Genomic DNA, 72,089 nt, shown 5'->3' with positions numbered 1-72,089 from the left:
CGGAATGTGCTGTGCTCGCGGTAGTAGTTGCAATAGAACCGGATAGTTGCTTGTCGATGACCGACGGGATGTGGTGGGAAGATGATGACCTATGTCTTGCCCACACAGACGAGGATTGGGGGAACAACCGACCAAATGACACCTGGTATATTGGAGAAGTTGGCCACATAACTAGAAGTGGGCGGTATTTCGAGCCCCCATACCTAGATCAACCAGAGACGTTCGGAAAGGACAAGGAAGCGGAAAGGCAGAAGGAAAAACTACTCGAAGAGGAGGCTGTGTTGAAACAGCTTAAGAAGATACGAGCAGACATCTCCATCTGGGGACTGCTTATGGCTTCAAGGGTACACAGACAAGTTATACTTTCTGCAATGGACAAAGCTAAACTTTCAATCGATACCACGCCTGAGCAGCTGGTAGGATTGGTCTTTCCGGGAGGAGCTTCCCCGACGTTGACCTTTACTGATAAGGAATTGCCACCTGAGGGCTCAAACCATAACAAGCCACTCTACATCTCTGTGGAGTGTACAGACAAGACACAAATGGATACCAGTAGTTCTTGTCGGTACAGGATCTGCCATCAACGTATATCCGTCGAGGACGGCCTATGCAATCGGGTTGAAACCCGTGCACTTTGTACCTACTGCCCAGGTAATTCGGGCATATGACAATACTAGCAGAGAAGTGATGGGGACTGTGCAGATTCGGACTGAGGTTGGTACAGGACAACACGATATTGACTTTAATGTCTTGGAGGTTCCTGCGACTTTCAATCTATTCCTAGGGCAGCCGTGGTTGCACCAGGTAAAGGCAGTCTCTTCCACCCTCTACCAGGTGTTGAAGTACCCCCACGGGAAAGGAGTGGCCATAGTTTTTGGGAATTCTTCAATCCATCCCCCGCTAGAGGTATCTATGCCAGCGTTGGAAATCGAACATGGTACGGAGGATGTGTTGTTATCAGGGTTCACCTTAGCGGAGGCCCGGGTCGTACAGAACATACTAGCTATCGACGAGGGGTTATATGTCAGTGCACAATCGGTGTACCTCATGAACAAACTCCGGCACATCCCTAGGATGGGATTAGGAAAAATTGGTCGGAAAGGCGTTGCAGCATCGGCCGAAGTGCCTCATAACCCACATACCTTTGGTTTAGGTTACCTACCTATCACGGAGGATTGGGTGAGGAAAGGCAAAGAAATGGCCAGAAGGGCCAGTGCTAAGCAGGCGGGGAAGCATTTTGAGTTGATGCACCGACCTATTCAGGGTACCCTGAACGGACACTTTGTCCGGGAGGGGGAGGACTTCCCGTTCTGCGGCTTCCCAGAGCCATGGTTGAATGCAGAGAGAAGACGCTTGTCGGGGTTCGAGATCTTCTTTGACTTGTAATTGTATGAGGATAATGTTGCCGAGGAGCAAACAAACCTGGCAACTGAAGCTAAATAGTACAAAGAGGAGGTTTCCGAGGGCGCAGAGATTGAAATGGGGGTAGCACTGGCTTTTCTACTTGCAGATCCTCTGATCGTACATGAGTGCTTGGGTGATGACCTCTCAGTGTCCATGATTAGGAATGAAATGGCTGCGAACCCACCTTCAAACATTTTGGATGCATCCATTGCACCCTCCCTCGTCTGGCAATACGAGGAAGGCTTCTTATTGAGCAGCACCGGGTCAGGTAGTGAGCCGGAATTTGATTCCACTGAGTCTTGTGAGTCGGAATCAAGTTCCAGCTCGTCTGAGTCTAAGTCTGAGTCCGGTATTCCTGGGAGTGATAACCAGAATGCCACAGTCCTGTCTGGGTCGTCTTTTTCTTTTTCCTTTGAGTCTGTTGTAATAGAGGAACCAAGTGACTTGGAAGTACTTAATGAGAATTGTGCGGTTGTGGCCTTCGATTACTTTTCTGTGCCCTTAATTTATTGCATGAATCAAGATTTTCAAAATTTTGATGAAAACGACAAGGAAGAAATTCCTCCGATTTTGCAATATTTGCTTGATCAAGAGCAGGAGAGGTTTGTTAAACCCTTGGTCGATAAAATCACCCAAATTAATGTTGGTACTGAGAAGGACCCACGGTTGGTCCAGATCGGGTCCACGTTGTCTTCGGAGGAGCGCGAGCGCTTAGTCGCTTTGTTAAAAGATTTCAAAGATGTTTTCGCGTGGTCCTATGAAGACATGCCTGGAATCGATCCTGAGATTGTACATCACCAGATCCCTCTTGACCTAAAGGCCTGACCTGTTAAGCAGAAGCTCAGAAGGATCCGCCCAAACTGGGCTCTCAAGATCAAAGAAGAGGTCACCAAGCAAATTGACGCAGGGTTCCTGCTGGTATCTGAATACCCAACTTGGTTCACCAACATCGTTCCAGTGCTGAAGAAAGACGGCAAAATTCAGGTATGTGTGGATTTCCGGGATTTGAACAAAGCCAATCCGAAGGATGACTTCCCTCTGCCGCATATCGATAAGTTAGTGGATTTTACCGCTGGGCATGCGTTACTCTCGTTCATGGATGGGTTTTCAAGCTACAATCAGATATTGATGGCACCTGAAGACCAGAAGAATACTGCTTTTACCACCCCGTGGGGAACCTATTATTATAGGGTGATGCTGTTTGGGCTGAAGAATGCTGGAGCTACGTATCAACGGACTGCGACCACAATATTGCACGACATGATCCACTAGGAGGTTGAGGTGTACGTGGACGACATGATTGTCAAGTCCAAAGAAAGAGAGGGCCACTACACCGCCTTGCAAAAATTCTTTCAACGAATCAGAGAGTATAGGCTGCGGCTGAATCCTCAGAAGTGTACATTCGGTGTCACAGCAGGGAAAATGCTGGGGTTCCTGATCACACAGAGAGGTATCGAGGTCTATCCTTCCAAAATCAAGGCCATCTTAGAAATGCCACAACCAAGGACTGAAAAGGAGGTGCGAGGCTTCCTGGGTAAAGTGCAATTCATAAGACGGTTTATTTCAAAATTAACCTTGACTTGTGAACCACTCTTTGGTCTCCTGAAGAAAGGAAAGAAATTCCAATAGGACGGCCGATGCCAAGCTGTTTTTGAGCAGATCAAACAATATTTACAAAATCCACCTGTGTTGTCACTGCCTGAGCTGGGGACACCGTTGATTTTGTACCTTTCAGTGATTGAAACTACAATGGGCTACATGCTCGCGCAAGAGTCTGAGGACAAAGTGGAGAGGGCTATCTACTATCTGAATAAGAAAATGCTGGAGTACGAGACCCACTACACTCCGCTGGAGAAGGCTTGTCTAGCCTTGGTATGGGCTACCAGGAAGCTGCGGCACTACCTGTTAGCTCACTCTGTAATGCTGGTTTTGAGATTGGATCCCATCAATTATCTCTTCGAGAAACCGGCACTTACGAGTAGGCTAGCCCGTTGGTTGCTTCTGCTTTCCGAATTCGATCTGAAGTATGTGATGCGCAAGTCAATAAAAGGGAGAGCGGTAGCGGAGTTCCTAGCCGATCATCCAGTTGAAGGGGATGAGGCAGTTGAGTACCTATTCCCAGATGAGGCCATTGTACATGTCGAAGACGAAACTTGGACGATGTACTTTGACGGAGCGTCAAACTAATATGGGTATGGGATAACGGTGTTGTTGATAGCACTCGACAATTCCCGTATACCTCTAGTATTCAAACTCCAGTTCAAAGTATGGAGCAACGAGGCAGAATATGAGGCATGCATTGCCGGTTTAGAAGCCGCCCTAGAACTAGGGGCAAAACGGTTGGACGTCATCGGGGACTCGAACCTTGTTGTATCTCAAACTAATAGAGATTGGAAAGTTAAAGAACAAAAGATGAGAATTTACCACCAGACCTTGGACGTGTTAATTCCTCGGTTTGAGAAGCTGAACTTCGCTATCTGTTAAGAGAAAACAACAGGTTCGCAGATTCACTAGCAACTCTATCTTCCATGATAGACATTCCTTTCGGAGTCCGGATGCGTCCGATCATCAGGGAACAGAAATTTGTGCCGGCCTACGAGCTACTTCCTTCCATAGAAGAGGTTCAAGATGAGAACCCCTGGTATTACGATGTTTAGAACTTCTTGGAAAAGGAAGGGTATCCACTAAGGGCAAACGCCAAAGATAAGAGGGCAATTCGAAGAATGGCTGCTCAGTTTATCATCGGCGGGGGTAAACTGTACAAGAGAGGTCATCTCGGGATGTATAAGCTGTGTGTTGATACCGAAGAATCAAAGCGCCTGATAGAGGCCATCCATAGAGGAGAGTGCGGAGCGCACATGAACGGGATAATGCTAGCCCGGAAGATTCTTAGACAGGGTTATTACTGGTCCACCATAGAGGAGAATTGTATTGGCTTTGTCCGGCGATGCCACAAATGTCAAATCCACGCCAATCGCATGAACATTCCGCTATCAAAGCTGTAAAACATGACTTCACCATGGCCGTTTTCAGTCTGGGGGATTGATGTGATTGGAGCTGTCACTCCGAAGGGGTCCAATGGGCATGAGTACATTTTGGTAGCGATAGACTACTTTACAAAGTGAGTTGAGGCCCAATCTTATGCAGTATTGAAGGCATCACACGTTGCTAAGTTCATCAGAAACAACATCATCTGTCGCTACGAGGTCCCGAACGAGATCATTTCAGATAATGGTTCCCATTTCAAGAAGGAGGTGATCGACTTGTTGGACAAGTATAACGTGGCTTTTCACAAGTCATCTACATATCGGCCGCAAACCAACAGAGCAGTTGAGGCCGCCAACAAGAACATCAAGCACATTCTGCAGAAGATGGTGAAAACCTATCGGGACTGGCCAGATAAGTTGCCATTTGCTCTGTGGGGGTACCGAACTTCAATTCAAACTTCTACTGGGGCGACTCCGTATTCCTTAGTTTATGGGATGGAGGCTGTTCTCCCTATCGAAGTTGAGGTTCCGTCATTACGGGTATTGGCTGAGTGCTAGATAGCTGAGGCAGATTGGCAGCAAAGCAGGTTCGAAGAACTCATGTTGTTTGATGAAAGAAGGCTAAAAGCACTGTACCATGTTCAGGGTTATCAACGGAGAATCGCCAGGGCTTTCAACAAGAAGGTTAAGTCCAGGAATTTAAAGGAAAGGGATCTAGTGGTCAAAGACAACCGAGCTCCCATTCACGACCCTAGGGACAAGTTCAGACCCAATTGGACTGGTCCTTACATCATCAAGTCTGTTTGGTCGGGCGGAGCTGTCGTTCTGATGGACCTAGATGGCCTAGAGTTCTCCCAACCGATCAGCATGGACAAGTTGAAGAAATATTATCCCTGAGTGGCTCGCTAGGCCAAAAACCCGAATGGGCGACCTAGGCAAAAGTTAGAGCATGAAAAATTTAAAACTATAAAAACTGAGCTCGCAAGGTTGAAAACCCGCAAAGGGCGGCCTTGGCAAAAGTTAGAGCGCAAAAGGAGAGTGTTAATACACAAGTGAACCTGAGCCAAACTACGTAAGGCTTGATACCCATCTTTGGGATACGTAGGCAACTTCACTCTGGAGTCCAGCCATAAACACTTCCTCGATCAACTTTGTCCATGTGATCATGTTTGGTCATTTTTGCCTATTCTGCGTTCAAGAGCTCGGTTGTGATCTCCGATGCAGTGCTATTCAAACTAAGGGCAGTTTTCCAGTTGCTGGAATCCGGGGCTGTGCATCTCAGTGACAGATCTCAGGCATGTCCAGTTCTGACCCATATCAAAAATGGTTTTGAAAAGTTTTAATAAAAGTTGATTTTGTTCAAATTAAACTTTTTACAACTTATATCATTTTTGGACCAAATGGGAAATTTTCAGTACCCACAACCTTTAATTTCATTGATTTCAACACAGAGTTCTCCTACTCTTGAATACAAATTGAAGTTGCTTTTTATTACATTCACAAAGAAAACTTGAAAGTACTAATAAAGCAATAAATTCGGGGCATGGATAAGTCAGGTGTTCCTGCGCCCCCTCCCAGAGCTGGTCGAAGCCTCTGATGCTAAAGTAGGCCCAGTCTGCGCCTCCTCAAAAAGCCAAGCTGTACACTCATTAGAGAGAGTACAACTGAAAGTGGGACCGGGGGCCAGAAGCTCTCTAGTCCTCCATGTCGTGGCATACCGAGCTAGCTGAGTGCTTCAGACCGAAAACGCAACAGGGTACTCTATCCCTTCTGCCGGGCAAGTCTGATCATGTCCGAACTAACGCCAGAACCGGAAAGGAAAATATAACACATAGTGTGTCATGCCAATCAACTGAATCCCTGGCTGGCGAGTCATACTATAGCTCATTGCCGACAGATTGAGCCAAGGACAACGCTAAGCAATGCGGTCTGCGGGTAAACTGTGCATCCAGCTGCACCACCATCCCTCGTCAGGGGTATCGACTAGACGTTGTCGAAAGAAATAGCTGCGAGCTGAGTATGCGGGGCAGGAGTCCATAATCTTCAATTTTTCCATCAACCATATCTGGGGAGGGATTAAAAATGAGAGATTAAAGAATAGAGAGGTGTACGTCGAGAGAAAAAGTGAGAAAAGGGTTTTGAGAGATAAACTGAGCCTGAGGGCCGAGTGATGTGAGAAATATATGTGAGATGGGGTGGGAAACATTACCAGCAATAGTAGTGGACTCCCCCACCAAGCTAGCCGTCTCCTGGTGACGAAAAGCGTCCAAGCCTATCAATGTCTCAGCTAATGTCATGGCGATGCAGCTCTTGCCCTCTCTTAAGCCTTGGGCGACTTCAATCAAACGAGTGCTAAACCCACCTGAGCTTGGGGCTAGCAAGAAATGAGACAACATGCACAAGCAAAGTGCATGTTGCCGATAACCTTGCCAGTCGTGATTGCCGCAGTCACCGACATCAGAAAATCGACAAATCAGGCTGGGGATATCCAGCACTCCATCGCGAGTCAATGACCAAGCATCGTGCAAAGTGAGCCCACGAATCCATCCAAAGGCTTGGACGTGGCCAAAGAGGAATTGCGGCAAAATTGCTTCCTCGCACTCGGATTCCATTAAAGTTTGGAAGTCTTCAAATGTGGGGCACATCTCTTGTCTGCCAAAGCTAAAAACGTGCTACTGGGTTCCAAAACCTTGCTGCGGCATGAAGAAACAAAAAACGCAGTGGGGTGCGGCTCAGCGTGAATAGTGCATTTATGCCAAAACCCTAGAAATTCACCTTTTCCGAGCCATCCGAGGAAGCAATCCAATTTGTGAGATTTTGGATGAGAAACGCCTCCATTTTGGTGCAAAACTGAGTTGGAATGAGGGAACCACGAAGCTGGAACCTTTATAAAGGAAAAGACACTGTTTGGAGGAGAAGTGTTAGCAACTGGAGGTTCCCAGGTCAAGTGGTCGACCGATCACTTTTTCTGGTCGGCCAGCTACTTATTTTGGGCTGCAAATAGAAAAACTAGTCGGCAGGCTTCTATGGTGGCCGGCCATGAGCATGAAAGTGGTTTACACCTATTTCTTGCCTCTAGGAGTGAGTCTCTAACTTCCCCATGCACTGGGGGTGCTGAAGGTTCGAGTTTACCTCTATTTCGGATGCATTCTGTCTCTTTGTTTATCGAGTTGTTGTTCATTTGTTTATCGACTTGTTACTTCTCTGTTTATCGAGTTGTTAATTTGTTTAACGAATTGTTTTTTAGTTGAGTTGTTTAGTTTGTTGCGTCGGTTCACTACCTGACTTGGCAATACACGTTGTTCTATTTTCATTCAAATTTCATTTTTGTGTAAAATGGTGCGATGCGATGCTTAGAATACAAATACAACATTCTTTGAACAAAAAGCCATTTTCATTCCATTATAGCTTCTTTTTTTTACAACATTTTACAAAAGGGTACAAGTTTTGGAAGAAAAATAAAACTGCCTAAGCTGTACAATGTGCTACAACTACATGTAAAAAGAAAAATAAAGCAGGAACATTTGCACCAGTGCCATCAAGCTCTAGACCGAGAGGCCCTCCTCACCTTCTTCGGCTGAGCAGCCTCCGCGCCACTGACACGGGCACCATCATCTGAATTGGAGCCACCATCATCAGAATTCTCCTCGGCGTTGCCTCCGTCCTCAGCATTGGAACCAGAGTCGTCATCCCTACCTGCAGATGTCTCTGACTGTGGATGTACCGACTCCTCCTCCTCGCTAGACTTGTCATCTTGTCTGACAGGTGCTCTGCGTCTGCCTCGACCGCATGCTAAGACTCCTCTCCTAGCTGCTCGAGAAGGCCTGGATGGCCCAGTCCATAGAGGCGGGACCTGAAAATGACAGTTTGAATGCATCAACCAGTATGTATATCAGATGTAGATGCGAGAATTACATAGAGTGGGTGCATGCAGATATAGTATGTGAATGCGATGTGTCAGATGTGCTCCACATATGTAATGAATCAATACAGTGAAATGTTCAGTTTCCATATGTCATCATAACCATGATAAATGCGAGGAAATTGAAAAGTACCTGAACGCCGGAGGCACAAAGCATCGTCTCCCTCCGCAGAACCATGCCCTCGAGTGAAGCCACCACTCCGAGTAACCCCTCAGCATACTCCCTGGGAGGCTGCACATATAAGTTCAAGTCATCAGTAAATGAATGAATGTCTAAATATCTGAGTGATAAATGAAAACTGTAAGACATACCGGTGGTGAGTCCGGGTCACTGACGTATCGATGGTCGGGCATCGGAGGCTCCAGTGGAATCGGGTAAGAAGTCCCATACTACTAGCCCGTCAGCTCGGTCGAAAGTTTTGGCCATCCAACATACTGGCAAGTCGAGGGCATCCATCCGGTCCCGCCCCTCGACGAGCCTGCCCCGCTGGTCGAAGGAATGCCTCCAGCTCGGGCGCGACTCGAGGAAACCATGTCAGCAGCTCTCCTCCTGGGGATATGGACACCTGACAGCGGAGGCATCAGGTACGTATGGCGATATGTCGCGTAATTCCCCTCCAAAAAAAGGACTACATCAATACCCAGCATAAGGTCCTCCATCTTTCGGGGCGTAAGATCCCCTGCGGACCGCATCTTTGTTGGAGGCAACGAGGGAACGTCCTGATCGGAGTTGCCTATCGTCTGGCGCATGAAGTGCTCTCCGAGGAACCAGGCTCTGTCGACCGGTCCCTCAAGCAGAACCCTATATCACGAAGTGCCCCATGCCCCAGCGAACAGAAATCGAGGATTCCACTGCATGGCTAGCCAAGGCTGCCAGGACACCTACGGGTAGCAAGTGCATAAATTGATTAGATGTCATAAATATGCAAGATAAATCAAAGCTGAAAGCATGAAGAATTGAGAGTTCTGGATTACCTCCGTCGCCCATACAGTATCGAAGAACTGCCAGAGAATGGGCAAAGTCTCCAGGGGCCTGGGTCGACACTGACCCTCAAATCTGTGCAAGTAGGGGATCTCAAGGGGTGCCTCGACCTCTAGTTCAGGGGCCAGCGTCGGGAAGTACGCATAAACCCACAGCTATGAAAGGCAAGACAATGGCTGTCAGAATACAGAATACTGTGTGTAGTGTACAGTATATAGAATGTATAGAAAGTGCAGAATGCTGAGTGTAGAATGTTGTGTACAGTGTACAGTATACAGAATGTATAGAAAGTGCAGAATGCTGAGTGTAGAATGTAGTGTGCAGTGTACAGTATACAGAATGTATAGAAAGTGCAGAATGCTGAGCGCAGAATGCAGTGTGCAGTGCACAATATACAGAAAATACAGGAAATGCAGAATGATGAGTGCAGAATGTAGAATACAAAATGTAATGTGTGCAGTGTGCAGTGTACAGATAATGAAAAGCAAAACTGTAAATCAAGAGGGTAGAATGTACCTCCCAAGCTTGCCAGTAGCCTCCAACTATGGTCCCCCGTTCACGAGAGGTCGCGCTCATGTAGCAGTAAAGGGTAGCGGGGGCAGCGCCACCCCAATCAAAGAGCTGGACCTGTGATGGGTCCACCAAAGCATTGAGCAGATAAAGCCCAACTGTGTTCCCTCTGTCGAAGAACAGTGTGGTCCCGAGGAGGAACATCAAAAATCCCCAGGCGTACTGCTGTACGGTCTCAATGGTCTGAGGCGAAGTCCCCCTGTACCACTCGGAGAACCAGGTGTACCTGACCCTGCCTGATGATCTATCGATCGGCAGACGGGCTCCAAGCAAATAAACCCAAGCGGCCTCCCACTCATCCATATCTGGGTCGCATGGGATCGGCCGTCCTCTCACCTCAAGGCCCGTCAGCATGGAGAAGTCGTATGGGGTCATCGTCATATCCCCAGTGGCCGAGAAATGAAAGGAGTTGGTGGTGTCCCGCCATCTCTCCAGAAGTGCCCCCAAGAGGGTCCTACTCGCTGGATGACGTGACAATCCTGCACAGAATAGGCCAGACCCTGCCTCGTCCACTCTATGTCGGACAACGTCTGGGAGCTCCATGTACCACTCCCTCGCGAGGATGGACCCATAACCCCATGTGAAACGAGAAGACACCTGCATTCAGAATGAACAGATGTATTCAGTTTCAGAATGAAATATATGAGCTACGTGTTCAAAGCGAAAAGATTGAGCTGCGTGTTCAAAATGAAAAGTGTACTGCATTATGGACTGTGTGTTCAGATTGAGCAGTGTGCTAAAAAACCGCATACCGTGTTATGGACTACGTGTTTAGATTGAGCGATGTGCTATGTTATGAAAAAGTGTACTGCGTTATGGACTGTGTGTTCAGATTGAGTTGTGTGCTAAAAAAACAATTACCGTGTTATGGACTACGTGTTCAGATTGAGCGGTGTGCTATGTTATGAAAAAGTGTACTATGTTATGGGCTGTGTGTTCAGATTGAGCAGTGTGCTAAAAAACCGGATACCGTGTTATGGACTGCGTGTTCAGATTGAGCGGTGTGCTATGTTATGAAAAAGTGCACTACGTTATGGACTGTGTGTTCAGATTGAGCAGTGTGCTAAAAAATCGAATACCATGTTATGGACTGCGTGTTCAGATGGAGCGGTGTGCTATGTTATGAAAAAGTGTACTGCGTTATGGACTGCGTGTTCAGATTGAGCAGTGTGCTAAAAAATCGAATGTTGTGTTATAGACTGCGTGTTCAGATTGAGCAGCGTTATGAGCCGTGTGCCAACTAATCGAATGCTATGTCATGGACTGCGTGTTCAGATTGAGCAACGTTATGAGCCGTGTGCCAACTAATCGAATGCTGTGTCATGGACTGCGTGTTCAGATTGAGCAGCTTTATGAGCCGTGTGCCAACTAATCGAATGTTGTGTCATGGACTGCGTGTTCAGACTGAGCAGTGTTTTGAGCCATGTGCTAACTAATCGAATGCTGTGGTTATGGACTGCGTGTTCAGATTGATCAGTGTTATGAGCCGTGTGCCAGCTAATCGAATGTTGTGTAATGGACTGCGTGTTTAGATGGAGCAGTGTTATGAGCCGTGTGCTAACTAATCGAATACTATGTTATGGACTACGTGTTCAGATTGAGCAGCATTATAAGCCGTGTGCCAACTAATCGAATACTGTGTTATGGACTGCATGTTCAGATTGAGCAGCGTTATGAGCAATGTACCCAAGGTGTGCTATGTGCCCAAAATGAGCCGCGTGCCAAGTTAGCAGAGTGCTGTGTATGAACTGTGCGTTCGGAACGAGTGAAGTGTTGTGTATGTAAATGTGCAAAAAGTGCAAAGTACATTGCCGGAAATGCAAAAGTGAAGTACGTACCTTATGCGCTTGATGAGATAGATGGGACTCCGGCTCTCGTAGTAGCAGGTGTGCAGGTGCTCGTCGTGTGAAATCCGTGAAGTGGTAGAAGGTGCTGCAGGTGCTCGAATGGCCGTATCCACGGAGGCAGCGGTATGATGTCGGGCTCGTCCTCCGCATATGGAGGATCTCTGCCATATGGGATATCGTCAGCCATCTGAAGAAAGCTGCAAAAGATACAAAAAACAAGCGAAATGAGCCAAAATTGCAAAAAGTCAACAAAGGTCAACTCTCGGGAAGAGAAAAAGGCAACAAACGTCAATGCCTAAGAAAAGGTGCTAAACTTTGAGGCAAACATACCTCAAGTGGTAAAAATGGAGAAAGAAGCTCCGAAAACAAATTCTAATCAGTTCAAAACGAAGAGAATCGAAAATTTTCGCGAAACAACTTCGCGTGGGGCTTTGGAAAATGCGTATAAAGTGTAGATCTGAGAGAGAAAAGGGTCTGAAAGCAAAAGAGAATGTATTTTGGCCTTGGAGGTGTGATACAAACTGATTTGGAGTTGTGTACTTAAGGAACCGAAGCTAAAAGACCAACCTGCCCCGAAATTCTGTAAACTGGTCGGCAACCCGTTTTTCTGGTCGGCCGACCACTTTTATGGGCAACAACTGGTCGGCCACTAATATAACTGGTCAGCCACCCTCCTGGATGATCCTCAAGGCTCCATTGTTCTCCCTATGCATTTTGGTGATGATTGGAGTCCTCGGCCCTCGAGAAAGTACAAGAAAAGTACACCTTTCGGTTCAAGAATGTCCCTGCGGGAATTTCAATTCAAGTCTTTGATGTGTAGCTCATCATTACTCGTCAAGACCAAGGTGTATCCTTTTTAAGTACATATGACCCTCCGAGATGTAAATCGGAGGTTACGGTTGAATTACTCTCTTTAAGGCTTGTACTTATTTTTCATTCAAACGTGCTATTTCGTCACACTTTCCTATCCTGCATTGTTATGCCCACCACTTGTTGCATTGTTATGCACGTTGCTAGGCGCTTTATTATGCGCACTTTGTTGAATTTCTATACACTTCACTTGCATTGTCCCGCACTTCACTCGCATTGCTATGCTTGTTTTATCCGCATTGTTATGCGTCACACTTAGGTTGCATTGTTTTGCATTCTTTCCGCATTGTTATGCGTCACACTTAGGTTGCATTGTCTTGCATCCCTTCCGCATTGTTATGCGTCACACTTAGGTTGCATTGTTTTGCATCCCTTCTGCGTTGTTATGCGTCACACTTAGGTTGTATTGTCATGCACCCCTCCACTTGCGTTGTCACACACTTTTCACTTGCATTGCTATGCATGTTTCTAACGATATTGTACCTGTTGAGTTTCTTTCTTTTGCAGGCACGATATTGTATGTACGGTTCATTCGAAGCTAGCACGACCAGACAAACCCGACGGTATTGTACTCTCCACGTGAGACGTAGCGAGAATTGTATAATTCTCTTACATCCTTTCTACATGTAATGTAGTTTGGTTCGTATTCGCTTTCTTAACCTGTTGCATTTATTGTGTATATTTGCTTCGTTATAGTTTTCTTTGCATGATCATAAGTTATGTTTGGCTTTGTGCATGTCATTTGCATCTTGCCCCAACCTGCGGGCACATCTGTTTATTATCTTGCATGTTTGTTTAAGTCTTCGGCCTTGTCAAAAATGGGTCGTCTCTGGACTTTGACATTCACTCCCGTCACTTTCAACTTTTGAGTTCTGTCAAAGAGGGGCAACTGTAGACACCCCAATTTTGACCGGCCTTAAGACTCAGACGTCATCGATTGAGCGCTCGATGATGGTGCATGTTGTGCTTATTTAGAGGTTTCGGAGTTTTGCCTGAGGGCCTTGCCTCCGGGCCTCTGAATTCTTTTGTGCTTTGGCTCGGTCTGTGGATCGAACTTTGTTTCTCTTCCCCGAAGGGAGGGAGAGGTCTTGTAGACCATCTCTTTGTGGTCGTAGACCACTTTTCCCATTTGGAGACTAGTTTCTGATTTTCGAAGCCTTCGGCCGCGTGCCTTGTCTTCGGACCGCTTAACGTTCTCCTTTGGCGTGGCTTTTGAACCACACCTTGTTGCCTCTGCCTAGAGGAACACTGTGGCTCGGGAGACCACTTTTGTGGCGGCATACCACTTTTGATGTTCGTAGACTAGTTTTCGAGGCTTTCGGCCGCGTGCTTTGCCTCCCAATCTCTTGTCTCGCATCCGTTTTGGTTTTTTTTTGGTACAAACCTTGTTTTCCTTGTTTGGAAGGTGGTACAAGGGTGGGAGACCACTTTTTCTCCTTGGAGACCACTTTTCCTTCTGCTAGCCAGTTTTCGGGTCGGATAACTAGCTTTCTTGGTCTTTAGGCCACATTTTCTAGTCGGCCACCACACAACTGGCTTTCATTCATGCCCTGGACTCTCTCCCACCATGGCCGACCAGTTTATGTCTTGGAAGACCACTTGAAGTGGTCGGCCGACCACTTTAAGTAGCAGGCCGACCACTTTACTTTTTCGCACCTTTTTGTAGATATTTTCCTCCAGCTGGCACAGCTGGAGGGCATTTGGGCTATCCACCATACGCGTGTATGGAGGGATTTGTTTGAGGCTTAGCTTCTCCAAGAAGCTTTGCCTTTTAGTTTTTATAAGAGGGAGGCTCCACCTCCCTCCTCTAGGTTCAGAAAAACTTCCTTGAGCCATGTATATAATCTATATCTATACATCTTGATTTCTCTCTTGTTTTGTGACTTAAAGTGTAGATTTGTCTCACTTTTGTACACAAACACACACTCAAACACCTTCCTTTGGTTGCTGAGGTGCTAAGGGGTTGTTTTTGGTGTTCTGGGACTGGTTTAAGCTCAAAGAACTTGCTAGAGTTGCAGTTGTAAAGTAGGTCTTCAAGGGCTCTTGAAGCATTGTTCTTGAAGGCGGTCTTCAAGGCAAAAGGAGCAGTCTATAGGAATAGATGGCCGATCGGCTATCTTCAGTGCTGGTCGGCTACAAGTGTTTGGCTGATGGATTCATATTTGGTTGATGACCTGTTTATCTTAGCCGATGACCATGATTTTTGGCCGATTGCCTCCCACAGTGCCCATAGGGTGAATCAGAAGTGTGTTGGGAATTTTCACACTTTGCAGAGGTATGGAGCAGTGTAAATAGAGGCAACATGAGGCATGGCAACGGATTTTCGAGCGAAGCCGACCGAGCATGCATTTGTCCCTCTCCCCGAGGCCTCTTTACTTTTTTTCGTAGCTTAATTAATTTGTTAATTATTTAAGTGTTGTAATAATTAGTTATGGCTAGTTATTCATTTAATTGTGTAATAATTAATTAGTTTGTTAGTTAGTTAATTAGATGGTTTGTATTATTCTTTTGGTCTCTCCCTCGAGAGAGCCAATTTGTGTAATAAGCGCGCGTGTGAGTGGTGCATGTCTTCCAACCCCCATTTCTTTCTCCCTTTTACTTAACCGCTTACGATGGTTAGTTTTAGGGCATATTTCATTTAGCATACCTTATGCTCGCATGTTTGCATCCATTCATCTGTATTGTATGCACCAAGCTCGGGGCATCATACTAACTGCATTGTATTTCAATCCCTACTTGAATACATGTATCGAATTGTCGCATCTCATATGCCATCTTAGAATAGCCGAGCCTATTCTAGTTGCATTTTGCCTATGTTGCATTACCCATCTTGACATGAATTAGGATCATGCATTGATTACTAACTAGTTCTTTGTTTTGGCTCGGTGTACACTATGAGTGTTTATGCTTTCGCATCTTGCATGTGTGTGAGTGTTAACATGACAGCATGCTTGCCATGAGGCTAATTGCTTATGTGATGTAACTGCCTGAATGCCTGTGGGTGAAAGTTGGATTACTTGAATTGGAACGATTCATTGAAATCCCTGTTTTAGCCTGTTTGCAAGTAGCAAACTTCAAACCATTTCCAAACAAACGGATATGTGACGCGTTGTTCCAAATTAGGCGATCTAGTCTATACTTGTGTGTTGTGCACAACACATAGTAATTCTAGTTAATTAATCGGAATGAGAACGCCTGTGTTTTCAAAAGCAGGATATCATGCTTAGTACAGGCCGATCTTTGATCGGGCGAGCGGGGGTGCTCATTGTATGACCTTCCCCTCTCGTACCCAAGTTCCCGAGCCGAGACAACTTTGGTGATGACGGACATGTGGCCTTAGGCACGAGTCAGGGTTGCCTAAATTCCCCCAAAATTAAATATTTAGGTAGCAACTCTGTATCTGGAAAAGCAATCCATGTTTGACACTTCTTTCTTAAAAATCAGTTTTCCGAAATGATTTGTCGGATTTGGACTCTTCGGTGATTTATCGGTCTTGCATCGCACTTTGCGAGATTAGATTCAGAACCATGACATTGAGTCCGAACTGTAGTAGCTAGAGAACAAAATGAGATTTTCTCGGGAGTTCTCCGGGCGGTCTGCACTACGCCTCTCGGCAGTTAAGGCCACATGAGAAGAACTGCCTGACACATGATTTGGAATTGGCTGCAGTTGTTTTCGTTTTGAAAATCTGGCGGCATTATTTGTATGGGGCAAAGTGTGAAGTCTACACGGATCACAAAAGTCTGAAATACTTCTTTACGCAGAAGGAGTTGAACATGCGACAAAGGAGATGGCTTGAATTGATAAAGGACTATGATCTTGAAATTCAGTAACACCCCGGGAAAGCTAACACAGTTGCTGATGCCCTGAGCAGAAAGTCGATAGGGAGTATGGCTTGTTTGCTTACTGAACAGAAAGAGATCTTGCAAGATTTTGAGAAGTCTAAGATTGAAGTGGTATTGTATGAACAGGGTGGATTGATAACCACTATTTCAGCTGAACTGGCAATCATTGATGAGATTAAAAGAAACAAAAAGAGGATGAATTCCTCGAGAAAGTGATTGATGAATTTGAGACAAGTTCGAAAGCGGAGTTCAGCATTGAAGGCGAAGTGTTGAGATTTCGAAACCGAATGTGTATCCCAGATATTCTGGAACTAAGAAAAGGGTTTTAGATGAGGCCCATAAATCAGTGTTTGCTATGCATCCGGGTAACAAATAAAATGTATCGGGATTTGAAACAAAGCTATTGGTGGCCTAAAATGAAGAAAGAAATTGAAGAATATGTGTCCAAGTGCCTTCAATGTCAGCAAGTCAAAGCTAAACATCAAAAACCGGATGGTCTACTTCAACCTCTCCCCATTCCTGAATGGTAGTGGGAGCATGTGACTATGGATTTTGTTGTTGGTCCACCTCAGACCCCTCGAGGTATGGATTCTATATGGGTTGTAGTTGATAGACTCACTAAATCTACACATTTTCTACCTATTAGAACTACGTTTGATTCTTATAGATTGGCTACAATATATGTTGACGAGATTGTCCGTTTACACGGAGTTCCGGTATCTATTTTGTCGGATAGAGATCCGAAATTTGTATCTAGATTGTGGAAGAGTTTGCAAAAAGCTATGGGGACAGTACTAAGGCTTAGTACCGCATTCCACCCCAGACAGATGGGCAATTAGAACGGACTATACAGACATTAGAGGATATGCTGAGAATGTGTACCTTAGATTTTCAGGGAAGTTGGGAAGACTATTTGCCACTAGCAAAGTTTGCATACAATAACAGCTTCCACTCCAGCATCGGTATGGCACCATACAAGGCTTTGTACGGTAGAAGGTGTAGATCACCAATTTGTTGGACAAAAGTCGGGGATAGAGCTTTACTTGGGCCTAAAATTGTGCAAGACACTTCTGAGAAGATCAAAACTATTCAGCAAAGGCTCAAAACAGCTCAGGACCGACAAAAGAATTACGCAGATGTTCGAAGAAGACCTCTTGAGTATGAGGTTGGTGACCATGTATTTATCCGTGTGACTCCGATGAAAGGCCAAGTCAGGTTTGGAAAGAAAGGTAAGTTGTCGCCCTGTTACATTGGGCCGTTTCAAATTCTGGAAAGGCTTGGCCCAGTCGCTTATCGAGTCGCTTTGCCACCGGGATTCAAGCAGATCCATAATGTGTTTCATGTGTCGATGTTGAGGGGTTATCTTCGAGACCCGTTTCATGTGATTGATTATCACTGGGTAGCTCTTGATGAAAATATGGAGTACGCCGAGTGGCCGGAATGAATCATTAATCCGCAGGTGAAACAATTGAGAAGCAAATCCATCCCAATGGTGAAAGTGGAATGGAAAGAACACTATGGGATGGATGCCACGTGGGAAAAAGAGGATGAAATGCGACTACGCTATCCACATTTGTTTCCTGACGAAGGTAAAATAAGTTTGGAGAACCAAACTTCCTAAAGGGGGGAAGACTGTGATAACCCGTTCCGTATTATGCTAATTGGTCCTTATTTTGAATGTGATTATGTGTCTGATATGATTTTGTGTGCCATTTATATGGATATATGTGGTTTTGAATTTCTATATGTTCACCGTAGGAATATCTGTTCAACTTACTGTTATAAACTGAAAATTGAAGGCCTTATCGGCCATAGAAACCAAAATTGACTACGCCATTGTGATTAACGTAATTTTTAGACCCTACGGTGAGATTTAATTGAAAATTGATTCGGATCAAATTAAATAGATTAAATTGGTGTTATAGTGCTCAATTATTTAATCTTAATTAATTGTGCTTATGAAGTTCATGCTTTTGATCATCTCTTCATCATTTAAATTGAGAATGAGAGCCATATCTCACATGCATGCACAATTCATAAGAGTATGAGTTTTGAATGAATGAAATTGTTATGTTGGGAATAAGTTTGGTGTAAGTTGGGACATGCATGTGATTAATTCATGAATTTGAGCTTCATAATGTAATGAATTTGGTATTGGATCATGTTAGTAAGTGTATATGTGAAGTTTGAGTCACAAAATGCAAGATATGTTGATTTGGATGCAAGTTTGGAGCTCAAGAACAATTCTGCATTTTCCAGAATTTGGCATGTCCGCTCGAGCGGGAAATGCGAGCTCCCAGAAGTTTTGCTGACATGGATGTCCGCTCGAGCAGGGAGATTCATGGTCGAGCGGGGAGCCATGTAGTGAGGCTTTCAGCTCGAGGGCCCGACTTCACGCTCAAGCGTAAAAATAAGGCAACTAGTACTTTTACAGACCTAATGGGTCTGCTCGAGTGGGGGAGTCCACGCTCGAGCGGGGACCCCTGTTTCAGAAATTTTGTAAATATGTTTTGTGTTTCGTTTTCCGTTCTCTTTCACTTTTAAGTACTCTTAGGCATGCATTGGGCATTATGAATGAATTAAAGGGATAAGAAAGAAGCCTAAGAGGGATGTATGAATTAAGAACGGATTGAATCGTTTGTGACCCATATGTGTTATGTAATGTGTAGGGTCAAGCTCAAGGGTGAATCCAACGGTAGAACACTGAGTAATATCTTAACAAAGATATCTGAAGTATGTTATTTGTCCAACTGGTTATTTTCATTTAAGTCTTGTATGTTTGTTACATTGAATTGGGGACAAATATCTGCTATGCCATGTGATTGGGCTAGAGGCCATTGGACACAATTGAATGGGCTGAATGCCATTGGACATGGATAAATGGGCCAAAGGCCATCTAATGCAAATGATAGTCGGACATGAATAATAGTCTGACACATGAATGAATGGGCCAGAGGCCGTATGACATGAATGGATGGGCCAAATGCCAGTCTGACATGAATGAAAGCATGAATGGGCCAAAGCCATTCTGACATAAATGAAAGAATGAATGGGCCAAAGGCCAGTGTGACATGAATGAAAGAATAAATGGGCCAAAGGCTAGTCTGACATGAATAAAAGAATGAATGGGCCAAAGGTCATGTGACATGAATGGATTGGGCCCGAGGCCGTCTGATGTGTTTGGAACCACAGTTACTTGACCTACATATATATATACTAGATAGAAATATGAATTGGGCCCAAGGCCGTTTGGTGCATGTCGTTCTAAATATAGTTCGTGTATCTTCTTTTTTCGATATTATTCACTGGGCTTTCACTCACGCTCATTGATGTGTTTGTAGGTGAGCCAAGAGAGGTCCAAACCCTGCCTCGGTGAAGTTTGTGTGGAACAACCAAGGTTTTGAAAAGTCAGCCCTTACGTCTCACGCACGAGACTCGTCTTCGCCCTTTTGCTGTCTTGTTTTATTTTGTCATGTTGGCGAGGACTTTGGATTACGATTGTATATAGTTTTAATTGGCTGACCTAAACTTGAATGATCCTGTATGTACAAAACTTTCTGTTAGTACATATTTTGATGTGAGTTGTTAACATGTATATGTATGGTTTGTTATGACGTGCCATATAAGTACAGCTCTAAGGACAAAGTTTTAAATATTTGCTTCCGTTTTGCCCCTTTACTCTGATGAGTTGTGTCTTATTTGGTTTGAGGCCGTAGGTAATCTCATGGTTACTGGCCGGTTATGTCCTTAACCCATGGGAGCGGGTTCAGGTCATGGTAAGCCGAGTCCGGATGTGGGAGATATGATGGGTTGGAGTTGGGCATCAATCCGGTTGGACCGAAACTGAGCAGTCTTCACTTAAAGAGGGATTTTTATTAGCACACTTGGAATTTTGATACATGGCTACTACCATTGGAAATGTTACTTCCGGAGCTTCATTTTGGACACAAGAATGACCTTCAAAGGAGTCCATATGAAGGAGTTATGCCCATTTGAAGTTGGACCTGCCGAGCAGAATGTCCTATCAGACACAAATGTGCACAGTCGGCCATGGAGATGGCCGATCGGCCATCACAAGTAGCAGATCAGCACCAAGGATGGCCAGTCGGCCAAGAATGACACAAACTCAGAATTTTTGAAGATATTTCTCCTCCAGCTGTTTCCAGCTTGCTCCCGCTGTTCCAAATCAGATATTTTCGACCCAAGTTCATATTTTGCTATATATGAGAGCCTTATATCTCATATTCAAGGGGGTTAGAACATTTTGGAACCTTGAACCATTTTTGGGAGCCTCTCTCTCTAAAAATTTCTCTCTCTAGAGATTTCAGAGCCAAATCTCTACCTCTCTCTATAGTTCACTCTATCTTGCCTCTTTTGTGCATAGAAGTGCATAGAAGTAGAGAAATACTTCTAGTTTGCCTAGGCATCCTTCATCAAAGTTGCATATCAGTGGGCTGAGGTCCCTTGGAACCTATTTTTGGGCTGTTGAAGGGTCATTTGACCCAAGAAAGAGGCCATTTTGCTGCGTTGCATCAAGAGGTATATCTCTCTCCCTTTTAGCTTATTTTGCATACTAGCTTTGCCATAGTTTTCAACTACTTTAGGGCTGTTTTTTGGGATGGTGTTGAACTACAAAAACCTCTGTTTTTCCTCTATTTTTCAGTCCTAAAAGTGTTGGTTTGTGCCTTGTTTGGCTAGGGGGCGTTTTCTCCCTTTTGCTCCTTGGCTTGTATGGCCTTTTGAGCTAGCTTTCAAGCTTTTCAAACAACTTCTTTTTGGCCTTAAAACCATTGAATTCCAGAGGAATTTCAGTGGTAGAAAACTTGTTTTGAGGTCCTAAATGGGTGGGGGTTGTCCCCCCTCCTCTACTCTTGTTGGCTTGTTGTAGACGCGCCCGCGGGAGGCCTCGCTACAGTTCGGACCCAATTAGTGTCACGGTTCTTAATCTGAACCAAAGAGTCCAAATCCGGCAAATCGTTTTGAGAAAACAGAATTTTAGAAAAGAAGTACCAAACATGGACTACTTTGCCAGATACAGAGTCGCCACCTAAATATTTTTTATGGGGGGATTTAGGAAACCCTGACTCGGCGCCAAAGGCCACGTGTCCGTCATCACCAAAGTTGCCTCGGCTCAAGAGCTTGGGTACGATTGGGGAAGGTCAGCTATGAGCACCCCCTCTTGCCCGATCCGAAGATCGGCCTTTACTAACCGTGATATCCGTTTTTGAAAACGTTATGTGTTCTTATTCCGGTTATTAGCTTAGAATTACAATGCTATACGCACAGCAAACAAGTATAGACCAAATTGCCTAAATTGGAACAAAACATAGCATGTTTGTTTTGAAAAAATGGTTTGCTACTCGCAAGTAGGCTAAAATGCAGGTTTTGCCACCCTCGAGTGGGCTTTTAGAAAAGATGGTTTTGCCACTGTCAAGTGGGTTTGAAACTCACAGTTTTAATGCATTATTCCAATTTAAGCAATTCGACCTTCATCCACAGGCATTCAAGCAGTTATATCACATAAGCAGCTAGCCTCATTGTAAGCATGTTGTTATGGCAACACTCACATGCATGCGGTATGCTAAAGCATGAATGCTTACCGAGTACTCCGAGCCAAAACAAAAACTAGTTAGTAATCATATGCATGATCCTAGTTCATGTTAAGATGGATAATGCAACACATGCAGAATGCAATTAGGATAGGCTCGGCTAATCCTAAAATGGCATGTGAAGTGCTACAACTAATCACGTATTCAATTTGGAATTGAAATACAAATGCAGTTAGAATGATGCGCCGAGCCTAGTGCATGCAATACTGATGAATGATGCACGCATGTATAGCATAAGGTATGCTAAAGTAAACGTGTCTTAATACTAACCATCAAAGCAGGTAAGTAAAAGGGAGAAAGAAGCGGGGGTTGGAAGACATGCACACACGCACCCACACTTATTACACAATTGCCCTCGCTCGGAGGGTCCGAAAGAATAATACGGTCCGAATAACAAACCAACTATCCTAGCTAATTAATTATTACAGACCAACTAAATTAGTTAAGTAAATCAACTAATCTGAGAAAGCGATAAACGGCCTCGGGAAAAGAGCCCAATGCAATGCATGCTCGATCTTGCTCGGAAGTCCACTGCCATGCGCAAGCTGCCTCTGTTTTCCCTATTATACTCCTCTGAAAACTGCCAAAGTCTCAGGATATTCTCACTGGATGCTGGGGAATGCCACCAGCCAAAGGGGATCATCACCAGCTGTGATTTGGTGGTCATCGGCTAAAGATGAATCCATCGGCCACTGACGGATGGCCGGTCGGCACTCTGTGTAGTCGATCGGCCGAAAATTCCTGCAGGACCCGTTTGACAGTAGCAGAGGGAAAAGCTTTGCATGGCATTGCAATTCAAGCGAATGTGTGCACCGACACATCCCTTCTCATGTTTGTGACTCAAAGGGATACGGCCCTTGGTTCTCGGACCACCAATCGCGCATTTCAATGCGTGATGGCCCAAGAGACTAAGTTGTGCATTTTCATTTCAAATGTCATGCAATGCACATAAACAAACAAATTGAACTCAACCTCTATCACAAGCAATTCAAGAGGCCAAGCATGCATGCTAGTACAATGCATCCTAAGCATGTGAGCCTAAGTGTGTAACATGGAGATGCAATGCACAATGCTCACTAGGCATGCAATCCATGCAAGCTAATCAAGTTTGCAATGTGCAACTCAACCATGCAAACATGCAAGTCATACAAATATGCTAACAACTTGACCAAGAGAATGCATACTCAATGCAAGTGATTTTAAGCATGCAACACATGCAACCAAAGCATGAAACCATGGAATAATGTAATGACATTTGAAAGGCATGCAAGGAAGGGACTTACACTAATTGGATAGACCTAAACTAGGTCCAAAACAATAGCCAATGCTATGGAAATGAGGGCCAACACACACACACACACATGCACATGCTAATGGGCCAACACTCAAGCATCAAACAGGCAACCTTTAAGCACACTTAAAAGTGACAAAACATGGATTAATGGCATGCATATAAAGCTCTAAAAAATGTTATAAAGGTGCCAAACTGAGTAAATAAGGCAAGCCAAACATGCAACAATGGTCCAAGACTTAAGGCAAGCCAAAGGGGAGGTAAACCAAGGCTAGGTCAACCAAGCCTCACAAGGCCAAAGGGACTTAAAATAGGTCTAACACAGACCTAAACAAAGCTGAGGATGTGCTTAGATGGCATCTAAGTGGTCTAAAAATGCAAGCATACTCCAAGGCCTAAACAAGGGGCATAAGGCAACAACCTTTAAACACATTGAAGGGGGATCAAATGCAAGCACATGGGCACATCATGAGGTCTGAAATAACATGTCAAGTGGTTCCAAACCACTGAAACAAAGCAAGGATGGCATGCTAGAAGGGCCAAAGCTTAAGGCATACAAGAGGGATCACATGGTAGCTATACAAAGCAAGGCATGGATGACTCAAATGACTTAAAACAGTCCCTTAGCACATCAAAATATGTGTATAAGCTTCACAAAGCTTGGCCAAAACACAAAAGCATGGTAGTCTAAATGCTATGCATGTATTGAGGCAAATCATGGCATTACAAGGTATGTATGCTAGACAAGCATGGTGTACCAAAACCAACATACAACAATGCTATATTATGATATAATAAGCCTGAAAATCAGTCAAGGCATGGTCAATACATACTCAAACTATATGCTCCCTCAAGAGGCTAAAAATGGCCCTTTTCAAGGACAACAAGGAGAGAGGGTGGCCCTCTCCTTCTTGGGACCTCAAGGCACCATCCTCACTACTGAAATCCCTCAAGATTTCAATGGTGAGGAGGCCCAAACAGTATGGTCTCAAAACTCACCAAAAAAGGCACAAAATGGGGCTAAGCAAGCCTTAAGAGGGGTCAAACAACCTCAAAGCTTAAAACACCCTTAACAAACTATTTAGAGCACTAAAAATTAGAACTTTTATATGTTATACACAAAGCTCAAAAACAGATGAAATGTAGGCAAAAATGCAATGCAAAAATGGGGAATAAAGGGACAAGTTTCTTACCCTTGTAGACCCTCTTCACAAATGAAGCTCCAGCAGCTTCTTTGGCTCCAAACCAGCTCCAAGAACTCCAAGAACACTTCTCTGGCCCTCAAGAGCCAAGAAAAGGTGTGATACTATGTGTTTGTGTGCAATAATAAGACTAAACACACACTTAGAGCTAAAGAGAGGGAGAAATAGAGATAGGATGGATACAACACTCAAACCCTAAAACTCAAAGCTCTCTAAAAATGTTGTCTAAATTATCTAACCCCTCCACAAGAGAGAAGAGCCTCTCTTTTGTAGACAAAATGGTCTTGTAAAGCTTCCAAAGGAAGCTAACAAGAGGGCAATCCCTCCATACACGTGTATGGAGGGGGTAAAAGTGTATGCCAGCTGCACAAAAATATCTGCAAAAGCAGATACACAGTAGTCGGCCGGCCAAAAATGCAATTGACCAAAAAAGATAGTCGGCCAGCCATATATAGTGCCGGCCGGCCAAACATTTGGCCGGTGGCAACAAAACACAGCCGGTACCCTCAAGCCATGGTCGGTGGAGTGTGGAGATGGCTCACAAGCCATTCCCTGCCCCTCCAAGGCAAAGCACAAGTGTTTGGTGCAAAACCAGACACAAAACAGTCAAGTCGAGAGGTCCTGAGGCAAGGCGCGTAGCCGAGACCTCCGGGAACTCAAGACGAACACAAACATGGATGATCATCGAGTGTTCAAGCGGTGATGTCCAAGTCTTGAGGACGGTCAAAAATGGGGTGTCTACCCTTGTGTTGATGGTCCATCAAGAGAGAATGTATTTCTATATTCTTGAGGCTTTGTTTGAGCACTTTTTTGTGACTTCTTAGACTTGTCATGACTCTATTTTTGACTGTATTGGTCACCTCATGCATGCTTCTAGTACTTGTAGTGTAATCCTATTTGTAACTTTGCAAAGTAGCATGTCTTTCTAGCATGTTTTGGCTCTATCTTAGTATGTTTTAGGCCTTATTCTAACATGATATAACTCTTTTTTGGGTCGGTTTGATCACTTGTTGCATGCTCCTTACACTTGTAGTGTAAATCCTCTTTGCTAGCCTTGCATGCCTAATGAGTTCGCTTGTTATTCTAGGATGTGTTGGCTTCATCTCAACCCATTTTTGGTGTTATTTTTACATGCCATAACTCTGATTTTGGTTGGTGAGTTCACATATTGCTTGGTTTATACATTTGTAGTGTAATCATGCTCATTTGGCCTAGCTTACATTGTGTTTTGGCCTTTTATTCAAGCATTTGTTGGATATGTTCAAGCATGATTTTGGCCTTGGTTTGACATACTTTAGGACTATTTTGAGTCACCTTGGCCCTTTGGGGTTTGCTTGATATGGCTATGGTGCAAGTACCTTTGCTAGCCTTAAGTTTTGAGCCTCCTAGCATGCCTCATTTGTCACATGTGCATGCTTTGGCATCATTTAACATGATATTTCATAGCATATCGTGTTGTCACACTTCCATGTTTTTCACTCTTTAAGTACTCTTGAGAGTTGCACCTTTGTGCCTAGTTCATGGGCCAATGCATGAGCATGCATTTTATTGCTTTCAATGCTAGCATTTCAAAGCATTTTGGCTACTATTTTGGCATGCATAAGGACTGTTTAGGGTTGGTCTAGTCCATTGAGCATTGCATTGTATAGCCTAAGTGATGTGTACTTCATTTGCTTTAATGCTTAAGGACCTTAACATGCCATGCTTGTGTTGCTTGCATGATATGTCATCATTTCTCACATGATTTCAGTGCTTGTACCTATGCCATGCTCTCATATTCATCACTTCTTCATTGTGTTTGAAAGTTGACCCTTGTGCCTAGTTGGTGAGCTATCACATGAACATGTGTTCTTGCCCCTTTTAAGCGTAAATTTTGGTGTGTTGGCCACTGTTTTGGAGCCTCTTAGCTCTGTGCATATTCAGTTTAAGTCCATTGAGCATTGTATTGCATGCCTCTTGAGCGATGCTCTTTGCTTGCTTTGATGCTTTAGCCTTCAAACATGCCATGCATGCATTGTCCATATGATAGAATCTTATGCATGCATCGCATTGTGTTTGCATTTTGTTGCATTGCATTGTGTGTGTTGCATTGTGTTTGGGTTGAACGTTAATCCAAATACGAGGAACGAGGGACGTTTCATACTCAAAGTGATGAAACGTGCCCCATTCCTTAAGTCACCGACACCTTTGATCATGTATGATAAGGTGGAGGTTCATGGAGTCTTATGTGTTATTTGTGTGCATTCATTGACATTGAATTGTGCAACTTGACCTCTTTGGCCTCATGCATCGAGATGTGTGATTGGTGGCTTAAGAGCTGAGTACTACACTCCTTTGAGTTTGAAACATGATAAGGAGCGTGGTTGTACACACATTCCTTGCAAATACGCTGCCATACCTCTGTTTGTGCTCTGTTGCAGCAAAAGGAGAAATTGCAGGAAGCAATGGCCGACCGGCCATCAAAGCTGTCGAGCGGCCACCAAGGTTGTCGATCGGCTATCAGAATTGGCCGATAGTCATCAACTTTGGCCGATGGCCATCCCTCCTGGTCAACCATCCCTCAACATGTCCCTAAGGTGGGGTACAATTTTCAGATGTGCAGAAAGTGTGCAAACAGAAGCATCTTGAGGCACGGTAGTGGATTTCCGAGCGAAGCCGACCGAGCATGCATTTCTTCCTTGCCCGCGAGGCCATTTTTACCGCTTTACTAGCTAGTTGTAGTTAATTACTTGTTTTGTAATTAATTAGTTTAATCTGTGTTGTAATATTCTAATTAACTTAGTATAGCTAGTTTCAATTCAGCTTGTAATTAATTAGCTTAGCGTAGCTAGTTAGTTGATTCATTCGGACCCTTTGTTGAGAGGGAAAATGTTTTAATAAGCGTGCGTGTGTGTGATGCATGTCTTCCAACCCCATTTCTTTCTCCCTTTTACTTATCAGCTTTCGATGGTTAGTATAGGGCATATTTCAATTAGCATACTTATGCTAGCATGTTTGCATCCATTCATCTGTCTTGCATGCACCGGGCTCGGTGCATCATTCAAACTGCATTGTATTTCGATATACTTACTTGAATACGTGTTTAATAGCATGTTATCAGGTGTTGCATTCATATTCCATTCTAGATAGCCGACCCTATTTTAGTTGCATTTTCGCATGTGTTGCATTAGGCACTATTGACATAGCTAGGATCATGCATGATTTCTAACTAGCTTCTGTTTTGGCTCGGAATACACTGTGAGTGTTTATGCTTTAGCATCCTTGCATATGTGTAAGTGACTACCATGATAGCATGCTTTCCATGAGACTAACTGCTTAAGTGATTAACTGCTTGAATGCCTATGGATGAAGGTTGGATTGCTTGAATTGGAACAATTCATCAAAATGCGAGTTTTAAGCCCACTTGAAGTGGCAAATCATCATGTTTTAAGCCCACCTTGTTTGGTGGCAAATCCGCAACTTAGCCTACTTGCGAGTGGCAACTTCAAACCATTTTCAAAAACAAACATACGTTGTTTTGTTCCAATCGGCGTGATTAAGTCTATACTTGTGTGCGCATCACGTAGTAAAGGTTAGCTAATAAACCGGAATAAGAACGCATGTGTTTTCAAAAACAACATATCATGTTAGTAGAGGCCGATCCTTTGATCAGGCGAGCGGGGGTGCTCATTTCAGGACCTTCCCCTCTCGTACCTAAGTTCCCGAGCCGAGGCAACTTTGGTGATGATGGGCACGTGGCCTTAGGTACGAGTCAGGGTTTCCTAAATTTCCCAAAATAAAATATTTAGGTGGCAACTCTAAAATCTGGCAAAGCAATCCATGTTTGGTACTTCTTGATCAAAATCAATTTTCCAAAACGAATTGCCGGATTTGGACTCTTTGGTGATTTATCAGTCCTACATTGCACTTTGTGAGATTAGATTCAGAACCGTGACAGGAGTCCGAATTGTAGTAGCTAGAACCACGATTCGCGCCCTCGCGTGCGGAGTGAAGTTCGGGGCAGTCTACACCTGTTGACTGACAACATGGGGTGGTTGAGTGATGAATCAGACAAAGAAGAAGAAACTAGAGTTAAACCAGAGGAAAAGGAAGTCGGGGCCGCTGCGGTAGCTGAGAGAGTTGAGGGAAAAGGGAAAATTCCATAGGGTAGTACAAAAAAACAAACCTAAGAGTTAGGTGTTGTTGGAATTGCAGACGCCAACCTGGAAGCTATACTGGGTTAGTTTGAACGAGAAAGGATTGAAAATAGCCAGAACACCGTGACATCTTACTTCCTTAAGGGGGATAATTGTACCGTGAGAGTGATTCGAGTTGAGTCAGACAACTGTTTGTCAATGGCTAATGGTGTGTGGTGGAAAGATAGGGACTTGCATCTCGCTCATACAAATGAGGACTGGGGAGATCATATTCCAGACAACACTTGGTATGTAGAGAAAATAGACCATCTCACTAGAAGTGGACGGTATTTCAAACCACCACATTTGGATCAGGTTGAACCCTCAGGAAAAGACCGAGAGGTTGAGAAGGAAAATGGGAAGAAGCTGGAAGAGGAGCTGGTCCTGAAGCAACTCAAAAAGATCCAAGCTACCATATCCATTTGGGGCCTCCTCATGGCTTCGCGCGTACACCGACAAGCGGTATTGTCGGCAATGGATAAGGCTAAATTGTCCATTGATACTATGCCAGAGCAGCTTGTTGGCCTGATCTTCCCAAGTAGCACCAAACATGTGCTCTCCTTCTCTGATAAAGAGCTTCCACCAGAAGGTTCAACTCACAACAAGCCATTGTACATATTTGTCAAGTGTAAGGGAAAGTGGGTACCAGTGGTTTTAGTGGACACCGATTCTGCAATCAACGTTTGTCCTTCTCGCATTACCTATGCGATAGGCCTGAAACTAGCAGATTTCGTCCCCACAGCCTAGGTGATTCGGGCATATGACAACATGAGCAGAGAAGTTATGGGGACGATGAAAGTATATGTCCAAGTGGGCCCTTCCAAACATGAGGTTGAGTTCCATGTACTTGATGTGCTAGCTACCTTCAACCAACTTCTAGGGAGGCCCTAGCTGTATTTTATGAAGGTTGTGTCCTCCATCCTCCACCAAATGCTAAAATACCCTCATGAGGGAGGAGTGGCCACCGTTTTTGGGAATTCATCGATTCATCCACTACTAGAGGTAACTACACCTTTCCTGGAAATCAATCACGGTGATGAGGATGTATTTCCTTTGGGATTTACGCTGGCAAAAGCTCAGGTTGCACAGGTAATCTTAGCCGAGGACGAAGGCATGTATGTCAGTGCTCAGTCCGTTTACTTCATGAACAAGTTGCGGCATATTCTAGAAATGGGGCTCAGACGAAGTGGGAGGAAAGGTGTTGCGGCACTAGATGAGGTGCCCCATAATCCACATACCATTGGGTCGAGCTATGTACCCACCAAAGAGGACTGGAGAAGGAAAGAAGAAGAAAAAAGAGAAATAGCTAAAGCCAAAAGAGCTGGAAAGCATTATGAATTAGTCCACAAGCCAATCTGGGGAACGTTGAACGGGCACTTTCTCCAAGAATGAGAGGATTTCCCCTTCTACGGCTTTCCAGAGCCCTAGGTGGATTCCTCAATGAAAAAGCGTTTCCCCAAATTCAAAATCTTCTTTGACCACCAGCTCCAAGATAGTGATGAAGAGGGAGTTGATCCAAGCGCAATGCCGGCAAGAGCAAAGGGGACAATTCAGACAACAGTGAGGTTGAGGTAGGGACTGCACTGGCCAATCTCGTGACAGATCCTGAGCCTACGCAGAACTTAGGAGATAATTTTACTATCTCCATGATCGAAGAGGAACCAGCTATGGATTCCACCAATTGCATTCTGGATGCGTCGAGGGTGCCATGGCTCACTTGGCAGTTGGAAAAGGGCTTTTTCACCAGTTTTGAATCGGATGATAAGCTGGAATCTAATTCCACCGAGTTTGTTGACTTAGAATCAGATTAGAGTCAGTCTGAGTCTGGCACTTCTGGGGGTGGTAACCTGGATGCTAAGGCCTTATCTAGGTCCTCTTTCGCATTTTCCTTTGAGTCTATCGTAACCAAAGAGCCAAAACTTCTAAATGAGAATGCTGCAGATTCCGTTTACTTTTTTGTGTCGTTAATTTATTGCATTGACCAAGATTTTCAAAATTTTAATGAAAATGAAGAGGAAAAAATTCCTCAGGCTTTGAAAAACTTGATTGACCGAGAGAAGGAGAGGCATGTTGAGCCCTGCATAGATGAAATCATTGCAATTAACGTGGGTACTGAGAAGGATCTCTTCTTAGTCTATATCGGGTCCATGTTGTCTTCGAAGGAACACGAGCATTTAATTGGTTTATTAAATAATTTCAATGGTGTCTTCACGTGGTCCTACGAAGACATGCCTAAGATCGATCCTAAGATTATACAGCGCCGAATCCAGTCAAGTAGACACTCCGTAGAATCCATCGAAACAAGGCACTAAAGATTAAAGAAGAGGTCACCAAGCAAATTGATACGAGATTTTTGTTAGTGTCTGAGTACCCAACTTGGTTGGCCAATATTGTTCCAGTTCTGAAGAATGTTGACAAAATTAGAGTCTGCGTCAATTTCTGGGATCTGAATAAAGCTAGTTCGAAAGACAACTATGCACTGTTGTACATCGACGAATTGGTAGACTTCACTGTAGGCCATGTGGTGTTATCATTCATGGATGGGTTTTCCGGGTATAATCAGATTTTGATGACTCCTAAGAACAGAGCGAAGACTGCATTCACCACGCTATAGGGTACTTATTACCACAGAGTTATGCCTTTTGGGTTAAAGAACGTCGATGCTACATATCAGAGGGCTGCAACCACCATTTTGCACGACATAATCCATAGGGAAGCCGAGGTGTAAGTGGACAACATGATTATAAAATCAAAAGAACGAAAAGGCCACTACACCGCACTGGAAAAATTCTTTGAACGGATCAGGGAGTACAAACTAAAGTTGAACCCACAAAAATGCACTTTTGGGGTGACTACGAGGAAAATGCTGGGATTTCTGATCATGCAGAGGGGAATTGAAGTAGATCCGTCCAAAATCAAGGCCATCTTAGAAATGCCACCACCAAGGACAGAAAATGAGGTGTGCGGCTTTTTAGGCAAAGTGCAATTCATAAGACAATTTATCGCAAAATTAACCTTGACTTGTGAACTAGTGTTTGGTCTCTTGAAAAGAGGGAAGAAGCTTCGATGGGATTATTGATGTTAGTTTCCTTTCGAACAGGTCAAGCAATACCTTCAGAATCCACCAGTATTGTCGCTGCCAGAACTGGGGAAGCCGTTAATCATGTATTTCTCGGTAATAGATTCGACCATGGGGTGCGTGCTAGCTCAAGAATCAGAAGCTAAGGTGGAGAAGGCTATCTACTATCTAAGTAAAAAGATACTGTATTACAAGACCCGCTACACTCCCCTAGAGAAAGCTTGCTTAGCTTTGGTATGGGCCACTAGGAAGCGGAGGCACTAATTGTTATTCCACTCCATAATTATGGTTTCGAGATTAGATCCCATCAAATATCTCTTTGAGAAACCGACACTTGTAGGGAGGCTAGCTCGTTGGTTTCTTCTTTTTTCTGAGTTCTATCTCAAGTACATCACTCGCAAGTCCGTCAAAGGCAGAGCAGTAGCAGAATTTTTGGCAGACCACCCTATGGAAGGAGATGAAGCAGTAGAGTACCTATTCCCAGATAAGGAGATTCTGCAGGTAGAAGAGCAAACATGGACAATGAACTTTGATGGAGCAGCTAATAAGTACGATTATAGGATAGGCGCGTTGCTGATAGCACCCAATGATTCCCATATACCCCTAGCCATCAAACTCCAGTTCAAAGTGTTCAATAATGAAGCAGAATACGAGGCGTGTATCGCTGGATTGGAAGTTGCCCTAGAACTAGGGGCAAGAAGGTTGGACGTCATTGGAGACTCAAACCTAGTTGTTTCTCAAGCCAATGAAGACTGGAAAGTCAAGGAAGAGAAAATGAAGGTTTATCATCAGACCCTAGACATTTTGACACCAAGGTTTGAAAAACTAAAATTTACACATTTACTGAGAGCGAACAACTGGTTCGTTGATGCGTTGGCAACTCTATCCTCCATGTTAGGCATACCACTTGGGGTTAAGATGCATCCGATCATGATTGAACAAAAATATATGCCTGCTTATGAGATGATAGCTGCAATAGATGAGGCTGAAGACAAGAACCCTTGGTATTACGACATTTGGAACTTCCTGGAGAATGACATGTATCCACTAGGGGCAAATGCCAAAGATAAGTGGTAAATATGGCATTTGGCCATTCAGTTCATCATCTAAGTTCTATAAGAGAGGCCATCTAGGAATGTACAAGCTTTGCATTGAAGAAAAAGAGTCAAAACATCTCATAGAAGCCATCCATGGAGGAGAGTGTGGAGCACACATGAATGGTGAGATGCTGGCTAGGAAGATGCTTAGGCAGGGCTATTATTGGTCAACTATGGAGGAGGATTGTATTAACTTTGTTCGGTGATACCACAAATGTCAGATTCATGCCAATCGCATGAACATCACGTTGTCAAAGCTTTACAACATGACTTCACCATGGCCTTTCTTAGTCTGGGAAATTGACGTCATCAGGGCAATCTCACCAATAGGCTCAAATGGACATGAGTTTATGTGAAGCATCTGGGGAAAAAAAAATGTATTCTCTTTAAAAACCCTTGTGTTTGAATTATTTCTTTAAAGCCCCTCAGTTTCTTGAATTATTTCGGATCTTGCCGGTTAGCTTCTTTTTTTTTTTTTATCGAAACAGGGATATCCTAGCCGAATTAGGTTCCTTAGCTTAATTTAATTTAATTCTACATAAATAAGGTTCCAAAACATAGGTTTTATTCCAAGCCCTCACTTCTTTTATTAATTTCAAGATTTGCCCCAAAACTAGTACATGTACCTTTTATACTATTGTACCACCAAATCAATTTGAGGATCTATATATATATATATATATTGGGAATATGTCCCTAGTACCTATATATTGAATAAAAAATTCCCCATTTCCCTTCCCCATGGCCGGCCAACCTAGGAGAATGTGAGGGACCAATTTTCAAGACTTGTAATTATGATATTCTAGAAGCTCTAGTACGTATTACCCTTAAATCTACGGTTGGGTTCCCAACACTAGTTCCATTCCAACTAGAGGCCAACTAAATATTGTCAAATCACAAGATTAAGTTCCTTAATCACTCCCTATTCCATTAGACTCCAAGTAAATCCAAATTTTTCAATCCAATTCCAACTAGTGGGCCTTTATGTCTTTTTACACCAAAATTGCCTATAAATACAACCACCCCCTAGCATGGCATACACAAAAAACACACACTCACATACATTCGGCCTAGAGGAGAGAAAGGAGAGCAAGAGAGAAGTCCTGAGAGGGAGAGAAAGGAAGAGGAGAGCAATCTTGTTCAACCCTAGCAAGTAAGCTACAACACAACTCTCTCTTTTATTTTCCTTTGTCAAATACATGTTCTTAAGGGATCTACCCATTGTTTTCAGATGTGTTATTAATGATTTCCTTGTGTTAAAAATAATAAGAGTTGAGCCATGATTCTACCTCTCCTGTAGTTCCCCTCATTTCGGTACAAAACTATCTTTTTCATACCAATCTCACAAACTTTCCAAAGGCACACCTTCAAGAAAATTTTCTGAGTTTAATATATATTATTTAGCATGTTTTCATCACAAAAGAAATAAAAATTTTCCCTTAGTGGATGCCTCTCTCACAAATCTTCTTGTTTTGGGTATTGTGCCATAAAAATCTGTTTTCACAGCCAACTTTCAAAATTTCTAGAAAAATGTAGAAAATTATTTTGGACCTCCATTTTATTTCAAAATCTTCCTTAAGGAGTTATTTTTCAACTAAAATTTTTTTCATTGAAAAACAGTGAGCGGTTTGTAAGAAAATTAAATTTTTGTAACGGTCGACGAATCTGGACATCGCTGGAGTGTTTCGTAAATAACTAAAAATCTAGAAAACTATCCTATTTCCGAAATATGTTATGGAAACTAGATTAAATTCTATACGAACCATAGGATGGCCGAGCCCGATAAAAATCTAAAATAGCCCTTTTTATTTTAATCTTTAAATGATATTGAATTTTGAAATTTTGTTGTGCATGGGTGCTTTATGCTCTTGTGTTCATGAATATGCTTATTAGCTTATGATCATGTCTTGGCATGATATTGCATGTGTTATGGTGACGCTCCTTATCTTCTTCATTTTAATGATGCATGCTTACGTGGATATTAATGTCTTGTTAAGTTGGTCTAACCATGATTTAAAACATTTAACTCGACAGAAAACTTAATTGAAATGGTATTGGGTTTTCGATCACTTGAGTAATGAAAAGATGATAATATGTGATGTATGGATTGTTGGGATGCATTCCCTATTTGGAAGTTAAAGTCTTGCGCAAGTGGTTTTCGGAACCCTTGAACGGAGCGGTTGTATTCAGACCCTAGGTATTTGGTGTGAGGAGGGATTTGAGGAAGGCCCATTATTACCATCTCTTTTGAGGCCATGCGGTTGGTGCTACGCGGTATATAACCATTAGTAGGCATCCGAGGTTAGTTCTGCAACAAAGCAGCAAAAGAGGGAGCATGCCGAATAATCCGCGTCCGATTCTTCTGGCTGGGAGGACGAAATCTCTTTGGGGGATTTCTAGTTTACTAACATCTAACCTCGTAACCCTTTATTTATTTAATTGAGTATCATGATTTATTACTTGCTGTCATATTTGTGATTGTGTATTGGACTGGGAAAAAAGAGACAGGGTGTGTCTGCATTTACTGTGTATTCAAAGCTCACGGCGTGTCATGCCAAGTGCCGAAGAGGAGCTTATAACTGGACACGACGAGCCTGAAACTTCGAAGACTTTTGGCTATCTTAGAAAAGTTAGAAATTTCCATTTTGATATTTTGTAAGGCTCATATGAAGATTTAAATTTTCTTTTGGGATGTAATGTAATGGAACAAGCTTTTGAAATTAAGGATATTCGTGGTTGTTATGTACTTATATTCTAATATATATATATATATATAAACCTTATCGTTGCTTATAAGACCTTGTGTCAATACCTTTTAAGATCTGTCAAAAGGGTAGCACGCTGCCTAAGAAAGCGGGACTTAGAAAGGAGGCTAATTTGACTCCTCCGGCGATCTGGGATCTTACTTGGTTGTTGACCATAGGACTCATTAGTGACTCTCCCTTGACTACAGCCAATAGTATAGATTTGGGGCATCACAATTTGGTATTAGAGCCTAGGTTCAACCCTTAGCCCACGCAACCCAATATACGATTCTAGAAGCTCTTACCCCTTTATCTTATTTTATTTTATCATGCTATTTTATTTAAAGAAGACTAACAATATAAAAATCATTTTCCACCTTTGGATGTCATCGGGAGGCTATCCAAGACGCGGCGTCAGTCTCGACTCTTGGGGCACTTTCCCTATGCAAGGAAGGAGGGCCATGTCTATCAGCCCTACTTTAGCCACTGACGTTGTGTGAGTGCCACCGAGGAAGTGATCATAACAGAGATACGTAAGGTGGAAACGGAGTACTCCTGCTATACGAGGGAGCAGAAGAGGTCCCTGGTACGGCTTTGCCTACAATTTTTAAGTCGGGCAGCGAAGAAGACTATCCGAATGGAGCAAGATGATCAGAGGATGGACTCCTTAATACATCGAGCTTTGACCACCATAGCATACCATCGACCACCGACTCAGGCTGAAAGCTACGAATCCTGTTATCAGGGGTCAGGCGACATTCAACCAATGGATATGGAGCAGCCACCCGAACAGCAAGGGGTAACCCAAGCCTACCCTAAAGAGGTATCATCTGAACACAATCCCCCCTCGCCAATGTACACTCCCCGCTCTCCGGAGCAAGCAACTGACTCCGCTGATGAAGACCCAGAAGAAGACTTTGATTGGTCGGGAAACGAGAACTAGTTCGAGGGATAGTAAAACTAGACTTTTGTAAGATCTACTGATGGGGATCCTTAGAATAAGATAGCTTGAACTTCGTATTGCGTAGATGCCCTTTGAATGTAACTCCGATTTGGGAGCCCTTTTGTAATGATGCCTATTATAATATATGAATGATGTGTTAATCTATGTTATTGAATGTTACTTGCTTTAGTACACCCTAAGGAAACTGAACCTTAATTTCAAATCTAAGTAGTAAGATTCTCTAAAACTGGAAACCAACTCATCACGTGCCATGAACAGAATGGTGGACACATGAGCTAATGGCTATACAGAAACCAGTAACAATGCACGGAACCGTCCTAGAAATCAACACAAACCCGTACCCACAAGGGCTGATATCCCTAATAACCTAGGTCATCAAATTTTGGAAGAACTAGGGCAATTAAGGAACAATCGGCAGAATGAGAGGACTCGACTCTTTTTCGAATTTCGAAAACAGAGGCCCCTAAAGTTCGCAGGTGTACCGGACCCAAAGGTATCTGAAAATTGGTTTCGGCAGATAGAGAAAATGCTAGACAACATGGGCATAACTGAAGTCGCTGATAGAAGAGCTTTGGCAGTATTCGAGCTTGATGATGAGGCCTACCACTGGTGCGAGTTAATCAAGAATACTCGTGACGTAGCTAGCCTATCATGGAACCAGTTTAGGGAACTATTCCTAAATAAATATTTCGCAAATACGGTCTACCGAGAGCAAGTCAAGGAATTCCAAAACCTAGAACAGGGGAATATGACCATGACCCAGTATGCTGCAAAATTTGAAGAGTTAGCCCTTTACGCAACTAGATATGTAGCAAATGATGAAGGGAAAGGAAGGATGTTTGAGTGGGGGTTGGACCTTACAATCAGAGGAAAAGTTCTTCTGCCACGACTCCACTCATATGCCGAGGTGTTGGAAACGGTATTACAGCCCGAAAGGGAAGTAACCGACGCTAGAAAGGCTTGGAACAAGCGGAGAGGGAGTCAGATGTATATTGGACCTCAGAGGAACCAGAAAGGAAACATGGCCTCAAAGCCCTACTCTAGACCACAGCCACAACAGCAACAACAGCAACCGCAGCAACAGATCCAGAAAGGAGGCTATCAGACAAGGCCAGCAAGACATCTCCAATACTTTCATTGCCAACAATTGGGGCACAAAAAGAGCGAATGCCCCCAACTCCCTCCATCTGGATACCAATGAGGAGGTTCTGGAGCAAATACCCAGGCATTAGCTGGGTAGAAGCCTTTGACAAACAAGATAGGATCTACCAGAAGAGTAGGGGAACTCAGAATGCCAGAAAAGTAGGGGAACTCAGAACGCCAAGACTAGTGGCAACCAGAAGGCAACTGGCAGAGTCTTTGCCTTGCAAGAGGAAGAAGCGGACCCGTCTATAATTGAGGGTAATTTAATACTATACAATTCTTGGGTGCATGCTTTATTTGATACTGGTGCATCACATTCCTTTATATACTCTGCTTGTGCTAAGTCAATAGAACTTGTATGTGAACCTTTAGAAACTGCCTTAATTGTAATGTCACTTATGGGAGGATGTGTTCGTGTAGGATTGATCTATAAGGACTGTAAAATAGGAATGTCGAACCTACGCTTAACTTGCGACCTTTGTGTCATGGAGATGTCAGACTTCAATATCATTTTGGGCATGGACTGGTTGTCTGCCCACCGAGCGGTGATCGACCGTCGTCAAAGGAAAGTGGTAGCTCACACGCTTGACAGAACGCGTTTCTAGTTTAAGGGAGATAGACAAGGCTCCATGACTTCAACGAAACATAGGACGTAGTGGTGCGATCAACTTGCAGGTAGGATAGCAAGTTTGATTCTAAATGAGGAGAGCCAACAAGGATTAGAACTTCCGTGCGTAGTATGCGAATATACAGATGTATTTCCTACAAAATTATCGGGATTGCCACCAACCCGAGAGGTAGACTTTAGTATTGAACTACAACCTGGAACTACCCCAATATCCATGGCCCCGTATCGCATGGCACCAGCAGAACTATGAGAATTAAAGACACAACTATAGGAGTTGCTCGAAAAAGGATTCATTAGGCCAAGTACTTCACCATGGGGAGCACCCGTGTTGTTTGCTAAAAAGAAGGATGGGTCGTTAAGGCTATGCATCGATTACCGTCAACTCAATCGAGTCATGATTAAGAACCGATACCCACTCCCAAGGATTGATGGCCTTTTTGACCAACTTAGAGGCTGAAGGTGCTATTCAAAGATCAATCTCAGGTCAGGTTACCATCAACTACGAGTCAAGGAGGAGGATATACCAAAAACTGCCTTTCGTACTAGATATGGCCACTATGAGTTTGTAGTAATGCCCTTCGAACTAACCAATGCACCGGCAGTATTCATGAGCCTAATGAATAAGATTTTTAGACCATATCTTGACTAGTTTGTAGTAGTGTTCATTGATGACATCATGGTATATTCAAGGTCTGAAGAAGAGCATAGGCAACATTTAAGGATTGTCCTTTAAGTTCTTAGGGATAATCGGCTGTATGCCAAGGCAAGCAAATGTGAGTTCTGGTTGAATAAAGTGAAATTCTTAGGGCATGTAGTGTCGGAGAATGGGATTGCGGTGGATCCAACCAAGGTGGAGGTAGTATTAGATTGGAGACAACCGAAAACCATGTCAGAAACCCGCAGTTTCTTAGGATTGGACGATTATTACCGGAGGTTCATCCAAGATTTCTCTAAACTAACTAGACCAATGACTCGTTTGATGCAAAAAGGAGTAAAGTATGAGTGGGACGAAGCTTGCGAAAAATCCTTTCAAGAGCTAAAGAAGAGGTTAACTAGTGCACCAATTTTGACCATTGCAGAACGAGAAGTGTGGTACACTATGTATTACGATGCATTTAAAGAAGGGTTAGGTTGCGTGCTCATGCAAAATGGAAAGGTAGTCACGTATGGATCCAGGCAGCTGAAACCTCATGAGCGTAACTACCCAACACATAACTTGGAGTTAGCGGCCGAAGTTTTTTCCCTAAAGCAATGGCGACATTACCTGTATGGGGAACAATTTGAGATTTTCATAGATCACAAGAGTTTGAAGTATCTGTTTACACAGAAGGACCTTAACTTGAGACAGAGGCGATGGATGGAGTATCTTGAGGATTTCCAGTTCACTCTCTTATATCATCTCGGTAAGGCCAATGTAGTAGCAGATGCTCTAAGTCACAAGAGGAGAGGGGTGATGGCTAAGATCTCCGTCAAAGAATAGGATATGGTTAAGACACTCAATGAATTCAGGATCCAAGTAGAATCTCAAGATACAAAGGCATACCTTAGTGCACCGAAGGTGATGCCTAAGTTGATGAGTGAGGTCATGGAGGCCCAGAAGCAAGATCAAGAAGTAGCGTACGTCAAGGGACGTCTGGAATCAAGAGAACCAATGCCTGATTGGGTAATTCACCCCGATGGGAGTTTAAGATACCAAGGTAGATTGTTTGTACCAAGTGACAAGTTGCTTAGAGAAAAGGTACGTAACGAATGTCATCATTCTGCATTTGCAGTACGTCCAGGAGGGACTAAAATGTATCAAGATTTGAAGAGGCAGTATTGGTGGAATGGAATGAAGAAGGAGGTGACTAAATTTGTAGCAAAATGTCTAACATGCCAACAAGTGAAGGTGGAACATCAAAAACCAGGGGGAATGTTGCAACCTCTACCAATAGCCGAATGGAAGTGGGAGTACGTGATGATGGACTTTGTGACAGGGTTGCCTAAGACACCTAGAGGGCGTGATACTATATAGGTAATAGTGGATCTCCTCACCAAGTCAGCACATTTCTTACCCTATAAGATAACCGACACTCTAAAGTCTATGTTCAGGCTCTACATTGGGGAGATCATTCGACTACATGGAATTTCGGTATCTATTGTGTCAAATCGTGACCCATGGTTCACCTCCCGATTTTGAGGAATTCTGCAAGAAGCTCTTGGTACTGAGTTATGTTTTAGCACCGCTTTTCATCCGCAAACAGATGGACAATCTGAACGCACCATCCAGACACTCGAAGATATGTTGAGAGCTTGTGCAATGGATTTTCAAGGAAGTTGGGAACGGCACCTACCTTTAATTGAATTAGCCTATAACAACAGCTTTCAAGCTAGCATTGGTATGGCACTTTTTGAAGCATTATATGGACGACCTTGCAGATCACTGATTTGTTGGACTGAAGTGAGCGATGCAAATCTGATAGGACCCGAACTTGTTCTAGAAACTACTGAGAAGGTCAAATTGATCCGAAAATGGTTAAAGACTGCTCAAGACCGTCAAAAGAATTATGCAGATAGGAGGAGAAGGCCATTAATGTTTAAAGTAGGTAGCCACGTGTTCCTAAAGGTGCAACCCACGCGCGGAGTCCTACGTTTTAGGAGAAAGGGGAAGCTATCACTACGATATATTGGGCCTTCTGAGGTATTGGAAAGGGGGGGCGAAGTGGCACACGGACTAGCTCTGCCCCCATAGTTAGCAGGGATACACAATGTCTTTCATGTATCTATCTTGAGGAAATATATCGCCGACCCGTCACACGTCCTCAAATGGGAAGAAATCGGTCTTGACAAAGATGTTACATTTAAAGAATGACCGGTAGCAATACAAGATAGTCTAGAGAAGAACCTTAGAGGCAAAACGGTTCACTTGGTAAAAGTGCTATGGCGTCATCGGGGAATTGAGGAATCTACTTGGGAACGCCAGGATTGGGTGAAGGCAAACTACCTCGAACTTTTCGAAGGCAGTATATAGTTAAATTTCGGGGATGAAATTGTTTTAAGGAGGATAGGTTGTGAAGCCCCTGGAAAAAAAAAATTATATTCTTTTTAAAAACCCTTATGTTTGCATTATTTCCTTAAAGCCACTCAGTTTCTTGAATTATTTCGGATCTTGCCGGTTAGCAATTTTTTATTTTTATTTTTATCGAAACACGGATATCCTAGCCGACTTAGTTTCCTTAGCTTAATTTAATTTAATTCTACATAAATGAGGTTCCAAAACATAAGTTTTATTCCAAGCCCTCACTTCTTTTATTAATTTCAAGATTTGCTCCAAAACTAGTACATGTACCTTTTATACTATTGTACCACCAAATCAATTTGAGGATCTATATATATATATATATATTGGGAATATGTCCCTAGTACCTATATATTGAATAAAAAATTCCCCATGGCCGGGCAACCTAGGAGAATGTCAATGACCAATTTTCAAGACTTGTAATTATGATATTCTACAAGCTCTAGTACCTAGTACCCTTAAATCTACGGTTGTGTTCCCAACACTAGTTCCATTCAGACTAGAGGCCAAGTAAACATTATCTAATCACATGATTAAGTTCCCTAATCACTCCCTATTCCATTAGACTCCAAGTAAATCCAAACTTTTCAATCCAATTCCAACTAATGGGCCTTTATGTCTTTTTACACCAAAATTGCCTATAAATACAACCACCCCCTAGCATGCCATACACAAACAACACACACTCACATACATTTGGCCTAGAGGAGAGAAAGGAGAGCAAGAGAGAAGTCTTGAGAGGGAGAGGAAGGAAGAGGAGAGCAATCTTGTTCAAGCCTAGCAAGTAAGCCACAACACAACTCTCTCTTTTATTTTCCTTTGTCAAATACATGTTCTTAAGGGATCTATCCATTGTTTTCAAATGTCTTATTAATGATTTCCTTGTGTTAAAAATGATAAGAGTTGAGCCATGATTCTACCTCTCTTGTAGTTCCCCTCATTTCGGTACAAAACTATCTTTTTCATTCCAATCTCTCAAACTTTCCAAAGGCACACCTTCAGGAAAATTTTCTGAGCCTAATATATGCTATTTAGCATGTTTTAATTACAAAATAAATGAAAATTTTCCCTTAGTGGATCCCTCTCTCACAAATCTTCTTGTTTTGGGTATTGTGCCTTAAAAATTTATTTTCACAGCCAACTTTCAAAATTTCTATAAAAATGTAGAAACCTATTCTGGACCTCCATTTTATGTCCAAATCTTCCATAAGGAGTTAGTTTTCAACCAAAATTGGTTTCATTGAAAAACAGTGAGCGCTTTGTAAGAAAATCAAATTTTCGTAACGGTCGACGAATCTGGACAGCACTGGAGTGTTTCTTAAATAACTTAAAATCTAGGAAAGCTGTCCCATTTCTGAAATATATTCTGTAAACTAGATTAAATTCTGTATGAACCATAGGAAGGTCGAGTCCGGTAAAAATCTAAAATAGCCCTTTTCATTTTAATCTTTAAATGATATTGAATTTGAAAATTTTGTTGTGCATGGGTGTTTTATGCTCTTGTGTTCATGTATATGCTTATTAGCTTATGATCATGTCTTGGCATGATATTGCATGTGTTGTGGTTATGTTCCTTATCTTCTTCATTTTAATGATGCATGCTTACGTGGATATTACTATCTTGTTAAGTTGGTCTAACCTTGATTTAAAATATTTAACTCAACGGAAAACTTAATTGGGATGGTATTGGGTTTTCGATCACTTGAATAATGAAAAGATGATAATATGTGATGCATGGATTGTTGGGATGCGTTCCCTATTTGGAAGTTAAAGTCTTAAGGCCCATTATTACCATCTCTTTTGAGGCCCTGCGGTTGGCGCTACGCGATATATAACCGTTGGTGGGCATCTGAGATTAGTTCTATAACAAAGCAGCAAAAGAGGGGGCATACCAAATAATCCGTGTCCGATTCTTGTGGTTGGGAGGACGAAATCTCTTTGGGAGATTTCTAGTTTACTAACATCTAACCTTGTAACCCTTTATTTATTTAGTTGAGTATCATGATTTATTACTTGTTGTCATATTTGTGATTGTGTATTGGACTGGGAAAAAAGGGACGGGGTGTGTGTGCGTTTACTTGGCATTCAAAGCTCACGACGTGTTATGCCAAGTGCCGAAGAGGAGCTTATAACTGGAGACGACGAGCCTAAAACCTTTGAAGAATTTTGGCTATCTTAGAAAAGTTAGAAATTTCGATTTTGATAATTTGTAAGGCTCATATGAAGATTTAAATTTTCTTTTGGGATGTAATGTAATGGAACAAGCTTTTGAAATTAAGGATATTTGTGGTTATTATGTACTTATATTCTAATATATATATATATATATATAAACCTTATCGGTGCTTATGAGACTTTGTGTCAATACCTTTTAAGATTTGTCAAAAGGGTAGTACGCTGCTGTAACACGTCCGCGAGGGACCCCGCTACAGTTCGGACTCAATTTGTGTCACGGTTCTTAATCTGAACCAAAGAGTCCAAATCCGACAAATCGTTTTGAGAAACAGATTTTGAAAAGAAGTGCCAAACATGGACTGCTCTGCCAGATACAGAGTCGACACCTAAATGTTTATTTTTTGGGAGAATTTAGGAAACCCTGACTCGGTGCCAAAGGCCACGTGTCCGTCATCACCAAAGTTGCCTCGGCTCGGGAGCTTGGGTACGATTGGGGAAGGTCAGCTATGAGCACCCCCTCTCGCCAGATCCGAAGATCGGCCTCTACTAACCATGATATCCAGTTTTGAAAACGTTATGTGTTCTTATTCCGGTTATTAGCCTAGAATAACTATGTTATGCGCACAGCAAACAAGTATAGACCAAATCGCCTAAATTGGAACAAAACATAGCATGTTTGTTTTGAAAATGGTTTGCTACTCGCAAGTAGGCTAAAATGCAGGTTTTGCCACCCTCGAGTGGGCTTTTAGAAAAGATGGTTTTGCCACTATCTAGTGGGCTTAAAACTCACAGTTTTAGTGCATTATTCCAATTTAGGTAATTCAACCTCCACCCACAGGCATTCAAGCAGTTATATCATATAAGCATATAGCCTCATGGTAAGCATGCTTTTATGGCAGTCACTCACACACATGCAAGGATGCTAAAGCATAAAACTCACCGAGTACTCCAAGCCAAAACAGAAGCTAATTAGAAATCCATGCATGATCCTAATTGTACAGGAATGCCTAATGCAACACGTGCAAAATGTAACTATAGCAGGCTCGGCTATTCTAAACATGGCATATGAGATGCAACAGCTAACAAGTATTCAACTTTGAATTTGGAATACAAATGCAGTTAGTATGATGCGCCGAGCCCGGTGCATGTAAGACCAATGTATGGATGCACGCATGCATAGCATAAGGTATGCTAAATTAAACATGTCCTAATACTAACCATCAAAGCAGGTAAGTAAAAGGGAGAAAGAAGTGGGGATTGGAAGACATGCACACACGCACCCACACTTATTACAAATACGCCCTCACTCGGAGGGACCGAATAAATATTACAGTCCGAATAAATAACTAACTACTTAATTAATTATTACAGAATTCCTATTTAACTAACAAATTAAATGCAAAGGGAAGGTGGCCACGGCCCCCGCCTTGGGATGCGCGAATGATGCATGCTTGACCCATATTGCCCGAAAACTCGCTGTCATAGCACTGTTGCCTCTGTTTTTCACTACCCTGCTCCTCTGAGGACTGCCAAAGTCTAAGGGCATGCTCTCTGGATGTTGGGGAATACCACCGGCTGGGAGGGATGGCCACCGGCCATGGGAAATGGTCACCAGCTGCTGATGAAGTTATCGGCCATTTATGGATTGCCGGTCGGCACTGTATTTAACTGACCGGCCAAATCTTCCTGCAGAACCTACAATTGGCAGCAGTAGAGGGCAAACAGTGTATGGCATGGAATTTTTAGGCAAATGTATGCATGGACACACTCCCTATCATGTAATGGACTCAAGGGAGCATGGCCCTCGACCCTCGGGCCACCAATCACGCATTTCGATGCATGATGGCCAAAGAGTCAAGTATGCATTTCAATGTCAAATGCAATGCAGACAAAACATACAAGGGACCCAACCTCAATCATGGTTGGTCAAGAGGCGAGGCAATGCACAACAATGCACATGCGACCTAAGCATGCAAGCAAACATACAAATATGTAATACAACTACATGGCACACACAATGCTAACAACATAACATGCACAATGCATTGAAACATGGCATACACAATGCAAGATGGACTTACACCAATGTGAGTGGACCTCAGCCACACCCACATCAGTGGCCATGAGATGAAAATGAGACACTCGAAATGTGTGCACATATGCACGCAAACCGATGACCGAACCTAAGGCACGAATGCCACTCTACCAAAGCATGGCAAGACATGGAACATGGTATGCAAACATGAAAATTTCAGCACTAAAACATGATGCTAAACAGCCCCGAAACATGGCAATATAGCACCCGATGCATGAGACGAATCCCGAAATGCAAAACTAGGCATACGCAATGACCTATAGCTATACAAAGCATGTATTATTTGAACATAGAATGTAAAGACAGAGTCAAGACAGCCCAAAAATAAGCACATTTACAGTCCTAAGCAAGGTCAAATAGCGAATTCTAATGGGGCTAAACTAGCATGCAAAAAGGGCCCCGAAAGCAAGCTAATGAAGCTAGTGACAGCCGCTGACCCCAAATAGCTGAGGGCCCTTCAACAATGTTGAAGAGGGGACCAAAATATGACCTTCTACAGTTTATGACCGAGCCAAAACCAGTGCACAAGTATGCTCAAAATACTATGCAAAACAAGGCCAAAAGAGAGCTATAACACAAAGTACAAAAAGGATGCCTCAAGTAGTAAAATAACCTTAATGAAATATGAAGATGGGGTCAAAATAATGCTATTTTCAGTTCGGACTAGAGTCCAAAAATAGAAGCACAAGAGGCTAATAAATCATGCAAAAATGGAGCCAAAAAAGGGATATAAAGGCAAGTGGAAGATAGAAGCCTCAAATAGTGATGAGCCCTTCAACAACATTGAACAAGGGCTCAAAATAAGCCACTTTATAGTTTATGACATGCCTCAAAAAAATTTATACATAGGCTAAAAATACGACACAAGAAAATGGCATATAAGAGAGGCAATGAATCAAGTGCAACAAGGAGGCCTCAAACAGTGAGAGGCCCTTAAACAAACATGAAAAATAGCTCAAAATAAGCCTAGTTATAGTTAGGGTCGGAGCCCAAAACAGCAAGCAAGTGTGGCTAAGAAAGCATGCAAAAGAAGGCTAGAAAAGGGAAGAGAGTGACTCACCCTTGAAGAGCAGCAATGCAGCAGCCTTTGATCCAAGAAAAGGAGCTCTAACCTCTGAAAATTAGCCTCAAATGGTTGGAATGGAGGATGGAGGCCTTGTGCTATGGGTTGGTGTGTAAATGGCCAAGGATAATGGACTTTAGAGCTTGGAAGAGGGGGGTTGAATGTATAGATATAGGGTTGTATCTATAATGGTGCCTCAGCTGGTTTCTTCAACCCTTCAAAATTGTGGTGGAGGGCTGGTTATATAGAGGGAGAGAGGCAAGAAAAGGGGGGGAACAAAACAAGTTCAAATTTCCCCCCCAAATGGAAAAATCTCGGACAGAGGGTTTGAATGGAGAATAGCTGGCACAGCTGGCATGCACCATGCTTGAGGGGTGTAAAAGGGTCATATCGGCCATGAAAGGAGGTCATTGGCAAAATAAATGGTCGGTCGGCACAATATATTGCCGACCTGCAATTTATACTGGTCGGTCGGATAAATAGAGATCCGATGGATGGCTGATGAGGTTAAAAAGTGCCAGTGGATGTCCAGATTGAAGCCTCGGAAGTTAGATTTCCAATGGCGTAAACCTTGCATTAAAATTCCTCCTGTGGAAAAAGTTATGCCCATTTTGGTGAAGCCGCGCAGATTCGATCCAACCGGGATGATGCCCAACTTCAGCTACTCATATCTCCCCCACCCGGACTTGGCTTTAAGAGATTCTTGAGTGAAAAATGAAGCCCCAGAAGTAAGCTTTCCGACGGTGGTGGCCCCATAGCTAAAATCCAAGTGTACAGACAGATAAGCCCGATTCAGCGAGGGCTGCTCGACTCGCTTCTACCCGGATTCATGCCGAACTTCTCCCAAACTAGTTTTCTCCTCTCCTTTCCTCTCTTCTTCAACTCCAAACCCCTAAACAAAGTGTTTTGAAGGATTTGCCTCTCTCCTTACTGAAGAAACTGAACATTTGCCCTGCACACCTTTCTCCACCAAGTAAAACATCAGTGGTGCCCAAGTCTTAAGGGCGGTCAAAAATGGGGTGTCTACAGTTGCCCCTCTTTGACAGAACTCGGAAGTCATAGGAATGACGGGAGTGAATGTCAAAGCCCAGAGACGACCCATTTTTGACATGGCCGAAGATTTGGACAAACAAACAAAATACAAATGAATGAATGGTTGTGTTCGCAGGCTGCCTACGTATCCCTTTGCAAGGAATCAAACCAGCGTAGTTCAGGGGCAAGATGCAAATGATATGCAGGAAGACTTTGATAATTGGACTTATACGCTACGCGAAGCCGGTTTGAACATTGGACTTATATGCTACGCAAAGCCGGTTTGTAATTGGACTTATACGCTTTCGCGATGCCGGTTTGATGAAACAATGCAAGTGGAATGTGCCTGACAACGCAAGTGAAGAGGTGTGCATGACAATGCAACCTAAGATGAATTCCAAACACACTGAAATCGTGTGGGGAAATGGGACACGGAGAAACATAGGGACATATCCCAGTGTTTCGGAATGGTGTGAGCATTGGAACGTATTCCGAACGCTTTTAACTGAAGAGGGAGAAACATAGGGACGTATCCCAAGGATTAGGGACGCATCCTGAGGATTAGGGACGTATCCCAAAGATTAGGGACGTATCCCAAAGGTTAGGGACGTATCCCAAGGATTAGGGGCGTATCCCAAGGATTAGGGACGTATCCCAAGGATTAGGGACGTATCCCAACGATTAGGGACGTATCCCAAGGGTTAGGGACGTATCCCAAGGATTAGGGACGTATCCCAAAGGTTAGGGACGTATCCCAAAGATTAGGGACGTATCCCAAGGGTTAGGGACGTATCCCAAGGATTAGGGACGTATCCCAAAGGTTAGGGACGTATCCCAAAGGTTACGAAAAAGAAGGAGAAACATAGGGACGTATCTCGGTATTTCGAAAAGAGAGAGAAACGTAGGAACGTATCCCGGTGTTTCGAAAAGAGAGAGGAACACAGGGACATATCCCGGTGTTTCAGAATGGAAAGAGAAATATAGGGACGTATCCCATTGTTTCGGAATGGAAAGAGAAACATAGAGACGTATCCCGTTGTTTCGAAATGGAAGAAGAAACATAGGGACGTATCCCGGTGCTTCGGAAAGGTAGGAGAAACATAAGGACGTATCTCGGTGTTTCGGAAAGAGAGGAGAAACATAGGGACGTATCCCGGTATTTCGGAAAGAGAGAGAAACGTAGGAACGTATCCCGGTGTTTCGGAAAGAGAGAAACGTAGGGACTTATCCCGGTATTTCGGAAAGAGAGAGAAACATAGGGACGTATCCCGGTGTTTCGAAAAGAGAGAGAAACATAGGGACGTATCCCGGTGTTTCAGAAAGAGAGAAACACAGGGACGTATCCCGGTGTTTCGGAAAGAGAGAGAAACGTAGGGACGTATCCCGGTGTTTTGGAAAGAGAGAGAAACGTAGGGACGTATCCCGGTATTTCGGAAAGAGAGAAACGTAGGGACGTATCCCGGTATTTCGGAAAGAGAGAGAAACATAGGGACGTATCCCGGTGTTTCGAAAAGAGAGAGAAACATAGGGACGTATCCCGGTGTTTTAGAAAGAGAGAGAAACATAGGGACGTATCCCGGTGTTTCAAAAAGAGAGAAACATAGGGACGTATCCCGATGTTTCAGAAAGAGAGAGAAACATAGGGATGTATCCCGGTGTTTCAAAAAGAGAGAAGCATAGGGACGTATCCCGGTGTTTCAAAAAGAGAGAAACATAGGGACGTATCCCGGTGTTTCGGAGAGAAGGAAGAAACATAGGGACGTATCCCGTTGTTTCGGAAAGAGAGAGAAACGGAAACGTAGGGACGTATCCCGGTGTTTCAGAAAGGTATAAGAAACAAAAGGACTGTAACAGGGCCGCGGGAGACCTCGCTACAGCTCGGACTCGGCTTTTCGTCAGTCACGGTTCTAAGTCTGAACCAAAGAGTCCAAATCCGGCAAATCGTTTTGAGAAAAACTGATTTTGAAAGAAGTGCCAAACATGGACTGCTTTGCCAGATACAGAGTCGCCACCTAAATATTTTATTTGGGAAATTTAGGAAACCCTGACTCGGTGCCAAAAAGGCCACGTGTCCGTCATCACCAAAGTTGCCTCGGCTCGGGAACTTGGGTACGATTGGGGAAGGTCACTTCGTGAGCACCCCCGCTCGCCCGGTCATAGACTGGCCTCTACTAACCATGATATCAATTTTTGAAAACATTGTGAGTTCTTATACCGGTTATTAGCCTAGGTTACTATGTGATGCGCACAGCATACAAGTATAGACCGGGTCGCCCGAATTGGAACAAAACATTTCATGCTTGTTTTTGAAAATGGTTTGCTACCCGCAGGTAGGCTTGAAACATTTGATATTTTACTCCAATTCAGATAACACAGCCTCCACCCACAAGCATTCAGGCAGTTAAATCATGTAAGCACATAGCCTCATGGTAAGCATGCTATTCATGGCAACACTCACACGCATGCAAGGATGCTAAAGCATAAAACTTACCGAGTACTCCAAGCCAAAACAAAAACTGTATTAGAAATCATGTATGATCCTAAGTATACAGAAATGCCTAATGCAACGCATGCAAAATGCAACTATAGCAGGCTCGGCTATTCTAAGATGGTATATGAAATGCTACAACTACCATGTATTCAATTTGGAATTGAAAGTACGATGCAGTTAGTATGGTGCGCCGAGCCCGGTGCATGCAATACAGATGAATGATGCAAACATGCTGTCATACTGTATGCTAATTTAAATATGCCCTAATCTAACCATCATAAGCGGATAAATAAAAGGGAGAAAGACGTGGGGTTGGAAGACATACAACACACACACGCACACTTATTACAGTTGTGCCCTCACGCGGAGGGTCCGAATAAATACACAGTCCCAAATATTACAGTCCCGAATAAAAGAATATTACAGTCCGAAAAATATGCAAATTCCTAATTAATTAAAGAATTAACTAAGAAAGCAAATAAAACTGGCGTGCAAGCCAGGGACTGCCTTGCTTCTGATGGATGATGCATGTCCGGGTTGTCTTGCGCGGAAATCCACCGGAATGCCCCAATTAGCCTCTGTTTACACCTGTTCTTGAAATGCGTGCCAATTCCCAAAAAGTTGTTGATTCCTGATTTTGCTGCAACAGAGAGCAGGAAAGGGGCATAGCAATGTATTTGCACAGATATATGCATGCCTCGATCCTCGTGCCACCAATCACACATACCGAGGCATGATGGCCGAGGAGTCGAATATGCACAACTTAATATAGGATGAATGCACATGAAACTACAACTAAAACCTAACTCCATCATGGATAGTCCGGAGTGTCGGTGACTGGGGGAATTGAGACACATTCCGTCACTCGGAGTACGAAATGTACCTCGTTTCCCGTGCCCGGGCTAACTCCTATTCCGGACATGATGCAGTATGCAAGATATGCATGAAATGCAACTAAGATATAGTCCTAACATACACAGAATGCTATGAAAATGAAATGCCTCGAAGTGCGCGCACACGGGCACGCAAACCGAGAAAATGATATGTGTCTCGAAATGCGTGCACACGGGTGCGCGAACCGAGGCGATGATAAATGCAATGAAGATGAAGTGTCTCGAAGTACGTGCACTCGGGCACGCAAACCGAGGCGATGGTATGTGTCTCGAAATGCGTGCATACGGGCACGCAAACCGAGGCGATGATATGATGGAATGAAATGACATGAAAATGACAAATGGGCTTATACCAACATGAGTGAGCCTCAGCCACACTCACATAGGATGCCGGCGGATAAAAAAAAGGTGCCTCGAAATGCGTGCACACGGGCACGCAAACCGAGACGATGATAAAATGATATGGAATGACAAATGGACTTATACCAACATGAGTGAGCCTCAGCCACACTCATATAGGATGCCGGCGGATAAAAATGAGGTGCCTCGAAATGCGTGCACACGGGCACGCAAACCGAGGCAATGATGAAATGCAATGGAATGACATGGAAATGACAAATGGGCTTATACCAACATGAGTGAGCCTCAGCCACACTCACATAGGATGCCGGCGGATAAAAAAGAGGTGCCTCGAAATGCGTGCACACGGGCACGCAAACCGAGGCAATGATGAAATGTGATGAAATGACATGGAAATGACAAATGGACTTATACCAACATGAGTGAGCCTCAGCCACACTCACATAGGATGCCGGCGGATAAAAAAGAGGTGCCTCGAAATGCGTGCACACGGGCACGCAAACCGAGGCAATGATGAAATGTGATGAAATGACATGGAAATGACAAATGGACTTATACCAACATGAGTGAGCCTCAGCCACACTCACATAGGATGCCGGCGGATAAAAAAGAGGTGCCTCGAAATGCGTGCACACGGGCACGCAAACCGAGGCAATGATGAAATGTGATGAAATGACATGGAAATGACAAATGGACTTATACCAACATGAGTGAGCCTCAGCCACACTCACATAGGATGCCGGCGGATAAAAATGAGGTGCCTCGAAATGCGTGCACACGGGCACGCAAACCGAGGCGATGGTAAAATGCAATGAAACATGGCAAAAATGATATGCAAGTATGCTAGTGGAATTTCAGCAACAAAATATGGGGGAAAACAGTCCCGAAATGAAGCGAAATGACATGAAATGCAAGGAAATGTCCCGAAATGCAACATTAAGCACCCGAAATGGCCTATAGCCATGCCAAACATGCACAATATGGACATGCAATGCAAATACAGAAGCTAGACAGTCCCAAAAGATGCACTTTCACAGTTATAAACAAGGCCAAACAGCAAGCATAGGTAAGGGAAAAATAGCATGCAAGAATAGGGGCCAAAAGAGGGGTAATGAAGCAAGTGGTACAAGCTAAACCCAAACTGAAAAATTTCCTTCTACAACACTGAATATGGACCAAAAATATGAACATTTACAGTATATGGCAGTCTCAAAATCAGTATACAAATATGCTAAAAATGTGATGCAAAATGAGGCTCAAAAGGTGCTAAAACATGAAGTATACAAAATAATCACCAAACAGAAAAAAAGTGTGAATGAAACATGAAGTATAAGCCAAAACAAGGCCACTTTCAGTTCGGACCAAGGTCCAAAAACAGAAGCAAAGAGGGCTATCAATTTATGCAAAAATGGGGCCAAATAAGGGATTGAACTACAAGTGACACATGGAGACACCAAACAATGTTGAGCCCTTCTCCAATGTTGAAGAGGGGCTCAAAATAAGCCTTATATCAGTTTACAACATGCTCGAAAATAAATTTCTCATGGGTCAAAAATAGCATGCAAATCTATGACATACAAGATGGTCAATGAAGCAAGTGTATTATGGAGGGCTCAAACAGGGTTGAGCCCTTAATGAAAAGTGAAGATGAGCTCAAAAGATGGCCCTTTTCAGTTAGGGCCGGAGCTTGAAACAAAAAGGAAGTGGGGTTTAGAAATAGATCAAGAAAAAGGGTCAAAAGGGTAAAAGTGTAACTTACCCTTGAAGATTCGAACTTTTGTTGCTTTTTGGATGGATTTGCGGCTTCTTTAGCCTTCAAGAATCCTTCCTTGCTGCTGGAAATGAGATGGTGGTGGTAGAGCTTGGTGGTGTAGAAGGAATAATGGTTAGGGACTTAGGGTTTTTTGAAGAATTGAAGAGGAAGAAGATGGAGTTGAATATGGAGACTTGAAGGAGAGTTTTTCTAACCCTTGAAGAGAAGGCCACCAGCTGGTTATAAGGGTTCAAAATGGGGTGTAAAGGTGGGGGAGAAGGAGAGTAAAACTCCCCCACAAAATATCCCCCGAATACAGAAAATATCTGGGGGATATTGCCCCACAGCTGTAAAGTGCACAGTGCGAGGGACACGGCCGGCCCCTTACTTTTACTGGAGGTGGCCGGCCGGCCACACCCCCTAGCCGGCCGGCTAGGGGTCAAAAGGGTCAAGGTGATTTTCTGGCCGGCCAGATACTGGAGAGGTACCCCTATGTGTGTACAACACAACCATGTGGTTAAAAATCCAAGAAAGTGGGTCCAAGGGGTTCAACATTAGCCCGGAATGAGGGGTTCAAAAGGGTCAAAGTGAATTACTAGACGGCCACCAACTTTTAGTGGCCTCCCAGGTATGTAGATCACAGATATGTGGTTCAAAGTTCGAGAAAAAGGGTCCAAGGGATTCAACATTAGCCCGGAAGAAAGGGGTCAAAAGGGTCAGGTGACCTTAATGGCTGGCCACCAACTTTTAGTGGCCTCCCAGGTGTGTAGATCACAGATATGTGGTTGAAAGTTGGCAACACTACCCCTAGGGTGTTCAACATTAGCCCGGAAGTTGGAAAAACGGGCGCCGGGAGGCTCCGGAGGAGAGATAACTGGCTGTTGCAACAATTGCTGGCCTCCCACCCTTCAGTGACCTTCCTGGTGATAAAACAGAGGTACCTGCCAAAAATGAACGAAAACCAATGCAAAACGAATGTTCCGGGGCCAAAACACGCAGTTCGGGGTCCCGAAAATGGGCTGTTAAGCACCGAAAGTGGCATTCGGCCACGAAGTGGGTTTCTCACCCCCCAGTGTCCCTCAAAAGGGATGAAATAAGATGTATGCCAAAAATCAGAGCAATAGGAGATGGTTAAGCGGTCCCGAACCGAGGCACACGGCCTGACGGCCCCGAAAATCGGGAACCAGACTCCGAAATGGGAAAAATGGCCTACGGCCACCAAATGTAGCCTACGGACATTGAGAGATGGTTTACGGGACCTCTCCCTCCCCTCAGGAAAAGAAACAGAGAAAACCGAGTCTGGTCCGCAAACCGAGACAAGGCACAGAAAAGGGTTCGGAAGTCTGGAGGCAGGGCTCACGGCCGCAACTCCAAAACTTCTGAACGAGCACATTATGCAACATCACCAAGCGCTCAATTGGTGACGCCTGAGTCTTAAGGTCGGTCAAAAATGGGGTGTCTACAAGGACGTATCCCAGTGTTTCCAAACAAAGGAGCGCGCAAAACAATGCAATGCAGGTGCGCAAGACAGTGCGATAAAATGTATTTTCTATGCAAGTATGGGGACATTTTCTATGCAACATTGAAAGCATATTCTGTGCAGAAACATAACGGTGCGCCGCATGCAACCGAAGTGTATATGAAAGTTCACATTCTATGCAATGGAAGGGCATCAAACATGTACTCTGGTGCCTCCGATTTACCTTTCGGAGGACTTGGCGACACAACTCTGCTCGAAAAAGGGACACCCTGCTTTATATTGGCGAGAGATAACATCTGTTGCTGCTTTAATTGCCATTCTGACTTGAAGCAGGCTTAAGCTTCGAGTAGAGGCACACTCATTCTTCGGAGCACTGACAAGGCCTGAAGAGGTACATCCGGAGCACAATCACGGAGTTTTCCGAAGTTGAAGCACACTCAGATACCCGATATTTTCCTCTTTTGCTTTTGTTTGGTAGTGTGGAACCCATATAGCTTCAAAGAGGTCCTGGTTTTACTGTTCTGACATGACTTGGGTTGAACCCTGCAGTTTTATGAAAGAACGAATCTTGTTTTGCACAAACGTGAAGAATGGCACAGCACTCTAAGCACAAAACGATTTTATTTTTGAAGTTAAGAAATGAGTTCTTAACCGAGTATTGAGCCTACGACTGAACACAGCGCACTACGACTCAACAACGGAAAACACAAGGTAAACAACCTAAACACATCGAGACACGCTCGGAACGACTCAAAGCAAGAATCGCGACAAACAAAACAAAAGACACAACACACAGACGTGCACAGGGAGCCTGTTTCACCGGGTATTGTTTCCCACCCTTTCTCATTTGTGATCCTCACATCACTCGGCCCTCAAGCTCTATTTTTCTGAAAAAGCCCTTTTCTCACTTTTTCTCTCATCGCACATCTCTCTATTCTTCAATCTCTCATTTTTTTCAATCCCCCCCTGGGTGGTTGATAGATAAACAGGAAGTTGTGGGCCCTTGCCCCTGGTATTCTACCAACTTTTCATTCTTGTTCACAACAGTGAATTCCTCCCACAGAGGGGTTGCGCTACAACTGGGTATGTAGCAAATCTGTAGCTGACATCAGTTGATGATGCTCTGCTGGGAAGTTCGGACATGATCAGATCTGTCCAGATGAGGGAGTGGAATATCTCACCCCATTCCAGTTCGTGCTTCGCACTTGTCTTGATACCTCGTTGCTTGGAGGATGAGAGAGCTTTCAGCCCTTTGTTGTTGACTTCAGTTGTGCCCTTTCTGGCAAGTAGAGTGCCCTTTCTGGAAAATGCATTGACAACAGGGAAAAGACAGGAAGCCTGACTCAACTGTGCCGCTAGTTCATTATTTTGACCATTTTTTGTTTTGGTTTTCTACTAAAACAATTTTGACCAACATGAGAGTTAGACTAACACACTTGTTCAATTTTTGATTTGAAATCATGCAAGTTAGGTGTAACACGTCCGCGGGGGACCTCGCTACAGTTCGGACTCTCGATTTGTGTTACGGTTCTTAATCTTGAACCAAAGAGTCCAAATCCGGCAAATCGTTTTGAGAAACAGATTTTTGAAAAGTAGTGCCAAACTTTGACTGCTTTGCCAGATACAGAGTCGCCACCTAAATATTTTAAAATGGGAGAATTTAGGAAACCCTGACTCGGTGCCGAAGGCCACATGTCCGTCATCACCGGAGTTGTCTCGGCTCGGGAGCTAGGGTACGATTGGAGAAGGTCAGCTATGAGCGCCCCCTCTCGCCCGGCCCTAAGACCGGCCTCTACTAACCGTGATATCCGTTTTTGAAAACATTATGTGTTCTTATTCCATTTATTAGCCTAGAATTACTATGTTATGCGCACAGCAAACAAGTATAGACTAGATTGCCTAATTTGGAAATAAGCATTGCATATCCGTTTATCTTGGAAAAAAATGTTTTGGAATTTGCTACTCGCAAGTAGGCTAAAACACGGATTTCAACGAGTTATTCCAACTCAAGCAATCCAACCTTCACCCACAGGCAATCAAACAGTTTATCACATAAGCATCTAGCCACATGGTAAACATACTGTCATGGTAGCATTCACGCGCATGCGATATGCTAAAGCATTAAAATACTTACATAGTACTCCATGCCAAAACAAAGAACTCGTTAGCAAACATGCATGATCCAAGTCCATGTTAAGTGCCTAATGCATCGCATACAAAATGTTGCTAGAATAGGCTCGGCTAACCTAAACATGGCATGTGAAATGCGATCAATTGATACACGTATTCAATTTGGAATTGAAGTACAAATGCAGTTAGCATGATGTACCGAGCCCGGTGCATGCAGGATAAATGAATGAATGCACGCATGCATAGCATAAGGTATGCTAATTTAAACATGTCCTATTACTAACCATCAAAGTGGGTAAGTAAAAGGGAAGAAAGAAGTGGGGATTGGAAGACATACACAACACCCACACACGCTTATTACAGATTTGCCCTCACTCGGAGGGACCGAATAAATATTACAAATTAATTAACTACGCAAGCTAATTAAATATTACAAATTGCCTAATCAACTAAGCAAATTAATTAATCTTGGAAAAGTAGTAAACCGCCTCAGGAGGAGAGCCTGATGCAATGCATGCTCGGTCTTGCTCGGCAATGCACCGCCATGCATAGGTTGCCTCTGTTTTCCTTGCTTTACTCCTCTGGAGGCTGTCAAAACCTCAGGATAGCTTCTTTGGACAATGAGGAGTGCCACCGGCTGAATAGGATTGCCACCGGCAGTGTCATGTGGACACCGGCACAAAATGAATCCATCGGCTGCTGATTCACTGCCGGTCGGCAAAGAAGGCCTGCAGAACCTACAACTCACAGCAACAGAGGGCAAGGCAAAGCATGGCAGCACAATTCAAGGCATATATGCACCAATCATGTCCCTTATCATGGTAATGACTCAAAGAGGCATGTGTCTCGATTCTCGGACCACCAATCACGCATTTCCATGCATGATGGCCCAAGTGATCAAGTATGCAACTTTCATGTCAAATGAAATGTAAACCAAGCAAACAAAACAAGGCCCAATTCCCATCATCAAGTCAAGGAACAAGGCATGCATGCAAGATGCAATGCAACCTAGGCATACAAGCTAAGGATGCAACATGGCATGGCAAGGCATTTATGCAAGCATACAAGCAAACATGTGACAATGCAAATGGATGAAAAGGTGGACTTATACATGATTTGGGCAGCTCTAATAAGGCCCAAAACAGTGGCCAAAGTGACCAAAACAAGGGACCAAAACACATACACACATGCACATGTTAAAGGGCCAATGCCTAGGCATAAGTGAGGCAACTCTCAAGCACACTTGAATGAGGATACCATGGACAACTAGCATGCAACATAAACTCTGAAAATCATGTTAAAACAAGGTGCCAAACCAAGCAACAAGTCAAGCTAAACATGCAACAAATGGCCTAAGTGCTTGGAGCAAGTCAAAGGGGCTTGAAGCAAGACTAAGCCAACCAAGCCTCACAAGGCTAAGGGGACCTAAAATAGGTTCAAGGCAGACCTAGATCATGCAAAGGGGACCACCTAGATGGCATCTAAGCGGCTCAAAATCAAAAGCATACACAAAGGCCAAAACATGGGGCATGCAAGTCAAGCTTCCAAAGCTTCAAAGAGGTGTCCAAAGCGAACATACAAGCATGCTATAAGGTCTGAAATTATGCTATACATGATGCCAAATCATTAGAATGAAGCAAGTAGTGCATGCTACAAACTCACACACTTGAGGCCAACAAGCCGGAATGCAAAGGGGCTATGCAATGCATGCCAAATCCGACCCAAACAACCATGGACAGACCTCTAGCATGGCAAAATAAGCACACAAGCTTCACAAGACTAAGCCTAAAACATGCTTGAACAAAGGCTAACAACCTAAGGCATATTAAGGCAATAACAAGGCATTACATGGTAGGTATGCTAAGCATGCATGGTGTACCAAAACCAACAATAAACAGAGGTATATTATGACATACTAAGCATGGAAAACAACCAAGATATGATCAATACACACTCTAACATGGTGCTCCCTTAAGAGACCAAAAATGGTCCATTTCAAGGACAACACGGGGAGGGGGTGGCCCTCCCCTTTTGGAGACTTCAAGGCACCATCTTTACCACTAAAATCCCTCAAGATTTCAGTGGTGAAGAGGCCCAAACACCAAAGTCTCGAAACTTATACAAAATAGCACAAAATGGGGCCTTTCAAGGCCTAAGAGGGGTCAAACACCTCCAAACCACAAAACACTCTTAATAAACAATCAAGAGGGTCTAAAACCATAACTTTTTTGTATTATACACCAAGCTCAAAAACGATTTTAAGATAGGCAAAAACAAGATGCAAAAATGGGGTAAAAAGGGGTAAGATTCTTACCCTTCAAGACCTCTTCACAAATGATGCTCCAATGGCCCTCCTTGGCTTGAATCCAACACCAAAACACCAAAATCAATCCCTTAGAACCTCAGGAGCCAAAGAAAGGTGAAACACTAGGTGTTTGTATGCAATAGTAAGACACAAAACACCTAGAACACAAAGAGAGAAAAAGAGAGATAGGATATGTATGGATCCTAACCCTAAAAACTAGAGCTCCTCTCTGTGTTTTTTGTCTCTAAAATGTCTAAAGTCTCCCAACCCTTGCAACAAGAGAGAGCCCCTCTCTTTATAGAAGCTTTTGTCTTGTAAAGCTTACAAGACAAGCTTCATAAGAGGGAGATCCCTCCATACACGTGTATGGATGGGAGCAAAAGGCAAGACAGCTGTCTTAAAATATCTGTAAAAGCAGATGCACAGTAGTCGGCCGGCCAAAAATGCCATTTTGGCAAAAAAGAGTGCCGACCGGCACTAAATAGTGCTGACCGGCAACAAATAGTGCCGGCCGGCAATATACATTGCAGGTGGCAGAAAAAACCAGCCGGTGACCTCTAGCCACTGTCAGTGATGTGTGGGGATGCCTCACAAGGCATTCCCTGCCCCTCCAAGGCAAAACACAAGTGTTTGGTGTGAAACCAGACACTAAACGGTTGAGTTCGGAGATCTTGAGGCAAGGCGCGCGAGCCGAGATCTCCGGGAACTCCAAACGAACACAAATATGGATAATCACCGAGTGTTCAAACGGTGATGTCCAAGTCTTGAGGACGGTCAAAAATGGGGTGTCTACATTAGGCTATGAGCACTGAAAATTTTCCTTTTTTGGGTCCAAGAAATGGTCCAGTTTTTGGAAAAGATGGAACAATTTTCGAGAAAATTAGTCAACCTCAGTAAAAATTCTCAAAAACTATTTTTGCAAACGGCCAATGCTTAACAAGCACGGAACGTACTCTTGAGACGCACAACCTCGGATCTGGACGAAAAATTGCCCCTTGCTCGAAGAGTGTTGCGTGGCAACGGAAAGTTTCCCCTTGTTTGAACGGCACCGCAGTGCATTGAATGGCAACGGAAAGTTGCCCCTTGTGTGAATGGCACCGCAGCGCATTATAATCAGTCCTCGAAGCGATGATTGCAACCGAACTCTCGGATACAGAGAATGCAAAGATTATCAGAACCATTACATGGACATGATCGAATTTGAAGTGTTTTAGGGCTGGACTTCAGAATGAAGTTGCCTACGTATCCCAAGGATGGGAATCAAGCCTTACGTAGTTCGGGGTTAAGGTACACTCGAGTATTAACCTCTCCTTTTTAGGCTCTAACTTTTGCCAAGGCGCCCGTTGCGGGTTTTCGACCTTGCGAGCTTTGTTCTTCATTTTTTTCAATTTTTTTCATTTCTTTTTCTCTTCTTCTTTTTTTTTTTTGCATTTTTTTTTCTTTTTTTTTTCTTTTCTTTTGCATTTTTTTTTTTTGTTTTTTTTTTGTATTTTTCTCTTGCTCTAACTTTTGCCTGGGTCGCCCTTCCGGGTTTTCGGCCCAGCGAGCCTCTCAAAGGGTAAAAGTGTAACAAGTCCATGCCAAATGGTTTTAGGGTTTTGAAGCCATCCGTATCTAGGAGAGTGGCTGTTGTATTGATTTACTGAAGGATCCATCTTCGGCTCTTCGAGCATATCTGACATTTTTGCCCCTAGTCTGAGGGGGGGCTTCTGATCTAGCTTTACAAGCTTCCTTTGATCTGATCTTCTTGATCTGACTTTGGTGCCTCTTGTTTGAGGGCTGCTTCAAAATGGCCACACAGGCCTCACGTTGTGGTTGACCGTTGAACGTTCTAAACTCAGGTTCAAGGTTTGAAAGTGAGGGGTCGAATCTCGAGACTGAGAGCGATCCCAGGCTACACAATCTCAAGAGCGATTCCACACAAGTCTTCACAGGACCGCGCAAAACAATTTTTGAAATCTTTTAAGAAAGCGACAAATCGCTCGCGCTGAAGACAGTGTAGGACCAATCTGGATCAAGCCAGGATCCTTCTCAGTACTCATACTAACAAGCATGATCTCGATCATTAAGGGCTTAACATGCCTCTCTTTCTCTCAATTGATCAAGTTTTGTAAAACCCGAGGAATTCCTTCCTCTTTGTTTTTCTCACAATGTTTCAAAAAAAAGTTTTGGAAAACTTAGGTCGATGCAATGAATTCAAAGCACAGAAAAGACACAGCTTCTAGTCAAATATTGCCATCTCATTTAGAATTTCTGGCACAACTGGCACACGACAGAAGCAAACACAAGAGTGTGAAAATCACTGCTGTTCCATTCAAATCTGTTGGCACAACTGGCTCCCTGGCAGAAACAGACTCAAAGGAAAGCAAAAGGACAAACGCAAAACAAGCAAGTGATATCCAAGGTAACACCCCCGAAATCACCTGACTCTAACAAAACAGGACTGACTCGATACAATAATACAGACCCGACTGACTCAGTATGAAAGGACTGACTTAAAACAACGAGGCAGACTCAAAACAAAACAACAAGACTGACCCAATATCCAAGTCAGAATGTACAAAACTAGCATTCACAAATGCTCAAAACAGTGCGTGCCATACGCCACATCTGGAGTAAACTGAGTGCCACCCGCAGGTGGTTCATCCCTCGATCATATCACATTATCCCCTACAAGTTCACTGATCAAGTGCCGATAGACTTTGCAAGACCTGGTGCGGGGATGACCCCGTTGTCAATCAAATTTTGTATCTCATGGCGGAGACGGACGCAACTGTCGGTGTCATGACCAGTTTGTTGATGGAAAGCACAGTACTTAGTCGGGTCATGTTTTGGAGGGAGAGGATCGGGTAGAGGTCGTTCCTCTAACGGTTTCAGATGTCCTTTCCTGAGTAGGACCCCCAGGGCTTTAGACAAAGACATATAGAGTGGGGTGAAAACCCTCTTGCCTCGGGGTAGATAGTCTGAAGTTCGGGGGTTTGAAGTGGATGCACCAACAAAGGGGGTGGCTGCTCTTAGTGTGGTGGTGGCGACCATGCCCACCTCGGAAGATCTTGCAGCTGCGTCACCGCTGGTGGTTGCATTCGAACTGCGGGTAAACGCCCTCCTGGGCTTCTCCTTCTCCTGGTAAATGAGGCCCTGCATCATAGCATCCTCGATCTGTACTCCTATCTCATGCAAATCTGAAAAGGTAGGGAAGAGGAGCACGATCATTTTCTGCATTAGTTTGGGCTGGAGGTTGCGCACAACCATCCGTATTTGATCCTTATCTGTTGGCCTAATGGTCATCATTGAGGCCTTGGCCCTCCAGCGGGCCACGAATTCTGAGAAGCTCTCCTTAGGCTCCTGCCTCGTCGTCTCAAGATCACGGGTCGTAATCTCGATTTGGGTATTGTATGAATATTGTGCAACGAAGGCCTTGGCCATCTCCTCCCAGCTTCGTTTCACTGAATCCTCCAATTTGGCGTACCAGATGGCCGCAATACCCGACAGGGTCCTGCCAAAAAGGGAAAGCTTCTGTAATCTTGTCAAGCCCATCGGGTGCAGAACATCTGAAAACAAACTCAGGTGGGCCTTGGGATCTCCTGACCCGTCAAAACGGTCGATGTGAGGCATCTTGAACCTGTCCGGCAGTGTCATAGCTGCGTCGGTGTACCCGTCCTCAATGTCTGGGATGGACTTTACCCCCTGGGATTTCTTGAACAACTTTTCAAGCTTGCTCAACTTCAACGCTGTATGGTCTACCTCGAACTCAAAGGAAGAGTCCGATGGGTTGATTGGTGCTTTAGACAGCGGGGGTAAGATTGGAGGCGGAGCTGGCCTTGTCGGAATGTCCGTACCTTCTTGGACATTTGGCGTCTTCCCGGGTATTGGATCTACTGGTGGGGGAGGGGCTTGGTGCGAAGTAGATGCTCCATTTTGCTGTTGTAGCCTAGCAATTAGCTCAGCCTGCTGGGCCATGATCGCAGCCTGCTGTTTGGCAAATTCCATCTGGCGGGCAACGTCTTGCTACATGAGTTTCATACTTTCTTGTATCTGGCGCATCATTGCCATTATCTCTGATGTGTTCTGCTGATCCATCTAACTGACTGGTATCTATCCCTGCAGTAGAAACTGAGACCTCAGCCTGACTGTTCACTGGTGGGGTGGATAAGGGCCACTGATCTGGTAACTGCTGAACTAGTGATTTGTGCCTAACTGGCCCTTTTACCCTGCCTCTGGCAAAGGAACACTGATTGCCCTTGAACTGAATCTCTGACCTGACAAAGTCTATCTGTAGACACCCCATTTTTGACCGACCTTAAGACTCAGACGTCACCAATAGAGCACTTGGTGATGTTGCATAATGTGCTTGTTCAGAAGTTTCAGAGTCGCGGCTGCGAGCCCTGTCTCCGGACTTCCGAGCCCTTTTTTGTGCCTTGTCTCGGTTTGCGAACCAGACTCGGTTTTCTCTGTTTCTTTTCCTGAAGGGAGAGAGAGGTCCCGTAGACCATCTCTCAATGTCCGTAGGCTACATTTGGTGGCCGTAGGCCATTTTTCCCATTTCGGAGTCCGGTTCCCGGTTTTCGGAGCCGTCAGGCCGTGTGCCTCGGTTCGGGACCGCTTAACCATCTCCTATTGCTCTGATTTTTGGCATACATCCTATTTCATCCATTTTGAGGGACACTGAGGGCTGAGAAACCCACTTCGAGGTCAAATACAATTTTCGGTGCTTAACAGCCTATTTCCGGGACCCCGAACTGCGTGTTTTGGCTCCGGAACATTCGTTTTGCAACGGTTTTCTCTCATCTTTGGCAGGTACCTCTGTTTTATCACAGGGAAGGTCACTGAAGGGTGGGAGGCCAGCAATTGTTGCAGCAGCCAGTTATCTCTCCTCCGGAGCCTCCCGGCGCCCGTTTTTCCAACTTCCGGGCTAATGTTGAATACCTTAGAGCTAGCGTTGCCAACTTTTAACCACATATCTGTGATGTACACATCTGAGAGGCCCCTAAAAGTTCATGGCCGGCCATTAAGGTCACCTGACCCTTTTGACCCCTTTCTTCCGGGCTAATGTTGAACCCCTTGGACCCTTTTTCTCGAACTTTGAACCACATATCTGTGATGTACACATCTGAGAGGCCCCTAAAAGTTCATGGCCGGCCATTAAGGTCACTTGACCCTTTTGAACCCCTCTTTCCGAGCCACTGTTGAACCCCTTGGGCCCACTTTCTTGGAATTTCAATTACATGGTTGTGTTGTACACACATAGGCCTACCTCCCCAATACCTGGCCGGCCAGAAAAGATGGTTGACCCTTTTGACCCCTAGCCGGCCGGCTAGGGGGTGTGGCCGGCCGGCCACCTCCAGCAAAAGTGAGCGGCCGGCCGTGCTCTCCTCACTGTGCCCCTTCCAGCTGTGAGGCAATATCCCCCAGATATTTTCTGTATCCGGGGGATATTTTGGGAGAGAGTTTTCCTCTCCATTTGACCCCCCTTTTACACCCCCTTTCTTGACCTTATAACCAGCTGAGGACCTTCTTCTGGAGGGTTAGAAAATTTGATCTTCAAAGCTCCATAGCCAACTCCATCTTCATCTTCTTCAATTCTTCAAAAACCCTAAGTCCATTAACCTCCATTCCTTCTATACCACCAAGCTCTACCACCACTATCTCATTTCCAGCAGCTAGGAAGGGTTCTTGAAGGCCAAAGGAGCAGCAAATCCATCCAAGAAGCAACCAAAGTCTAGATCTTCAAGGGTAAGTTACACTTTGATCCTTTTGACCCTTTCCTTTGATCTATTTCTAAGCCTCATTTCTTTTTGGTTTCAAGCTTCGGTCCTAACTGAAAAGGGCCATATTTTGAGTTCATCTTCACTTCTCATTAAGGGCTCAACCTTGTTTGAGCCCTCCATAATATACTTGCTTCATTGACCATGTTGTATGTCATGATTTTGTATGCTTTTTTTGACCTATGAGCAATTTATTTTCGAGTATGTTGTAAACTGATATGAGGCATATTTTGAGCCCCTCTTCAACATTGGAGAAGGGCTCAACATTGTTTGGTGTTTCCATATGTCACTTGTAGTTATATCCCCTATTTAACCCCATTCTTGCATAAATTAATAGCTCTCTTTGCTTCTGTTTTTGGACCTTGGTCCGAACTGAAAGTGGTCTTATTTTGGCCTATGCTTCATGTTTCATTCACATTTTTTTTCTGTTTGGTGATTATTTTATACACTTCATGTTTTAGCACCTTTTGAGCCTTATTTTGCATCATATTTTTAGCATGTTTGTATACTGATTTTGAGGCTGCCATATACTGTAAATGTTCATATTTTTGGTCCATCTTCAGTGTTGTAGAAGGAAATTTTTCAGTTTGAGTTTTGCTTATACCACTTTCTTCATTACCCCTCTTTTGGCCCCTATTCTTGCATGCTATTTTCGCCATACCTATGCTTGCTGTTTGGCCATGTTTATAACTGGAAAAGTGCTTATTTTGGGACTGTCTAGCTTCTGTCTTTGCATTGCATGTCCATGTTGTGCATGTTTAGTATGGCTATAGGCCATTTCGGATGCCTAATGTTGCATTTCGGGTCATTTCCTTGCATTTCATGTCATTTCGCTTCATTTCGGGACTGTTTTCCCCCATATTTTATTGCTGAAATTCCATTAGCATGCTTACATATCATTTTGGCCATGTTTCATTGCATTTTATCATTGCCTCGGTTTGCGTGCCCGTGTGCACGCATTTCGAGGCACTTCATTTTCTGCCATGGCATCTTATGTGAGTGTGGCTGAGGCTCACTCATGTTAGTATAAGTCCATTTACCATTTTCCATGTCATTTGCATTGCGTATGCATTGCCTCGGTTTGCGTGCCCGTGTGCACGCATTTCGAGGCACTTCATTTTCTGCCATCGGCATCTTATGTGAGTGTGGCTGAGGCTCACTCATGTTAGTATAAGTCCATTTACCATTTTCCATGTCATTTGCATTGCGTATGCATTGCCTCGGTTTGCGTGCCCGCGTGCACGCATTTCGAGGCACTTCATTTTCTGCCATCGGCATCTTATGTGAGTGTGGCTGAGGCTCACTCATGTTAGTATAAGTCCATTTACCATTTTCCATGTCATTTGCATTGCGTATGCATTGCCTCGGTTTGCGTGCCCGTGTGCACGCATTTCGAGGCACTTCATTTTCTGCCATCGGCATCTTATGTGAGTGTGGCTGAGGCTCACTCATGTTAGTATAAGTCCATTTACCATTTTCCATGTCATTTGCATTGCGTATGCATTGCCTCGGTTTGCGTGCCCGTGTGCACGCATTTCGAGGCACTTCATTTTCTGCCATCGGCATCTTATGTGAGTGTGGCTGAGGCTCACTCATGTTAGTATAAGTCCATTTACCATTTTCCATGTCATTTGCATTGCGTATGCATTGCCTCGGTTTGCGTGCCCGTGTGCACGCATTTCGAGGCACTTCATTTTCTGCCATCGGCATCTTATGTGAGTGTGGCTGAGGCTCACTCATGTTAGTATAAGTCCATTTACCATTTTCCATGTCATTTGCATTGCGTATGCATTGCCTCGGTTTGCGTGCCCGTGTGCACGCATTTCGAGGCACTTCATTTTCTGCCATCGGCATCTTATGTGAGTGTGGCTGAGGCTCACTCATGTTAGTATAAGTCCATTTACCATTTTCCATGTCATTTGCATTGCGTTTGCATTGCCTCGGTTTGCGTGCCCGTGTGTACGCATTTCGAGGCACTTCATTTTCTGCCATCGGCATCTTATGTGAGTGTGGCTGAGGCTCACTCATGTTAGTATAAGTCCATTTACCATTTTCCATGTCATTTGCATTGCGTATGCATTGCCTCGGTTTGCGTGCCCGTGTGCACGCATTTCGAGGCACTTCATTTTCTGCCATCGGCATCTTATGTGAGTGTGGCTGAGGCTCACTCATGTTAGTATAAGTCCATTTACCATTTTCCATGTCATTTGCATTGCGTATGCATTGCCTCGGTTTGCGTGCCCGTGTGCACGCATTTCGAGGCACTTCATTTTCTGCCATCGGCATCTTATGTGAGTGTGGCTGAGGCTCACTCATGTTAGTATAAGTCCATTTACCATTTTCCATGTCATTTGCATTGCGTATGCATTGCCTCGGTTTGCGTGCCCGTGTGCACGCATTTCGAGGCACTTCATTTTCTGCCATCGGCATCTTATGTGAGTGTGGCTGAGGCTCACTCATGTTAGTAGAAGTCCATTTACCATTTTCCATGTCATTTGCATTGCGTATGCATTGCCTCGGTTTGCGTGCCCGTGTGCACGCATTTCGAGGCACTTCATTTTCTGCCATCGGCATCTTATGTGAGTGTGGCTGAGGCTCACTCATGTTAGTATAAGTCCATTTATCATTTTCTATGTCATTTGCATCGTTTTAGCATTGCCTCGGTTTGCGTGCCAGCGTGCACGTACTTCGAGGCATCTCATTTTCAGTGCATTTAGCATTGCCTCAGTTTGCGTGCCAGTGTGCACGTACTTCGAGGCATCTCATTTTCAGTGCATTTATCATCGCCTCGGTTTGCGTGCCCGTGTGCACGTACTTCGAGGCATCTCATTTTCATTGTATCTGCCATCGCCTCGGTTTGCGTGCCCGTGTGCACGCATTTCGAGGCACTTCATTTTCTGCCATCGCCTCGGTTTGCGTGCCCGCGTGCACGCATTTCGAGACATCTCATTTTCATTGCACACATCACCGCCTCGGTTTGCGCGCTCGCGTGCACGAATTTCGAGGCACCTCATTTTCAGCATTCCGTCATTTTCTCGGTTCGCGTGCCCGCGTGCACGCATTTCGAGGCATGTCATTCCATAGCATTGCGTATGTTAGGATTGTATCTTAGTTGCATTTCATGCATGTCATGCATATTACATCGTGTCCGGAATAGGAGTTAGCCCGGGCACGGGAAACGAGGTACATTTCGTACTCCGAGTGATGGAATGTGTCTCAATTCCCCAGTCACCGACACTCCGGATTATCCATGATGGAGTTAGGTTTTAGCTGTAGTTTCATGTGCATTCATCCTATATTGAGTTGTGCATTTCGGCTCCTCGGCCATCATGCCTCGGTATGCGTGATTGGTGGCACGAGGATCGAGACATGCATATATCTGTGCAGATACATTGCTATGCCCATTTCCTGTTCTCTGTTGCAGCAAAACGAAGAATCAGCAATTTTTTTTTAGGGCTAGGCACACATTTCAAGAACAGGTGTAAACAGAGGCTAATTGGGGCATTCCGGTGGATTTCCGCGCAAGGCAACCCGGACATGCATCATCCATCAGAAGCAAGACAGCCCCTGGCTTGCACGCCAGTTTTATCTGCTTTCTTAGTTAATTCATTAATTAATTAGAATTCTGTAATATTCTTTTATTCGGGACTGTAATATTTGGACTGTATATTTATTTGGACCCTCTGCGCGAGGGCACAACTGTAATAAGTGTGCGTGAGTGTGATGTATGTCTTCCAACCCCACGTCTTTCTCCCTTTTATTTATCCGCTTATGATGGTTAGATTAGGGCATATTTTAAATTAGCATACAGTATGACAGCATGTTTGCATTCATTCATCTGTATTGCATGCACCGGGCTCGGCGCATCATACTAACTGCATTTGTATTTCAATTCCAAATTGAATACATGTTAGTTGTAGCATTTCATATACCATCTTAGAATAGCCGAGCCTGCCATAGTTACATTTTTGCATGTGTTGCATTAGGCATTTCTGTATACTTAGGATTCATGCATGATTTCTAATGTAATTCTCTGTTTTGGCTTGGAGTACCCGGTAAGCTTTATGCTTTAGCATCCTTGCATGTGTGTGAGTGTTGCCATGAATAGCATGTTTACCATGAGGCTACATGCTTATCTGATATATCTGCCTGAATGCTTGTGGGTGAAGGTTGGGTTATCCGGATTGGAATAAATCATCAAAATGTTTAAAGCCTACCTGCGGGTAGCAAAACTTCCTTCAAAAGGCAAGCATGAAATGTTTTGTTCCAATTTGGGCGACCCGGTCTATACTTATATGCTGTGAGCATCACGTAGTAACCTAGGCTAATAAACCGGAATAAGAACTCGCAATGTTTTCAAAAATTGATATCATGGTTAGTAGAGGCCGGTCTATGACCGGGCGAGCGGGGGTGCTCACGAACTGACCTTCCCCAATCGTACCCAAGTTCCCGAGCCGAGGCAACTTTGGTGATGACGGACACGTGGCCTTTTGGCACCGAGTCAGGGTTTCCTAAATTTCCCAAAATAAAACATTTAGGTGGCGACTCTGTATCTGGCAAAGCAGTCCATGTTTGGCACTTCTTTCAAAAATCTGTTTTCTCAAAACGACTTGCCGGATTTGGACTCTTTGGTTCAGACTTAGAACCGTGACATTTTTGAAAGTCTGAGCTGTAGTGACCCTAAACGAACTGAACGGGACCTAAACCCTCCCGGGGCGTTCGGGGGACGTCTACAGTTTCTGGTGACTCTGCTGGGGATTTAGAGAACTTGACTCGAACTCATGATATCTGTTTTTGACTACACTTGTGTGTTTCTTTGCATTGCATTTGCATTGGTGCGCCTAGGACACCGTGTTTGCCATCTGCTATTCCTGAACGGTTTGCCGGAGGCTTGTCTTGTCAAGGCATGACCATAAGGCTGACCGGTTGTGGGCTCTGCCAGTATGGGAACACAAACCCCGGTTTTACCGGGGCACCCTTTTTGACCATTCGACCTAGTGCATATTCGGATCCATAGTGACCATTCCAAATTAGGACAGGTTGCTTACCCGTTTATAGGTTGTTTTGAAACCGCTGTGTGCATAGTGAAACCCTAGCTCCTGACAAAATAGGACAGGGAAACCTTACCCCAACATAGGGGTGTTTTGGCTCTCACTTATCTGTTATGTGCTTTAGAGTGCGTCTCTACAGGAATGCATGTATCGGTATATGAGTTTGGGCATCAGGCTTGCGGGCTTCAGTTCAAGTATCGGCAGTATCAGGCCTGCGGGCATCAGATCAGTATATGAGTTTGAGTATCGAGCCTGCGGGCATCAGTTCAGTATTGACAGTATCAGGCCTACGGGCATCAGTTCAGCATTGTCAACATCAGGCCTGCGGGCATCAGTTTTCTATTACGGGTATCAGGCCTGCGGGCGTCAGCCAGTATTTGAGGAATATTTATCTGCGGATATCAGATTCTGTTTTAGGGAACAATGATACAGGGATGATAATCAGTGTTTGAGGACAGTGTATATTTCAGCTTATTGACTGTGTGTTGATTATGCCCGACTATGTGTCTTGCATTTTTATCTTAAGCTGTTATGCTGCCCGTTTATCTGTTTATTTATTTCCTTTTCGCTTTATTTATCTTTTGCTAGGGGGGTCAGTTTTAGCACGATTGCTTCCGACCCAACAGGCATTCCCCAAGCACCTTGGACACGAGGTCGTCGACTCCACCGATCTGAGGATCTAATAGACGGACAGCCAGTGTTCTATTCTCTACCCCCCGTTATCAGAAGGAAGCCGAAAAGGCGTAGTGTGTCAGAACAGAGGTTGTCAAGGCAGTGGGTTACTCCATCAGAGGACTATAGGACTGAGGTCTCAATTACTGCTGCAGAAATAGACATACCAGTCAGACAGATGGAGCAACAGAATACATCGGGGATAGAGGCTCTAATGCGCCAGATGCAGGAAAGCATGAAACAGATGCACGATGATGCCGCCCATCAAGCGGAATTCTCCAAACAACAGGCCACAGTCATGGCCCAACAGGCTGAGTTGATTACTAGACTGCAACAACAGAGTACAGCATCTGCTTCACACCAAATCCCTCCTCCAGCAGGAGCCCCATTACCCGAGAAGGCTCCTGTTATTCAGGACGTCCCTCCCAACACCCCGAATACTGTACCGGCTGTCCAAATTTTGCAAGAGGACACAAGTCTTCCAACGGGGCCTGTCCCGCCCCCAATTCCACCACAACTGTCCAAGGCTCATACATCCAATCACCCGGACTCTCCATCCGAGGACGAGGTTGATCCTACGGCTCTGAAATTGAGCAAATTGGAGAAACTCTTTAAGAAATCCCAAGGGGCTAAGGCTATGCCGGATATCGGAGATGGATATACCGAAGAGGCCGTGACACTCCCCGATAGGTTCAAAATGCCACAAATAGACCGTTTTGACGGGACTGGTGACCCCATGGTTCATATCCGACTGTTTACGGATGTCTTGCGGCCAATGGGCCTTACACGACAACAGAAGCTCTCATTATTCGGCCGAACCCTGTCGGGTGTGGCCTCCCATTGGTACGCAAGATTATCGGACGAGGTGAAGAAAAACTGGGATGAGATGGCTGAGGCCTTTGTCACACAATATTCCTATAATACGCAGATCGAGATCACAACCCGTGATCTAGAAACAACAAGGCAAGAGCCTAAGGAATCTTTCTCGGACTTTGTGATCCGATGGAGGGCAAAGGCGTCAACGATGACTCTAAGGCCCACTGACAGGGATCAAATTCGGATGATTGTGCGCAATCTCCACCCCAAGTTAATGCAAAGAATGATTGTGGTCCCCTTCCCTACTTTCGCAGATTTACATGATATGGGGGTGCAAATAGAAGATGCTATGAGGCAAGGACTGCTTGACCAGGACAGAGAACAACCGAGGAGGACCTTCAATCGCAACAACAACGCAGGCCCGAGCGGCGCTGCAAACGCGAGAGCCTCGGAAGTTGGTATGGTCACCACCACTCCCCCTCCCCTTCCGAGACCCATGACTGCCACACCATTCTCCGGCGCGTCCGGAAGTAACTCACAAAACAGCCGATTCCAACCCCGAGGCCAAAGAACCTTTACTCCACTATATAT

At 44.1% G+C, this 72,089-nt stretch overlaps 1 protein-coding gene across 1 annotated transcript; it reads left to right on the top strand.

Moving 5' to 3' along the window:
• The first annotated feature begins 37,126 nt into the window (after positions 1-37,126).
• Positions 37,127-37,789, top strand: LOC114266402 (uncharacterized). Its single transcript, XM_028207284.2, has one exon. It carries the CDS (start codon positions 37,127-37,129, stop codon positions 37,787-37,789), a length of 663 nt encoding a protein of 220 aa, XP_028063085.2.
• The last annotated feature ends 34,300 nt before the right edge of the window (positions 37,790-72,089 follow it).

The sequence above is a fragment of the Camellia sinensis genome, chromosome 1 (assembly GCF_055761805.1).
Source record: "Camellia sinensis isolate YWXY chromosome 1, ASM5576180v1, whole genome shotgun sequence".
Classification (NCBI taxonomy): domain Eukaryota; kingdom Viridiplantae; phylum Streptophyta; class Magnoliopsida; order Ericales; family Theaceae; genus Camellia; species Camellia sinensis.
This window is presented reverse-complemented; position numbering and strand designations above follow the sequence as displayed.

Coding starts and splice junctions, on each gene's coding strand:
- LOC114266402 (XM_028207284.2), top strand. CDS start 37,127: ATGGGCATAACTGAAGTCGCTGATAGAAGAGCTTTGGCAGTATTCGAG.